Here is a 71,754-nt window from a genome sequence, read left to right as displayed (position 1 = left end):
ATGTTGCAGCGTGCTGTGAAGTAAACCTGCATTTTAAATAACTCTTTAATTTTATTTACTTATGAAAGGAGTTCTATCCCAACTTTCCATTTGAAAATCCACAAGGCAGATTTGTACAGAATCTATAAACATGAGAGGATTTATGTTTATACACTATATATATATATCACATCTATTACTACTTTTTTAGCACACTTAAGAAAAATATTAAAAACAGTGGATATTTAAACATACTTGTAGCAGCTGTTCAATATCTTGTTTCTCCAGGTAAGACCGAGTAACAACCCTTCCATCAAAGTCAACTTCTGCTTTGAATCTCACTTTACTCATTCCCATATCTGTGGCTTTAACATCATGAATTGCTCTAAGTATTTTGCAAGGTGTGGTAAACAAAGCAAAAAATAAACCGTTAGGTGTTTTAAACTGCCAAAATCAAGTTGCCACATGACAAAGGTTAGGATTTTTTTTATAGAAAAAAGCCACAACATATGTTAAAATAAGAACTTGCATTCCATCCATACATGTTCTGGCTTTATGGTTCTGCTAGTTAGCAGACTGTGACTTTTGCCATCCAAGAGGTCTTCCATCCAACCCTCTTACCTCACCACAGGATCACTTTCCAGTAACTCGGTAAGTTTCTGTAGCTGGTCAGGTTGGATGGATCTCCCCAGCAATGCTTCAGTGTTGGTATAGATAAGAAATGCTGATACAACTCCCAACAAAGTCCCCACACCGAGGGACCCCAGACTGTCATAGTACGAGTTACCTGAAAGGATACAAATATAAACTGATTTCTCAAGAAGGATTGGTGTTGTATGCATTTTACATTTCTCTTTGAGAAAATGGTCACAATATACCACACCTAGTTTTTGTTTTTTTGCTAAGTAACCATATAACAGATGGGGCCAAGAGCACCAACGTAAGTTACCAGAAGCACTATGTAACCAAAAGTGAGGAATGAGTGAAGGAAATTAGGCACAGAAATGGCACAGAAAGGTATTCATTTAATTAAAGCATTTTTAACCTATTCCTTCAGCCAAAAAGGCTCCAGGAATGGCTTGATCATAATCAATAATCACATTCATAAAAAATACAGGGATAAGAAGGGAAGAGAAAAAGTAGCAGCTTGTTAAAAAAAATTGCAGATCAAGGTCAAGGGGGTTCTAATCCAGCCTTGTCCCCAACATGCTATTTTTCTACGTGAAAGGATTTCTCCCTCCTTATAGAGGCAAGATTCAAACGAGCCAATTGTACCCTTCTGTAGGAGTACAGTCCAGGGAAAATTTTGTCTGCATATCCTTTGTATAGTGCCTTGTTTGTTTTAGGCACTCAACCATTATTGGGTCTACTGATTAACTTTCCCTGGCTTGCACCCTGCTTGCAAATTATAAGGAAGTTCTGTCAGGCCCAACCATATCCACATTCACTTAACCTAACTGCTTACCTGTTATGGAAGTAAGACCCATACAAGTAGCAGCTAACGTCACCCCCAAAACTGCCGCAGTATCTTCTAACAACACAACATTTGTACTGGGATCACAGGCCTGCATGACTGAATATCAAATAAAGCAATTTACATGGATGCAACATCAATGCATTGACATAGCCGCACAAGAGCTAATATATTTACACAAAAGCAAACTTGACAAAGCTTTTTTACAAAGTGCTTGCTGTATAGTAGGGTTAAATGTAGTTAATTTTAAAAATGTGTCCCTAGGGACACCACAGAGTTCATGGGCCATTAGTGCTGGGGTGTAATTAATTCAATAGTTATCATTCCTTGGTAGCAATGAATTTCAGGAAGCATCAATGAACCAAAACACGTTTCTTTCGATTAATGAAGGATATGGGAGAACGTAAGTTGTATAAATTCAGAACAAGTCAAAGCAAAACCAGACACATGTAGTTTACATACCCACCATGTTTTATAAAGTGAGTAAATTCATCTCATATTACATACCATATTGATAGAATGATACACCTTTGGCCCGGGCACTCCTTCGGATTTCATTTATAGCTACAAGAAGAGTAGCTGAAATAAAAGTGATGATAGAGTAATTTCAGTAAGAGGGAAAAAACAGAATGGAAACATTTCAACACCATAAAAAAAAGGTCCTGGGGAAGACAACAAATACATTTTGGAATTCTTACTAACCATAAAGTTGATTGTGGACACAAAGGGATAAAGAAGAGCTCTGAAAAGGTGGTATGTTTTTAGGTAAAGATCCAGACCTCAATCCATTACCTACTTAATTCTAGAATGCTTCGTTGGAGTTTTACAGGAATACTCTAGACCAGATCTAATGGGTTGACTGATTCTCAGCTCCAGTTCAAATAGGTGTAACTGCCTACAACTAAGGTCCTACATCCAAAGAGGTACCCAGTGGAATTATTGGCTAGGACTTGAAGAGCTGCTTGAGGTGAGCCCAAGAGTTTGGGGAACTCTCCTTTATTACTCTGAACTGTAGACTTGCACTTGCAAGTGCATTTGGAGGAAGCGGATTATCTGGAACCATTTCAATCAGGCTTCAGGCCTGGACATGGGACTGAAACGGCCTTGGTCGCCTTGGTGGATGATACGAGGAGGGCGTTGGATAGGGGCGAATGCACCTTCCTTGTCCTCCTGGATCTCTCAGCGGCTTTTGATACCATTGACCACGTTATCCTTCTGGACCGCCTGAAGAGGTTAGGCATAGGGGGCACTCTGGTAGGTACCAGAGAGTGGCATTGGGGGATGAGGTTTCGGATCCTTGGCCTCTCACTTGTGGGGTGCCATGGGGCTCCATCCTCTCCCCGATGCTGTTCAACATCTATATAAAGCCGCTGGGGGCTATCATCAGAAGATTTGGGCTGCAGTGTCACCAGTATGCTGATGACACACAGCTCTATCTCTCATTCAAATCTTCACCGAGGTTGGCTGTAGAAACCCTATCCAAGTGCCTGGAGTCGGTGAGTGGCTGGATGGGAAGGAATAAGCTGAAGCTGAACCCTGACAAAACCAAGGTACTGTTTGTGGGAGACAAGGGAAGATTGGGGGATGTTGACCTGGTGCTCAATGGGGTACAATTGTCCCTGAAAGGCCAGGTCTGCAGCCTGGGGGTCATTCTTGACTCCCAGCTGTCCATGGAGGCTCAGGTCTCAGCTGTGAGCCGGGCAGCACTGTATCAACTCCATCTGATACGGAAGCTGCTCCCCTACCTTCCCAACCATCTGCTCCCATCTGTGGTACATGCCCTGGTCTCCTCTCGCCTAGACTACTGTAATGCTCTCTACGTGAGGTTACCCTTGAAAACGGTCCAGAAGCTGCAACTGGTACAGAATGTGGCGGCTCACCTGATTAAAGGCAGCTGCCGGCGAGATCACATCACTCCAGTGCTGAAGGAGTTGCACTGGTTACTGATTGTTTTCCGGGCCCAATTCAAGGTGTTGGTTCTGACCTTTAAAACCCTATACGGTTTCGGCCCAGTCTATCTGAAGGAGCGCCTCCAGCATAATCTGGGATGCCGCTCAAAAAGATCAGCCTCAGAAGGCCTTCTCTCTATCCCACCAGTTAAAACAGCTAGACTGGTGAGAACTAGGGAGAGAGCTTTTTCAATTGTGGCCCCCACTTTGTGGAATTCCCTCCCAAATGATCTCCGCCATGCCCCCTCTATGATGAGCTTCCACCGGGCCTTAAAGACCTGGCTCTTCAGGCAGGCTTTTGGGGTGGGTTAGGTTTTATTATTGTTGTTGAGATTTTTAATGTTTTAATGTATTTGTATGTTTTTATTTTGTACGTCGCCCAGAGTGGCTGGACAGCCAGCCAGATGGGCGACTAATACATTTAATAAATAAATAAATATCACAGACTGCCTTTTAAAATTTACCTCTTTCAAAAGATGTTTGCTGTGCAATCTGAGAAGCCCATGTACAAAAATTCCTGCTCATTAAAACCAGTTGTGTGTTTCTTTGCATCCAGGTCTTCAACTTATTTGTTTGATCAACACCCCCAGATGCCAATATACAAGCTGTTTTAAAGCTGCCCTCTGCTTCAAAAGCTGTTTGCCATGCAACATAGGGCAGCTAGAGAAACACAAGTCTGAAGCCCATCTTGAAATTAATTGGATTGGATTCCAGCCAACATCTTTTTCTTTTTTGATGTCTCCAGTCTATCAGGGTTCAACTACACAAACCTGTACTTATATTCCATCTGACAAAATAAACCTTTAGAACGAACAGTTCACTGACAGGCTTTTTGCCATAATCATTGTATGTGATCTACTCATGAGATCGTCACTATACATCAGTGACTACTTGTTTCACATAAAAAGACTAAATAGAATATCCGACATGTATTCAGTGTTATCATTGAGATTACTGTAGTGATATAATACAGCCTACAGAACAATCAGAGAGTGCCCAATGTTGAAGCTAAGCAGGTGTGGCCCCAATCAATAGTCGGATGGAGACCATGGAAATCCCATGTAAAACTCCGATGAACTTTCCAGATCAAAGAGCAGGACAGAATTTATTACAAACATTATATGTACACACACCCCACTTTAGATGTGCATGCAGTAAGTTAAACCACAGTATCTTGAAATGTTATACACTTAATGTTATATGCTCACATACTTAGAAGCAAGCAAGTTCAAACTTTAAGCGTCTATTAATGAATCTGCAAAATAATGACAAAATAAGTATTTTGATATTAGGTAACATACCTCCTTCAGATACCAATGATCCTGCTAAAATACAATAAGCCTAAAAGGAAGGGGGGGGGGAGATTTAGTTCCATATATAATAGAGTGCCTTGAAAATCATACCGATTTTTTAAATTAAAAAACCCTATCTTGAGATAGGATTGACTATTAAAATAGTGGTAATGATTTGCCTTCTGGATAACCAGATGATGTAATCTCAAGAACTCTTAACTAGTAGCCCAGGAGCCAGAACTGTATTTTCCCAACCTGGTCAGATTCCATTACAAAGGTGATAGCCTGTAGGAGTGATGGCTACCTAGTTCTGAAGCACACATGCTCAGGCATACTGTTACATACAAAAGTAAGGACATCCTGCATCCAAAATACCTGACTTATTTCTTATGGCTTGAAACTGTTAGGGATAAACTGAAACCCCAGTGCCAGTAAAACTATAATTCACTTGTCCTATCTTAACCAGCTTGGGCTAAATGGGAAATAGAACCAAAGTGGCCTTTATTTGACTTTTGATATAAAATGTCGGTTTATTTCCTGGTGATCTGACCCTTACCTACATTCCAGTGGCTCGCATAATAAAAGCCGGTTTAAGCTGGAAACTTCCCTACTATGCATTCCTGTATCACATTTATGCTTATGGCCTTGCTTATTGTTACTAATGTGCCTTGCATAGAAATGTCAAACGCTATTCCAATGCCCCTCATATCCTTGACTTGTACCACTCCTTTTGATATGTAAGCAGAATAATGCCATGTCTGTGTCTGGTTTAGGGGGGCGCCCGGTTGCAGCTGGGCCTCCCCTCAATAGTTCCCTTTGTCTGCTCCTGCATAGTGCTTATCTCAAGGACATGCGAAATATGCAGACATGGAGTCTAAGAGATAGTCTTGATGTTTCTACTTTGTCCTTCCCCCTGTACCCCTTTACCTCCTTACATATGCCCCAAAGCTATGACAGTTAGCAATTGCTTCTTTTGTATTTTATGACGTGAACCCGATATTGTAAACTTCGGGGTAAGCCTATATAAACCCTTGAACACCAATAAACGAGGTTCCCATGCTGACCTGCTTCGGCTTGTAAGTATTGGGTCCCCTTTGCAAAGGTTTTTGTCTCGTGTTACTTGATCTCTGATAGTGGGTTCATTTGCACTCAGCTCCGCACTCTTCCCGGGTGTAATAAGCGAGTTGGGGTAGACAGGGCGGCTTGCGTGTTGGGTTTGGACCTAACAAAACCATTTTCCTTCTTCTTACTACAGAAACTGCAAGACCAAGCTAGATAACCTCTTCTGCAGGGTTGGACTTGGCCCAAAGGCTGCCAGTTGCCCATACCTTCCTTCTTTCCCAAAGTTTTTTTAAAAACAAGGCAGGGAAGAAGAAGCTGGTGCCTTGAACTCCACCAAAAATTATCCACTATCTGGGCTGTATACCACACTGCTGTTCCACTAGCACAGCAGACTTCCATTTTCCCCTCCTCCCCTGCAGCCCCCCTGTGCACCCTCAAAATCTGCTCCAGAGACTACACAGGTAAGGGAGAAGAAGGGGAAGTCCTGTTAAGTGACTGAAACCTTGCAGGTGCAGTGTTGGACATAACCCTCTGGGCGTGCACAAGCTTATATTGAAAAAGGGACACAGGAAGCTCACTGAACTCCACACCAATAATATACTCCAAACCACCCAGTGTTGTGGTGTACTAGCAAAATGTCCATCATGATAGATGGATGGAAGCCATAGAGCGGTTCTTGAGTACAGAGCATTTTTATGCTGCTTGCATTGTGCACGCCCGATGTGCCAATATTAAGAGTCCTGGAATTGTGAAAAACTTCTGTAGGCAACCTGTCTTGCTCGATCAGGACAAGTTCCTAGTGCATTGTGCCATTGTTCAGCACCAAAAGCACAATTGGTTCCTGCAGTGTGAACATCCCAATATGTGATGAACACAAGCGAAGTCCAGGGAAAGTGGTTAGCAAACAACTGAAAAGACTCTCTAGCAGTTGCTGAGCTTTCAACTGGAAAGGCCTACAAGAACTACAGACATGAAACTTTGCAGACAAGCCCATCTCAGCCGGCTTTTTCTTCTTCTTCATTTGACATCTGAATTCTTTTTAATCCAACAAATGCAGCTTTATAACCAAATACTTCACTTCTAATGTCATTCCTGTTCATTCTCTCTCCACCCACCCCTAGCTTCCCTTCTCCTATTTCCTCTGCAATTACTGCTCCCTCCTCCCTCAGGTCCCCGGACTTTATTGTAACCAAGTCAAAATGGTACGTTAATTAAAACAATCATATTTGCTTCCCCTGCTTCCATTTCCTTACCAGTTCTCTTTATTTCCTTCTACTTTAGATTTGAAGCCCCTTGGGGTAGGGGACCTCTCACACCTGTGCTTTGTAGAGCGCCACGTACATGGGTCAGTAACATCAATATTCTTAACAACAACAACCACCTCACTAAAGCATTATGATTTTAAATGACAGCTTACCCAAAGAAGAGATTCTATGGGCTGAGGATTAATCAAACCTATGATACCGTGATACCATGAAAGCCCAGCACCCATCATGAAAATGCCAACACCACTAATCAGAGATGCAATGTAGCGCATGTTTGTGAAGCCATACCTGGGTAGAGAGGGGAGAAAATGTTACTTATGCCAAATCAGACCATTTGTCCCTCTAACTCAGGATCGTCTACGCTTACTGGCAGGCAGCTCTGCAGGGTTTCAGGCGGGAGTCACCCCAGTCTTAGCTGAAGATGCCATGGATTGAACCTGGAATCTTCTGAATGCAAAGCATGTTCTCTGTCACTGAACTATAGCCCATCCCTTCCATTTACAACTCACGTGGGCAATCTGCAGGCCACATGAAGCCCCTGGCTGCTCCCTTAGTGCAGGGAGCCCCACCCACTGTCTGCTGCTGTGCAGTTGAACAGCCATCAGCTGAGTTGCACGGAAAAGATTGCTGTCCCCACACTGCTAAGCAATTTTGCTTACACTAGGATTCTTGACTGGGGGAGTGGGTTAAAGACTCCTGATATATAGAAGATCACTGTTACTAAGCTTGTTATTAGCAGCACAGGGATAATGATTTTGACTGCATCAGGAGTGCTGCGGAGTGGAGGCTTTAACTCTACCACCACCCATCACCCCCCCAAAGCAAATCCAATGCCCCCCAAATCACTGTCCCCACGAAACTATTATCAGCAACCTTGGCTACATTGGAATTGCTGGGATAGGGGAGATGAAAGTGTGTGTGTGTGTAAGAAACAGTGGGGGAGGAGGACTTTGTGTGTACATCTGTGGGTGAGGAGGGTGTGTGCCTATATGTATATTTTTGGGTGAGAATGAACATGTGCAAGTCTGAGAGGGATGCCAGTTGTGAACCTGTCCGCTGCTGGGTCTGACCCTGCTCAGCCGCATGTGGCCCTTGACAACGTGCTGCCATATGTGGGCCTCGGAGGGAAAAAGGCTGTCTGCCCAACCTTACAAGATTCACTGAAATAGGAAAAGGGGAAACCTGATGCCTGTCTGTGCTTTAGAGACAGCTGGGTAGCAACTACAGTGGCCAAAATTGTGTATTTTGAGGATTTTTTAAAATCCTTGCCTCCTATATTTAATGAGCAAAATACTAATGCCAACTCAACCCAAATGGAAAGTTTCAGAAAATGCATTTCATTCTTGAAACACAATGCTTTAGAACTTGCCGTTTGCCCCAAATCACCTTCAGGTATTGGCAGGTGCCAAAGAGGGGCACATGTGCAAAATGCACTGTTTTGTGTGAAAAGTCCAAACTACCAGATATTTCAATCAGACCTTGAACCTGAACCTGACATATGTTGTGACATAAGTTAGAAAGGTAAATATAAGTGTCAAATTTGAGTTTTGAAAGTAATTGTTTTAAAAAAGAAAGAAAACAGATGACTTACGGATGACTTGGGTCTGGTGTTCTCACTGACTGGCTGATTCCCAAAGCTAGTAAAGCCTATATATATGAAAAGAAAATGGTATTGGACTTTTCAAAATTATTACATGCTTTTGAAAGAGTCAACAGTGCCACTTTGGCCATTCAGATTTGCAGCAGACAAAAAGAATGCCAATTGCAATGTTTTGGGGGGAAATTTAGAAAATTTAGTTGAAACAGATTAATAACACATCAAATGATTTAGCTAAAATCCAGCAGGAAAATCCTCAGAAGTATTTTGTAAAACATATCTTTACGGTCAACTATCTTTGTATAAGTTTAGAGACATCAAAAACATTGGTGGCATTGTATTTTGTAACCACGTAAGAAATATTTCTTCCAGAAGGCAGCTGTCTCGTTCAGAAAAGATTGCACACAGATGGCCTGCACAACATGCACACCAGAGACCACACACAGCTCACCAGATGCTTGGGAAACCTCATTTCTCCAGTTTACCTGGGCTCAATATAGCCCATTTCAGAAAGCAACAAAAACCCCAGCATGAACATGCATTAGTACAAAAATGTCCCACTGCCATACATGCACCCAAAACGACAACACACAATTGGGATGTGACTGGGCTCTGCGCAAGCATATTTTGCTCCTGGAGTTTAGCAGTTAGTGCCAGTGCCACTAACTGTTTTAAAGTCAGCCAGAATAGGTCTGCTGATGTCAAGTGAACCTAATTTATAATTATATAGCCTAAAGAGGCTTTTTCCCCCAAGTGCAACACTCTAAACAAAAATGTCAGGTGGTCCTGATAGATGCCTGAATGGTTCAGTTCCAATAGACAGCACATGAGCTGCAAAAGAACATGTGCTTGAAATCCTGAAGTTAACTGCGTCTACCACTAAAGACTTCCACATTGGGTCAGACGGCTGCCAACACAAAAATATCCCACAACTTCTGGGTCCAAACATAGAGAATTAAACCAAAACATTGTGAGAATAAACTCAACTCAAATCCTGACCTTTCTTGTCACACAAAACAGTTATTAAAAGCGAAGGCCCCATTCTGCACACTTACGCCCTATAATCATCATTATAATATTACCCGCTCTTCACCACAAGGTCCCAGGGTGGGTCACAACAATGTAAAATACAAAATTAAAAAGAGTTTAAAACAAATTACAATCATAAGTAGTGTGGGTCCTAAATTTATACATCTCAAGTGTCAGAAGCAAGGGTAAAGAGGTGCATCTTTAGCATACAATGAAAGCAGTACAGTGCAGATGCCACACGCACCTCTGTGGGGAGGCAATTCCACAACTTTGGGCCACCACAGAGAATGCCCTCTCCCAGGACACTGCCCTTTGAGCTTCTGAGGGCAGTGTAACTACCAACAAACACATGGGGCTATTTACTCATCTGCTAAGGAACCAGTCAGGTGTGCTACGGGTTCAGCTTCTCAGTCCCTTGAAAAAGGGCCTCCCGGGGCATTAATCTGTATTGCTTTTAAAGGCTTTTCATGTTGCTATACACTGCCCTGATGTTTTGCAATAGGGATGTATATAAAATACTTTAATATAAATAAATAAATGTGGATTTAAATATGATGGCTGGCACCACAGATGAGCACTGCTCAATTTTATACAACCCCCTCAAATTTGCCCCTATCCCCCCCAAAGAATTGCACAGACACTCCACAATATTTGAGCCATAGTTCAGCCTAGCTATGCCTAGAATGCATCTAACACTTTCCTGAAACCATGATGGCAGGGAGAACCGGGAAAAAAAGGTGCACAAGCGATCGTTTTGGAAAGCCTGTCATCCATTACAGCTTCTTACTCCTCGGAGCTTAGCCTGCCCTGCAGGCCCCGCGACCTGGGCGACGGCAGCTCCAGCACTGGCAGCGTCAGCAGCCTGGACCAGCTCCACCCCGACTGCACTCCCGATGACTAAATCCGTGGGGAGGATGCCTCGCTTCCTTTGCCCCCACGTGGAAAGATGGGCGCGCCCTGCCCTGGCCTGCAGACTCTCCGTCCTTTGCTCCATGCTCCTGGCGTCAAATAACCTGGACGGGGCACTATGCCTGTTTGCCTCTGTTCCTATTTCTCCCGCCCAGCTGAAGATGTCATGCCCGGGGAAACCGGTACCCATCTCAGTCCCAAAGCAGGGCAGTGGTGGATGTAATTTATTCTGAGTTTCTTTCCTGGACATTTTTTTTCTTAATAATGTTATTTGTTATTTAGTTTAATTTTAGTAAATTGTACTGCTTTCATGGATGTATTTTTAGAGTTGTGTTTATTTTTCTGTGTAAGCTGCCTTGAGGGCCTTTGGCCGAAAGGCGGGATATAAATAAATTTATTATAATAATAATAATGAAAAACCCAAAGAACCCCAGGGATGCCCAATATACAGTGAGACAACTACTGGGGTAGGTTACAGTAAAAAAATACTGTTACTGGATCGACCTGGCACTTTTGCAGAAACAGCATGCTAAACAATTGAGGCAAAATGAGTAATAAATCCACTGTGAATTACCATTTTGTAGCTACCAATACGGATGAAGCATGTTGCAGGAGTTGCTACTCTAAGAAGTAACATTTTATTTTGAGTTCTTAACACTGCTACAGCAGCTAACCAGTTTGAAATTATTCTGAAAAATGTTGCTTCAAAACCATTTTGTGATATTTTGTAATTTCTAAAACCAGCCTCAGAAATTAAACACGCCTTTGCTTTCCCAATATAGAGGCTGGGCACAATGGCTAGCAGTTAGCTCCTTTCACTGTTCTTTCTGTTCCACCAGCACACACCAACTGGCCTACCAAAGAAGCTAACTGGCAAATCAAAGTCCAGGCAGTGTAGCGTGAAGCTGATTTAGATCCATTCCAATCCGGTTTCTGGCCCGGTTGTGGGACAGAAACAGCCTGGTGGATGACTTATCCTGGGGAACGGGCAGGGGTCCCACTCTTCTACTTCTCCTGGACTTCTGGGCAGCCTGCAGTACCATCGGTCATGGAATTCTTCTGGGTCATCTTGACGGGGTGGCCTTAGGAGGCACAGTGTTATACCAGCTGCAGTCCTTTCTGGTGGAAAGTACCCAGTCAGTAGCACTGGGAGACCTTTGCTCCACCTCATGCCACTGGCTTGTGGGTGCTAAAAGTGCTATTCTGCCCTCCATGCTTTTCAAGATCTACATCAGGGGCACAGAAACTTTTTTCAATCTAAGGGAATACATTCCTTTCTGGGAAATCATCCGGGTTGGGGTGGGGGGAAGGCACATGCTAGAGATGGGACCAGAAGCAAAAGTGGACTGAGCAACTAATGCAGACTCACACCGCTCTATCTTCCATCCAGGCAAGCAAGTGGCACTATCAGAGTTCAAAGACACATTCTGGCCTGGTTGAAAAAAAACTCAAGTGGGATGTGAAATACGGCAGGTGAAGCATGTGGCTTAGAGGGGGGGGCAGAGGGGGGGCAGAGTCCCAACAGCCAGAGAGGGGAGAGGGGGTGCATAGGGCGGGAAGAGGATGGGGAAGTTCCATTGTGCATAATGGAAATACTTGCGCTAACAGAACTACGTTGTTGGATACCAGCCACAATAAGTAAAAAATAAAACACAGTTTCAAAATCTGCTTTATCAAGAAGTGTATTCCACATAGCAGATGGCACCACATTAACAACTGCTGAGGCTTGGGCTAAAGAATCACTGGTATGCTAATACCTCTCATTTGTACCTGCTAATCCCAGGGAGATTTCTGCAGGTAGTTATGGTATGGATGAGGATGAATAAAACTAAACTTAATCCAGACCAAATTACTGTGGAAGAGGAAGCCAACTGTTATAGATGGCGGTGTTCAACCAGTTCTGGAAGGGGTTGCACACCCTCTGAAAGACTAAGTTCATAGCTTGGGAGCTCTCCTAGAAACTCAGAAGGTGGAAGTGATCAGCAGTACTTTTTATCCACTTGGGCTGATATGCCAGCTGCAGCCTTACCTGAAAATGGCAGATCCTGGCTCAGTTGTTCATGCTCTGGTTACACCCAGATTGAAATGGAAATGGACTGCCTTCAAATCAATCCCGATTTAGGGCTACCCTATGAATAGGGTTTTCATGGTAAGCGGTATTCAGAGGGGGTTTACCATTGCCTCCCTCTGAGGCTAGTCCTCCCCAGCTGGCTAGGGCCTGCTCAGCTTGCCACAGCTGTACAAGCCAGCCCCTTCCTTGTCTGCAACGGCCAGCTGGAGGGCAACTGGGCTCCTTGGGGCTATGCAGCTTGCCCACGGCTGCACAGGTGGCAGGGCACGTAACCCCTGAGCCACTCATTGTGGGGGTGATCTTTAGCTGGCCCTTGACACCCAGGAGACATGAGCGGGGATTTGAACTCACAGACTCTGGCCTCCCAGCCAGGCTCTCCTTCCCACTGTGCTATACCAGCTGTACACCCAGATTAGACTACTGTAAAGTGTTTGTCACGATGTTGCCTTTGAAGTTATCTGGAAGCTTCAGCTACTACAGAATGTAGTGGCCCAGATGACGATGGGAGCAAAGCGTATTACACCAACTTTGCATCAACTGCACTGGCTGTCTTTTAACTTCCAATCTCAGGTCAAAATGCTAGTACTGACCTAAACAGTTTGAGACTAAGTTCGTGTAATTAAGATCAGCTACAGAGCCTTGCTTATATGCCTGCTAGTAGGGGCAGTTAGGATGGCCTTGCTTATATGCCTGCTAGTAGGGGCAGTTAGGATGGCGGGAAAAAGAGACAGGACCTTTTCAGTAGTGGCCCCTTATCTATGGAACATCCTCCCCCAAAAGATAGGATTTATTCCTTCCTCCTTGCCTTGTAGACAGACCCAGAAAACACTTTTATTTCAATTTGCTTTTAATTAGGTCTTGTTTTGTTGCTGTATGGTGTTTTAACTGGCTGTGAGTTAGGGTTTTAAATTTTTAGATGAGATTGCTAGCTTAGACTGTAATAGTTATAGCGCCCTGTTTTATTATTTTTAATTGTATATTGATGTTTTGTTTTAACACACTTTTATATTATGTAACACACCATGGAAAAATATTTATATTTTGAAAGGTGGCCTAGAAATCTATTAAACAAAATTATAATACTTTACAAAGTAAGCATATTTGCTGCATATATTACCATTTATAGCAGGAAATACAATATACTGTGAAACAGAAACACATATAAGCATACAGGCAATGAATATACTGCAATGAGCCATAGCCTGTTTGAAGTCCCTGGCAAGTGTCCCGGCCACCGTATAAATACCTATTTCCACTTCACCCTTCACTGTGTTTATCATAGCAAGTGCAGTTCAACATACATGCCCGGAAGCACATTGTCCAACCCAGAGATGCACAACTAAAGAGATTACTCACTTGATTGCAAGTATCTGCTAAAGAATGTATGGCTTCAGAGAACATGCTTGCCGAACCTGTGTAAACCCAAGCAAGAAGCTTGAAAAAAAAGTTCAGTCCATTTCTGGGGATAGATAGAAAAAAATCATATATAACATGTCTACTGTTTTCTAAGCACCATACAAAGATTAAAACAATACAATCCCTGTCTTTAGCTTACAAAAGGATAAAGGGATTGAATGGACATTCCAAATTACCAAGATAACCAAGCATGGCGGCGGGGGGGAGATGATACTGGGAACATTACATCAGCACTGGTTTCATTTCCAAATCAAGCTAAGGAGAATGGGGCTATGCTACATCACCTTTCTCCAGATGGTTCCCCCTTATTAAACCTAACCACGCATGGCCTTCCTATCTGGATATGCTGTAGGCTTCCTCTCTCCTCCCCCATGTAAATACCTCTCTCCCCTACATGGTTTACTTTAACCATGATGTACCATTACATCTGCATCTACCATGGTGGGTATTAATGAGATTTCCTCATCATTAAGATGCTTCAAATGCTGGTTAAGGGGGGGAAATCTGGTTAGCACTGATGCAGACTATAATGCTGCACCATGGAGAGGAAGGGCCTATTTGTGTAGGCAAAAGAAGGAGCTGCACTTCGGATCTCTGATAGAAATGTTACATCTGGAATGGACCACTGTCTTAATTTTGTAATCATGAGGTAGACTGAGTGGAGACTATAGATAAAATCTTTACATCTAAGCTGGGTAGACAACTGCCAAATATACCAACTTTCTTTGCAAGAGTGAAATTCTATTTTCCAGAATATGACTGCACAACCCATCACTGCAAACTCAAAATACCATAACCCTTAATCTATATGTATAAACCTAGACACTGAAAAGTTTAAACATGTACACCTTTTTAAAAAACAACAACACTTACATGCAAATAGCAACCATCACCACTTTTCCGGGTCCACTCAGAAACATAGCTGACGTGCTGGAACGTGGCTAAATTCAAACAGAAGTACACCGTTTAAAAGAGACTGATACACTTCTGCATATATGGTTTTCTATTGTGTAATGTTATACCATTATAACTACAAGTACTATAAACAACTGATTAAGGCAATTTTAGGGAAGTATACGTATGAGCTGTAATTGATTACAACTAATCAATTAAACCCGCATACATCTCCATTTGAATTTATTTATTTTATATCCCACCTTTCAAGACAAGATGTCCTTACAGGCAGCATACAATACCAGAAAGCATACACTTTATTTTTAGATGACAAAGGGATGCAGCAGCCAACATTTTAAAAGCAGCATTTCTTCCTGTAAAAGAAAGAAAGGAGGAATGCTTCTACTAAGAAGGAGCCTGATGCCTCAATTTTTCTAAGTAGATGTATTAAAAAAAAATCTGGTGCCTAATTAATTGAGGGCACCCTTTGATAAAAAGCATTTTCATAAATTAATAGACAGATGAACTGAACATTGCAGGCCTACTAAAAACAAAACAGCCACCTATTAACAGGCTGGTCTCAGCAACCAACATGGAGAAAGTGTAAGTTCATGGCTTGTCCTTTCCCTGTTGACAGTGACTATTCTGCAGCTCACCAGTTGCATGAGCCCATGCAGAAAAGAGGCAGAGCAAGTCTAAAAGCTACTGCTGTGGTTAAATACTAACAAAAGGAGAGCAGAGGAACTCTGGGTCAATGAAACAAAAATCAGAACCAGGAAATGCAAACGCAGCTAGAGAAAGAAAATGCACAAGTTCATTTAGACTACAGACTTATACACATTTACCTGGAAGTCCCATTAAACTTAAATTAGGTTTAATTCTCAGTAAACATGTAAAAGTTTACTGTTAATGATTTAAAACACCTTGATTGAAGATCAGTCCATCCTGCCCCTAGCTAGAGATGTAAACTTGCCAAAACATTTGAAACCATGGGGGCTTGTTAAATGAAAAGTGAGAAAAAATATACACATTATTTATTGATATGTCTAAACTATTGCTTCTATTTTAAGAATATAGAGCCGAAAGTGGCAATCAATCTTTCTCTTCCTATCCTCCCCTTTGCAGCTTCCTGTATTGCCCCTCAAAAAAACTCCAGGGGGCTGGAGGGACCATCTAAAAAGGCAGAGCTGTCAGGCAGGGCTGCAGTGGAGGAGACATCAACTGACATCGGGCACAGGGGACTTGCCCTGCTTGACTAACAGACCACGGTTAATATTAACTATAGTTAGTTTTAAACTAGCCAGCTTCAAACTGATTTCTGAAGCCAGCTTGTTTTAAACTAGGAGTGGGGAACCTTTTCCAGCTTGAGTGCTGCATCTCCTCATAGGCAACCTACTGTGGGCCTCAAGCCGGGGTGGGGGACAGGTATGTGGCCAGTGGAAAAAGTGGGCAAATAACTGGGTGTAACTCTTACCTTGGTTCAATAGGCTACATTCCAGTGACAGAGGTTTCTACTACACATACACCCCTCTACCCAAGTAATCAAGAGGCATTGCCACAGGTCAAGGGCTCATTCTAGCCAGACTAAAGCATCTGTGAAGGGCACTGAGCAGGGCTGGTGAGGGGTGTGGCCTGGGGAGAGTCTGGAGGGCAACGTTCAGCCGCTGGGCCTGTGATGCCCCACTCCTGTTTTTAACCAACTTATTCCTGCTTCTGCATACCAAGCTACTACTGTGCGGTTGTCTGTATTCCTGCAGACTCACATGATGCTACACAGTGCAACTTCTGCCTAGAGCGTACCATAAGAAAAAAAATATCTCAAAGCCAAGGTCTAAAAATATCACCCACTCACCTTAGTTTCTCCTAAGAAATCTCTGTACTCCTTCAACAACCTTTGGTTTCTAAACAAATCTGTAAAGATACATTAGCAAGATCAGTTATAAGTGGGGGAGAGAGAGGAAGCAGAAGTCAGCCGCTTTTTTCCTGGCACAACACACAAAACTATGCTGCATACCAACATAAATCAGGGAAAGCCAAGGAATCTTTAGAATGGCTGTAGAGCACTAACGTGCAAAAGCAGGAAGCTGCTGCAACTGCAAGCCACATTTCCACCACTCCCTTCTTTCTTCTCATCCCACGTGACTAGGAGAATTTCTACAGAGTTTAGGTTCACTTTCTAGAAAAACTGGCTTGTTATATACAAAACAGGGATTGTGTTTTAAAACAAACCCTGGTAAGTTTCAAACCAGGTCAGCTTCAAACTATGGGTTATGAAGGTGGCTTGTTAAACCAACCACAGTTTGTTGTTGGCATGTGTGGAGGAATTCACTCGGAGGCAATCAGAATCCTCTACATCCTGGTTATTTTAATTCCATACATGGCATGGCAAGCCAATGCTCTCTGAATCTGAAACTAATCTCTGACCAAGAGGCTCGTGCCAGTTCCTTCCTGAGCATTCTCAGTGTTAAAACAGGAGTGGCTAACATTTTCTAGCCCAACGGCTACATTCACCCTTAGCCAACCTTCCAAGGAAGGGGCTGCATACCAGTAGGTGGGGCCATCCTACACACACACAAGGCGCACCAACCTTTCTTCAGCCAATCTGTGTAGATTGGCTAAGGAGGGAAGGTTATTGCTCCACCCCACTCAAAGGAGCAAACTGATGGTGAGCAAACTAATGGTCAGGCCCATCAGGGTGTGCTGAGCTGAGCAGAGAAGTTGCAATCTCTCTATCCATCTCAGCACTAGATCTACATCACCACTGCCTCTTTTAAGGCGTGCCTATAAAGCATTTGAATGTTCATGTGTTATGTTTTTACATGTACAACTTAGTAAGGAGTGGGGATTGGCTGTTGGTCTCTATCAAAGGTACACTTTGACAAATACACATGGTCCTCTGCTGGTTCATGCATGAAGAGGCTCTTGGCACAAGCAAATGGCAAATAATTTACAGGCAAACTGAAACATGAGCTGAAAATACAAACATTTTAAGTCTTCCCTTAAGCCCATGTCCTTCACGACAGCAACATACAACTAACTTCAATCACAGAGGAAATATCACTGAACATGTATGGATTAAATATATTGTGTTTCTTTCTGGGGCAATCATAAGATGTTAAGCATTTCACACTTACTTTCTCTGTATTCTATTTCTGCTTCTTTACGCCTTTTCCTCTCACGTGCAAGAGCCTCCGGACTTCCCCAGACTTCTAAAGACCTGTATTGAGCAGGGGAGGGCGTGAGAGTTCAAATAACGAAAAGGCTTCCTTTAACTCACACAATAGATGCTTTATGAAATACACTTTGTTTTCTAATACTTTTGATCTGGTGGCATCCAGATGTTTGGGACTAAATCTGCCATCAGCCCCAGCCCTTATGGCCAATGATCAGGAAGGATGGGTTGTAGTCCAAAACATATGGAGGGCACCAGGTTGGGGGAGTCTGTTTTTGATTATAAAACAGGGAAGAACAGCAACGCATTGACATTTCCTGCCTCTAGAAATTTTAAATACAAACAGCTGTATAAGTATGACACTACTCAAAGCTGATGAACAGAAGAGAGGGCTTCCACAAATTTTGAAAGTACATGAAACTTTCTTAAATAAAGATCATTTTCTTACAGTAATTTGATATGAAGTCATCATGACCCCGGTACAACAACACAGTGAACGGTAAAGACACTACCACCAGCTATAATAGACAGACCACCTCTATATGGGAAAGCATTAGAGGTTACAGCTGTATTTTGGATAACCAAAGCTAAGTAATGTTTTCAGAGATGCTCTTACTTTGCCTCCACGTCTGTTCTCAAAAACACAGTGAAAGCCTCTGTGTCATCATGAGGGCTTCGCCGTTTGATTTTCCTGAGCTGATCTAAGTCACTATTGGGAAAACAGGAATAATTTGTTGAAAGGAAGAGCATATTATACAAGATATGAAGGTACTTACTGAAAAGTGAAGATAATCACAGTATATCAGATGGGCCCTCACCTTTCTGGCTGGCTAACAGCCATCTCCAAACGGTGACAGTTCCGCAGACTGTTACTAAAAGGATTTACAGACTCCTCTTCTGCTCTACCCACACACAAATCTAAGCAAAATACTTACTGGCTAGAGAACTTAATATTTCAACATCATAAAGAATATTAAAACTGATTTTTTTCCTTTTTAAAGAGAGACCCTAGAGTCTGTTTGCACTTGACAATGCTAAGCATCCCCAAACCAGAAGTGTCTATTCACACAAACAGAGCCTCCGAGTGCAGGCCAAGTTGCAAAACTAATAGCTAAGCTGCAAAACTAATAGCCCTGTTAGCCAGAGGTGCTAACCAGTGTAAGTGGAAAGAAATGTAGACATAGAGCTCTAAACCATAATTTGCCTGCTGTCTATCTGGAAGCTCAAACCATGATGGATTCCTAACTATAGTTAGCACAAACCATGGTTTGGCATAAGTTCAGAACTAACTCTCTCTTCTGGATAATCTACATAATATACTATGTGCTATGCCTGAGCACATAGTTTCTGTTAACTGGGAAGACCCTATTGCTAGACAGTGCCATTTTTTTGTGTGGAGCTGAGCACTCCCAACACTTGGAGAAAAGTTCTGATGAAGAGAAAATGGAATGGCCTTGAAATCACCAAAAGTCAGCCATCTCTAGCCTATAGCATCATGATCCTCTTCATATCCTGCTGGTTAGCTTTAAAACATTTCAGCAAATCACAGAGAATTTCATTCTAGTTTTTCAACACAAAAATGATCATACCTGGACTTAAGACAGAACTCATTGATTGCTCTGACACCAGTGATGAAGTTATTCTTCATGTATTTTGGTCCATAGTCTCTTTTTTTAAGTACAGCTTTCACTTTAGAGAAAAAAGTATTAAGTCTTAGTTTCAAGAGCCACCAAAGAATCACTCTACAATGGAGGCTCCAATATACACAAAAATGTGGAGGCATTCACATATTTATCTCAACTCAGATGAAAATTGGTGAAGTACACTAAACATGACAAAACAATTGCAGAAATACAGCAAATAGTACACTTAAGAAATTAATGGTAAATAAAATATATACACAGTTACTGGAGAGGTGAGAATTACAGATAATCATCTATTAAAGCAGCTACTTATAGACTAAATATTAAATCATTTTCAACAGACTTATTTAAGATGTTGCACTCTACTGAAAGCTTCTCAAAAATTATCACAATTTTATGATATAGTCTTTAAACACATACGCTTGCATTCGACAGTGTTGCTGAGTCGATGGTAAGGCTTCAATCAGCAAAACAGGGAAAGAAGCCATTTTCAGCTCTTCCCCCAACCCCTCAGTCCCTCAGACCCCTGAAGCAGATGGGGGAGGGGATCACCAAAAGTTGCTTCCCTCCCCATTTTGCTAATAGTTGTGTTTTTTTTAAGAAATTAAGAAGAACTGTTCTGGAGATGGGATTTGTTTGAAAGCATGTTTCATGTTGATTGGATGTTAAATGCTCTTCAGCATATTTATCAAATTTCACGTGGGCTTCTGTATATACCAGCACTTTACAGCCTTCTTTCCCCATCCTTGTGTCTCCTGAAAATCTGTGTGTTTCCCTACGCATAAGAGTCAGCCAATGAAGTAGCTCCCATGGTTATCTCTGGACCAGCCTTCCCCAAGCTGATGCTCTCCAGATGTTTTGGACTACATCATCCCGAACTATCCCATGCTGGCTGGGGCTGGTGGCAGTTGTAGTCTAAAACACGGACTCTAGATGCTGTCATGAGAGGGTATGATCAAAACAAGAGTATTCTGTTCTCAGGAGCTGCTCCATGTTTTCCACAGCGTCCAGTGCAACTTCATGCCAAACACTGAAAGAGAATTTGCAAACATCATCCGTCTCTCTCTCTGTCACACACACACTCACCAATGCTAATTATTAATTACCTTTTACTTGAATCGGTTTTTGCGACAAAAGTGATGTTTGATTGCTAGCATCCCGGGCTGGAAAAACAACAACATATTATTAGTCAGAACTAATTTTGCTTGCTGCTTTCCAAGACAAAAACAGAAAGCCACTTGGCCAAAAGGTACATATTTGAAATTGCAATCATTGCTCAATTTCAGCAATAATGCATGTGTTAGTCCACTGCTTAATTCTGGCATTTGGTACGTTTGAAATGGCATGGGTCATTATTTCAAATCACTACAGGCACATAACTACTGGTTTTCAAAATATTTTATGAATCAACACATATTTAAGCAAAAGATTAATAATTTTATTTATTTCATCCTGCCTTCCCCTCCAAGGAACTCACAGCATTGTACATGGTCCCCACAAACACACTCTTTTATCCTCACAACAACCCTGTGAGGTGTATTTGGCTGAGAAACACTGGCTGGTCTTCCCCATTGGGGAAGGGCTATGACTTAAGTGAGAGAGCATCAATTTTGCATGCAGAAGGTCCCAGGTTAAATCCGCAGCATCTCCAGGTAGGGTTGAGAGAGACCTTTCCTGTCAAGAAAAAGTTTTCTTCGGTTCAGTAAAATAGTTTCTTTGCTCAGATTACTGGGTAGAGAGTTGGTCTATGTGAAAAAGTTTCTTTCCCACTAATTAAATATACACTCATTCTTGCACCTGTGTTATCTGGTACCAGTTATATGTCAAGGCCACTATGGCAGCCCTGCTAATTGGAACAGAGGTCTCTTCAATAAGATATCACACGTATGCCCCATTTCTGGAAAGTTACAGGCAGTCAGCCCTCAGATTGGTTAAAAGGATTGGTTCGCTGTTACTAGGCCTTTTCCTATAAAAGTAATTTTGCCCCTTCAGCTGATTCCTTACACCCTGGTTCCTGACACATCTCTGTGCTACTTGCTGGCTTCCTGTGGGGTCAACTGCTCTACCAGTTTGTATAAGAGTCACTGGTATACAGGTTCTTCTTTTTAAAAAATTATTAATAAATCTACTTCTATTTTGATGTGGTTTCTTGGAACTGAGCTTTAGTATTAAAACCAATTTTTGCCCTCTTGGTCAAACTGCTACTGAGTAACTTTTGGGGACTTAGGACTCTAGAGACAGAAAGCCTGACTTTTAGCTCTTGTCATTGAATTTCAAGTGATCTCCCGAGTATAGCTTGGGAATGTCCTGGACCAGAGTGGTAGGACTTATGGAGTAAGGGCAGTTGCTACTTCGCAGGGTTGGTTTTTACCCTGGTCCTTTGCCACCTACTGCACCAACAACAAACTGGTCCCTGGATTTTGGGCTCCAGTGTTCTCGACACCTCAGACCTAAAGCCATGGAGAGGTGCTGCAGGTCAGTGTAAACAACTCCAGGCAAGATGGACCAATAATCTGACCCAATATGAACAGCCTCCTATGCCACCCTGTCAGCTTAAAGGCTGAGTGGAGGTTTGAAACCTGATCTCTCAGTTCCTTGTCTGGTATTCTAGAAACCCTACATGCAGGATGGGAAACATGTTTGACCCAGTGGGCCAGATCATTATCTGTTCCCACCCCTGTGGACCGACTCTGACAGGCAAGCGGGCCAACCCACTTGTCAATCACCATATGTCATGGTGGCAAAGCAACTTTCTGTAGGGATCGGCTGTGCAATTGAGTTCCCCATGGAGAATTCAGTCAGGCTGCCAATCAAGTCTCAAGTCTACTTGCCCCACAACCGACATCACATATGATGTTTGAGGAAAACAGCTTTGTGGGCCAGACTGGGACCTGGGCCAGGCAACAATTGCCCTACAGGATGAAGTTCTTCACCCCTGCATTACACCACTAACTTAAGTGAAATGTATGGTCTGTCATGGCCCCACCCTAATGTACAAGTAGAAAACTGCGCACCTTTTGTGTACCGTACTGAATCCTGTCCATATTCTAGCCAGGCAAAAGCACTCAAGGAAGACATGGAGCAAGGCTGATAAGGGGGCATGGCTGAGCTGGACAGAGAGGCGCAGAGAGTTGCATTTGGTCCCTGGGCCTGAGGTTTGTATAACTTCATGATTTATACAAATATTCCATAGAAATGCTAATAAGCAATTTGTTGTTCACTAAGCAAAATTAGTGAAGTCATCCCTGTTCCAAAGACACACACTAGAAGAATATTTTTAATGGAAATGGAATTTTCTTGGTGAAATGCATGAATCTACTATTTACAGGCAAAAACCCAATACAGAGAAGACTTGTAACAAATGTTAGTTTTTGAATATCCTTATTTTTAAAAAATGCAGGTATTTCCTGCCTCCAGTTTCTATTCCAACTGAAGTGCTTCTGTTTAAAACTCAGAAAAAATATTCACAGCAATGCAACAGTCACCCAAAAATGTTTTAAAGAAAGACAGTGATGTTTTCCCAATAAAAATAGTAAAAAGAATGAAATCTTCCAGAACAGAAAGGTTCTAGACCGTTCATCACTTAAAAATGGAATGCTATCATCTGCAAATCTGAAATATTCTCCCCTGAAACACTCTTGTTACAAGCTAGGCCATGATCCATTCCAAGCTAAGCACTTTTAAGCTACGCTGGTTTCACAGGGAGAGATTCAACACAAATGCATGCAATCCCTTGCATATCTCTATCTTAATTAACTGTATCGACAGAATTAAGTTCTTATGACTTCAATAACAAGAGCTAATATACTGTTGCTTTATTCTTTAGAATTTGGATGTTTGCCAGACATCTGTGCTCCCAGTGAAATTGAAACTAATTTTACTGAAACTGAAGACATTAGGATTAGCTCTCTGAATTCAACAACATTACAATGGAGGTTGTGTTCTTTTATTAATAAGAAGCTTGATATGTGGCACGAATTATTCAAAAGTTAAGTATTATTAAAATATTCTTAGTCTATACAACTTCTTTTTTAAGAATCTTGCAATTAGTTCCTGCCTTAATTTGCAGAAAATGGGTAGGCACAGAGTAAATTATTTCCTTAAGAGAAGAAAACTCAGGAAAATGGTTTTCCATTTTATAATGAATACGGAGAAGGCCTAATGAATATGGAAGTTTTTATTCATCCCCAAAACACAGCAGCAACTTTTTGACACACTTAAAAACAGTGTGCTCTTCATCAAGAGCAGCAATATCAAAAGCTAGTTAAAGGTATGCCAGTCTGTTCCTTCCTCCTTATCTTTAGAGCACTAAACTGACAGGTTTTATACTGACAGTCCACTGATAAATGCTGAGGTCTTAGTTTCTCCTAGGCTTGTCAGAAGTAGCTGACTGTTGAGATGATTTCCCCGCCCCCTCCCTTGTAAAATGGACACTCAGTGACATTATTTAAGAAAAGGTTAAGCCATAAACTTAGATCAGGAAAAATAATCACCCACCAAATGTCAAGATTTACTACTGAAAATTCAAGCAACATTACGTGCCCTTTTAAAAATATATATACAATAGTAGCCTAAAGGCTTGACAAAAACGCGTTAATTAAGGAAAATCTGACCTATTCACTGAGCTATGAGTCAAGATAATAATGTTTAAAGCCTTATCCAAATTACTCTCCAGAATACTGATATTGCATACTGGGGGGGGGGGAAGGCCCAGAGAATCTTATGGGACAGGCCATAGTTCAGTAGTGGTGGTGGTATTAATTTCACTTATGAATTGCTCCCTATGAATCATCTCAAAGCAATTTCACAATACTATAAAAATATATAAAACAACTCCATAGATAAAAACAATTTCAAATCCAATACAGATTCCGAATGGGATAGAAGTAGAGCGTATGCTTTGCACATAGAAGGTCCAAGGTTCAAACTATGACAGCTTCAGGTTGGGCTGTGAAAGACTCATGCCTGAAACCCCAGACAGGCATGACCAGTCAGTGTAGACTAGAGATGTGAAAGCCCAGGGGGGGAATGGAAAAATGTGGGGAGAAAACTCCCCCCCCAATTCTTGGGGGGGGGGAACAAAACAGAAAAATTGGGGGAAATTCCAGATTTTTTCCAAGTCTTCACATTTCTAGGGATCAATGGCTTGACTCAGCATAAAGCAAGTTTTTATTTCCAAAGGGATAGCCATGTTAGTCTCTTGCAGAAAAAACAATATTGTAGTAACTTAAAGACTACCAAACGTATTATGGCATAAGCTTTCATGAATCACAGTCCACTTCATCAGATGCACACTGGAGGTGTGGCTTGGCTTGGCCCTACCCCAGTCTGTCACTTTAGGATTGCCCAGTATCTCTAGTCCTCCATCATATCCAGGTGGCAAGTCATGTTTCCCCTTCAAGCCTGTCATCTTGCAGAAGTGGGCAAATCCAGCAGTTGTGTACACATTGCAACAGCCCACCTCCCAAGTTTTCCAAAGATGTTAAGCTCCCATCTCTGCAGTACCTGACAGTCCTGCAACTGGCTGGACTTAGTGACCTGTCACTCAAAGCAGCCTCAACACAGAGACCACAAAAATCAATAGGGTCTTTGCATTCGGTCCTCCTTGATCCCCTCACCCTGAAACTGGTGCCAGAAGCTGCCAACGCCAGAGGTGACCATTGAGAGCACATGTTGCTATGTTAGTTTGGCCTAGTGTAGGAAAAACAAGACAAATATTCTGGTGTAGTGTTTGTTTTCATTTTGATTGTGCATATTCACTATTTTATATACCCTTTTGAATAAACCGTTTAATTGGATTTTTGGGCTACACTAGTTTCTGGACCAATTTGGATTGTGCTAGTGGTTATTAAAGTGCCTGGGAAATTGGGGGGGGGAGGCGGCTGAAGCTGTCCAGCAGGAGACTTGGAATTCAGCTGTTTCCCTACTCCTGAGTAGACCAACTCAAGGGCAGTGGGGATCCCACATCCCTTCCCCTAGATGACAGATACGCAGGTAGTGGCAAGCAGACAGAGAGATAGGATGGGCCACCCATTTACCAGGCTACCCTACAGGGTTGGTGCTGGAGTGAGGTTGCACTGTCTGCCACAGGAGGTACATATACAGGACTCCCAGTGTGTTGCAAAGCAGTCAAGAGACAATGGCGGAAAACAGATCGGAAGAGCAACAGCAGTCTCTTTCAACCAAATGTATACTCAGACGAAAGTTCAAATGCAGTCAGTAAGACTTACTCCCAGATAACATGCATAGGATTGCAACCCTAGCGTGCATTCAGTGTACAGGTTGCAAGTTGGTAACTGTGAGTGTACTGTAGAACACATTCACCTCTTCCTTGAAGTTACACATTGGAGGAGAAGATCAGGAGTCATGGGCAAACTCATGTCCATGACTCCCGAACTTCTGTTTTTGAGGAACCTGGTGCCCTCCTGTTGTTGCTGGACTCCGACCCCCATCAGCCCCCATTTAGCATGGCCAATGATCAAAGATGATGGGAGATGGAGTTCAACAACATCTGGAGAGCTATAAGTTGCCCATCCCCGCTTTGGAGGAACTCCAAGTTTCCCTGGAACACAACCTGAAAAACACTTCAGTCATTTTACATTCAGAAGTAGCTGCTGTACAAGAACTAATTTAAACCAGGGCCACAATAACTGAAATCAACAGACCTTAATTCCAAGTAAACACATGTAAAATATGAGCATTAGAATAATTAGGGATTCTGGAATGCACATTTAAAGCAAATATACAACATAACAACACTTAAACAACAGTTTTAGAAGCTTTTCTCGCTTGGCAGTCATCTTCAAATCAAGCTGTGGTTTAACAACAGTTAACTGCCTCATGAAATCATTTGAATTAATAGCAAACAAACAGTAAATGTGCAAGGTTATTACAAACTGTCCCTACAGCCATTAGGTTATTTGTGACTTTTTTTATTTCTTAGAAAATATAGCAAGAAATGCTGTCACTGCATGTGTAAATTAATTTATTTTATTATTATTTAAAATATTTCTATCCCGCCATTCTACCCTAAAATTGGACACTCAGGGCAGCTCACAGTGCAGTCATACACAATAAAAACGCAACAAACATCAAAATAGATAAAAATACAGTTAAGAAATCTAGGGGAATCATATTAAAAGGGGACTAAAGTGATAAACTAAAAACGGGGGTAAATTAAATCAGTTTCAGGCTCAGCCTTCAGTTCCTCCCAAAGACTCTTCAGAACAGGATGGTTTTCAAAAGTCTCCAGAGCGCTGTCAGGGAGGGAGCAGAGTGGGTTTTTTGGGGTAGGGTATTCCAGAGCTTGGGGGCCACGGCTGAAAAGGCTCACTTCTGCATGCATGCCTGCCACTGTGACATCTTTCATTCCAGGCACGCAGAGGAGACCAGAGGCAGCTGATCTTAAATCACCAACAGGAACATATGGGCATAAGCGGCCCCTCGGGTCCATTGGTCCCACGCTGTTTAGGACTTTAAAGGTCAATACCAGCACTTTGATTGGGCCCGGAAACAAACTGGGAGCCAGTGGAGTCGATAAAGCAGAGGAATGGTATGTTCCCCACGTCACAGTCCAGTTAACATTCTAACTGCTGCATTTTGAACCAACTGCAATTTCCAAACGATTTTCAAAGGCAGCCATACGTAGAGTGTATTACAGTAATCAAGCCTCGATGTCACCAAAGTATGCTATGGACAAGTTAACCACTTCCAGGTGCAGCTGATAGACCAGTCTGAGTTGGCTGAAAGCACTCCTGGCTACCACAGCCACCTGATATTCAAGCAGGACTATTAGGAGTACACACAGAGAAAAAAACTGCTTTGGATCCCTTCAACACTTCAAAAGGATGTCAGTTCACCTCAGATTGCTTTGCACAGTATCTACTCTTCAAAGCAGGTCTGAAACTTTGGGAGCAGCTCGATTTGCTTTGGATAAGGTCTGGATTTTTCCAAAGCAGGTTGCTTTGGTTTAGGATTTATGCCAAGCACAACCCTAAAATTAAACTCTACAAAACATGAAAACAGACCTAGTGCAAATGTAGGCACAAGGCACTGTAGCAGGAGAATTAAAGTTTGCAACTAAAGACAGCTCAGGGCTGAATTTCTGCCAAGTTCTGCAATACAGCTTCACTAAGGCTGGAAAGAAAGGTTAAGAAAAGTTAATCCAAGGTGTGCGTACCTGTTGCTGCTTTCTGCGTACGCCCTTCAGAGGCTGAGGAACTTGCATCTTGTGCACCGGTGCTGTTTTTCTGACCATCAGAGGTATAAACTCTTACTTGACTTGAATGAACAGGCAGGCGGCTGCCCGGCCACACAGGCAACAGACTGCCTAATTTAAGGGGCACTTGCCATCCTGAAGGAAACAAGAAAACAAAACATTTTGGTACTTTGAGAGGGCCACAAAAAAAGAAAAGTACAAAGAAAAAGGCACAGAGAACTGCTAGATAATTGTTTGCAAACTGTTAGCGATATCCCACACATAAATGAAATATTCCGGAGAAAAAACTAAAATATTTTTCTAGCAGAATCCTTAGGCAGTTCTTATTTCTTTCAGCCATTTGTATTTTATGCAGATAGAGATCCCAAAATTCCACACACCATAAACCCAGATTACTTTATCATGCTCACTAAGAGGCTACTTTAAAATTAGCTATTGCAACAATAAGCCATGCTGGCAGGTATAGAAGACATTATAGGTTTGTAAACAGCCACCCACCAGTCACATTTGACAAGCAAGGTTTGCCCAGATGAAATGTTTTTAATTAGCTCAAAGACGATTGATCTTTTTCTCTCAAGCCATTGATATTCTCCAAATGACTAGCACTGGGATGAGCTGTACAAGCAGGCTAGTACAAATTTGAGGGTGCTAATAACTTTTGGGGGCTTCCTTGCAAGGCTGGTGGGGTAGTGTCATGAACCTAAGGGGAATAAAGCAATAAGAGGTTAATGGGAATACTGAACTTGATTGAAACCAATGAAACTGCCAACACATTCTTTCCAGGCTTCTTGGCACAAAGGAGCTGTCAAATAACCCTTCTGTACATCTTTCCTGGCAGAAAATTACAATGTGAAATAAGGACACCATCAATAGCCTAGCACAGGACTACTAAAAACAGTGAAAACAAGGAAACTCAAAAGGAGCCAAGGATTAATTATATCTATGGCACAATTCAAACTATAAGAATGTGGCCTGAAAACAGTGAAGAATGTGGGGTAGAGGCAGGGCCGTATTAAGCTGAGGGCCCTTAGGCTGATTGGTGTTTGGGGGGCCCTATCCCCACGCCTCACCTACCTTTCCGTTGTTTTTTGCGGCGCACGTAGGTTTGCCATCAATCAAGATGGCGGCAGAGGTTTCCCTAAGGAGCTGAAGCCTCTGCCGCCATCTTCGTTGATGGCAGCAACGCGCACGTGTAGCACGCATGTGTGCCATCAGCCAAGATGGCGGCAGAGGCTTCAGCCCCTTAAGGAAACCTTGGCCGCCATCTTGATTGATGGCAAATCTGCGCACCGCAAAAAACAATGGAAAGGTAGGTAAAGCAGGGGGATAATAAGGGGATGGCGGTCCGCGGATGCTTCCGCGGATCGTAGAAGGAGAGCGGAGGGCCCCCTGTAGCTCCAGGGGCCCTCGGGCCAGTGCCCCACAAGCCCCCAAGAACTCCAGGCCCCTAGGCTTCAGCTTACTAAGCGTAATGGCTGGGTAAAAATACAATCAAGTCATCAATGAACATATGCAGAGTTTGAAAGGATATGATGAGATATATGAAGGCCATCCAGTACAGGAACCTACATGGGGAATCTACAGCCTATGGCAGGTGTGGGGAACCTTTGCCCTTCCAGATGCTGCTGAACTACAATGCCCTTCATCCCTAGTCATTGCCATGCTTGCTGGGGCTGATGGGAGTTGTAGTTCAGCAACATCTGGAGGACCAAAGGTTGCCCACACTTGTCCAATGGGCTACATCCAGGCCATTGCTTAATTCTATGCAGCCCACAGATGCTTCTGAAGCACAGTTTGTGTTCCATGACCTGATCTGCATCTTCAAAACTTCTTAGGCAGGACGCTGTCCAGAGGCAGGCAGCCTCCTGAAGGTATTAAGAAATGTGGAGTAGCAAAGCTTAGTGCTAAAATGGCAAAGCAGGAAGAAGGAAAATAGTTCAGTGACAGAACATATGTCAGATGTACAAAAGGTCCCAGATTCAATCTCCAGCATCTGTAGTTAAAAGGACTGCAGATAGCGGGGCTGGGGAAAGATCTCTGCTGGAGAATTGCTGCCAACTAGATCAGACAGTAGCAGGCTACATGGTCTGGTGATATAAAATAGCTTCATATGCAAGCCTCTCTTGAGAATACTGTACAAACCTGGGAGTCAGCAATGTGAAGTGCACATCAGGTTTGGGTGACACATAAGGGTGAACTTCAAAGAATATGCTTGCATATTCTGCTGAACTCCTAGTTCTAAATTTCAGTTGCAAGAAGCAACAGCACATTTACTAAAAGCACACGTTTGTCATTGCACTGCTGAAACCAAGTCAGTCTGGCCCTATAGGCAGCTTGAATGGGAGACCACTTGGATGCCAAATGTAAGCCACTCATGATGGCCTTTGGAAGAGTGGGCTATAAATGTGTTAATAAGTAAGAGGGGAGGGTAACTGGTAGGCTTTGGTACACCAACACTAGTCTCCAAATACTAGGGTTACTGAATGATAGCACTTGAGTACTTGGTTTCTAAAAAGAAAGATACAAAGAATGATCGCTGTCAGCTTTCACTTTTCGGCGGGGGCCTGGAACGTAACCTGCTGTATAAGTGGGGCCCTACTGTATTAGGGTTCTACCTTGCCAACAAGTCACACCTACTGCCTACTAAACATTAACTCTCAATGCTACCTGTGTAGCTACAGTTACTCAATGGAGTTAAACAGGCCTATTCTGAGAGGCACTTCCATATTATTCAAATGTTGCGCTACTGAAGCTTGGGCCTTAAGACAGAGGTTTGTAGAACTTAAAACTCAAATTAAGCCCTGCCCCCACCAGAAAAATGCAAAATGACATGCCATTTTGGATGCAGAACAATCCCAAGAGGTTGAGGAAAAGTAACGATGGATCAGACTAGAAAGACTGATGTAGCTAACTTCTTGCACAGATCTCAAAGAATATAAATCTCACACAAAAGTCAGTTCTCCACATTCCATCGCACTCTGGCATATTAAAGAAACAGGATCCAGCTCTGCAGGTGAAGAGGCAGGACTATGCAAACAGGTACAAGCTGAATCCACAATGGCTGGAGTGACCAGGCAGAGGGAGCAGGTTTAGTCCCACAATTGTGTTCTAGAGCTCACCACTTTACTTTTCTCACAGAAGTGAAAGGCTGCCGTCAGCATCGGGGGTGGGGGAGCACTGCACTTGGGGAGAAGCACTGTTGCAGCTCTCTCTGCCTCCACCCCAAACACCAGATGTCCTGGCCCTTGCTGACAGAGCCCTCCTTCTACACACAGCACACTCCTCCTATCATAATAATGCACACCTTGCTAGTAAATGATAACAATTATACATTTTCCCAACAAGCATTCAAAGTATGTCATACACTGTGTTCACACCATACATTTAAAGCACATTTTCCTCCCAAAGCATCCTAGAAACTGTAGCTTACCATTCACAAAACTACAATTCCCAGCATCCTTAGCAAACTGCAGTTCCCAGGATTCTTTGGGGGATGGGCTTTAAATGCATAGTGTACACACAGTAGATCACAAATCTCTAAGATAGGGCAGTATCTTAGGATCTTCCCTTAGTATTAATATTGAAAGTGACTTGCTTAAGGCCGGTCAACCCCAGGACTGATGCGGTTGACGTAGGTTCTCTCCCTAACGTTCGATGGAAGAACAGTACATTTCACCCAGTTAAGAAGTGAAAGTTTCTAGTCCTCACGACTACAAGAACATAAGGGGACAGAGTCTGCCAGTCTTACGAGAGCGGAGCAGGTGTGATCCGGGAGCACCCCACGACCGCGTATTCCTCTTGCCCCACTCACCGTGGCAACCTGCCCGGATGAGCGATACCCCCGCCTGGCCTCGACCCCTCCGCCGCAGCAAATGGAGCTGACAGACGCAGCCCCATCCTCTTCGCTGGGCGGCCAGAGCCAGCAGCATCCTCCTGCTCACGGACTATTAGCGCCGCTTCCTCTGCCAGCTACAGCGAGGGTGCGAGGCGAAAGGAAAAGAGGGGTAAGCAGGACTGACTCCTCATTGATACGCCTGGCCCCGGCCGGCACACGGCTCCAGAGTTGACCCCATCGGCCGAAGGCAGAGCCGCAGAATCCGGATGTGCAACAGAACCCTGGCCGCTCTGTCCTCGCCGCGTCTATGATCCATCCTCTCTCGGGCCACCTGCAAGCACCAAAAAGCATGCGCTATTGGTGGGGTGGAGTTAAAAGTTCCCTTCACCCATCTTTCCCCGCCACCACCCCCACCACCCCGAAAAAGGGAATGTGACGTACAGTACCTCCCGTCTCGTGCTGCGGGAGTTTTTAACGTAGGGGCGTGTTCAAAACTGTATGACCCCCTCTACAGTCTGAAATGGTACGACCCATTATACCTCCTCAAGCGCTAGACGTAGACCGTGCCTCTGTTACAGCCAATTGGATGTCCTCTCCGTGTGAGGACTTGTAAACCTGTGAAAGTCTTATTTGCTTTCAGAACTCATTGGGCTGCAACTCTTAGGCTTGTGAGCGTGCTTGGGAGGCAGATGTGTACGTCCAAGTAAATGCATGCATAGGACTGGGCTGTTAGTCCGTAGTCCTGTGCACGCTTAAGACCGGAGTAAGGTCTCTTGAGCTCAGTGGGACTACCGACTAAACATGCTTCGGATAGTCACCGTGTTCTTTTTTGGAATAAATTCTACTGGGACCTTCTTCAGAGAAAACGGGCATAGGGAACGACTGCCCATTGCAAGAAAATAGTATGCCCAAGTTCCCGTCTGCCCATTGAACCACGGGTATTTTACACCAGGCATTTCATGGTAAACAAGCAGCAACCTTATGAGCATTGTTAGATGTGGCGTTCATTGCTTGCTGTAGTTAGCCACTCACGACACTGTACACTCTATAAGAGATTTAAGTGTAACCCTAGTAAATTAGTATTAGTCAGGCATATGCAGAGCTCCCGCTGTCACTTCTGGTAGGATAACCTCCTGGGTGGAGGGCTGAGCCTGTGATGTAATGGATTTAATACCTCAGATATTCCAGTTAGTATGTAAATTATGCATTGTTTAAAATGGATGAGCCCTTGATAAAGTAAACCTACTCCGTCATTTACTACGCATGTGGGTAATATTCTTAGCGCCACCCCTTTGGATTGGTAAACCATAGACTATGACGTACAATTCCTGGAGATTCCACTGAGTTCGTGGGGATTCCATAATAATATTGGGACATTCCAATTAAGGCTCTACGCATGGCAAAAAAGTTGGCTTAGAACCCTCCCTTCTGACATGCCAAACCCTTCCAATATGCTAATTCTGTATGAATAGAAAAATGTTTTTAATATGGGACCATTCAAACAGGTCATTCCCCTGCCTAGTCTGAAGTGGTATAGCCCTGTAACAGATACTTCATGTGAATCTGTTGATCATGCAGCTTGGCTACAAGACTTCCTGGGACAATATATAAGTACTGCCTTACTTTGCTACCTGTTGTTGTCTTTGCCATCCAAGTTGCTGACCTTCGAGGGCCCAGATTGATAATTGTGACCTCTGATTGACCTGGCCAGAAATTGACAGCAGGGAAAAATTGCTTCTCTTCTCCCTAGCTTGTGGTATCATCGTATATGTTAATAGCAAATTTAGGCTGTAAACCCAACCCTACCTACCTGGGAGTAAGACCCATTGAGTTCAACAGGTCTTAATTTTAAGTAAAAATGGTTAGGATTGTGCTGTTATTCTCCGAATCCCAGTCCTTATGAACCATCTAGTTCCATGTTTCCAAGGTGGATTCTGCATGTTTCCTGAATAACAGCCTACTGTGTCATATAACAAACTTTTCTTGAAACTTGAGATGCCTTTCAGAAGCATTTTGTCATATGGCATGTGGAGAGCCTGATGTTCAAACAAAAGCTCATTGGGTCTGCCCTCCTAGTTCTTTACAGCCCAACCAATGGTTCTGATCCGGGGATAGTTCATAACAGCTGTAGTCCTTTGGACACTTGTCTAAGAATAAGCCTCATTAGGCATGTTAGAATTTATTTCTGAGGTATGGGATTGGACTATGAAATTGCAATTCTATTCATGCTTACCTGGAAGTCTCATCAAACTCAGCAGAATTTACCTCCAAGTAAACATGCATAGGATTTGTGTGAACTGGTTAGTCAAAAGTAGCTTTACCTTGCAATCTTGTACATACCTTAAAAGTTTGCCCCATTATGTTCAATGAAACTTAATACTACAGTAATGTATATAGGATTGTAGTTTAATTTCATTGGGATTTAGGATTGGGACCAATTGTTTAAGGAACAAGTTGTTATTCATAACCTAGGAATTTATTTATTAGATTTATATCCTACCCTTCCTCTCAGTAGGAGCCCAGGGCGGCTCCATCAAAGCCAACAGGGATAAATCTGCATAAATCCAAGTATTTCAGCATAACTGAGTTGCTGATTGGGCTGTTAGTGTTAATGATATCTTTCAGCATGTATCTTTCAAAGAGTCCAATCACTGTGTGCTGGGTGTATCATTAATGCAGCAACAGCTGCTGCTACTGCTGCATTAAGTGCCAGATGAACTTCCATGAAGCACTAAATTAGCAATGGGTAAACTGTAACGCAACTACCATAGAGTGGTTATTTCCCCATTGACATTATGTATTATTAGAGCATATAATACTGACTTCACGCTAGGGTTGTAAGGGGTATTTCAAGAGGAGGAATGCAAGGCTGGCAAGAAAAAAATGCTTTCACATGTGTAAATATTTCCTTTATTTCTGATGTCCAGGCTACAAGTGTTGCTGTGTGAGTAGCCAAACTGGCACCTGCTATGCAGGAGGAGGTATCAGCAGGATTGGGGGAACCTCAAGGTTGGCAGAAGGACAGAAAATATCTGAACGGGGAAAATCCATGAAGGAGGGTGCTGCAAAACAGCCCAGTGAGTCTGAACACGCTCAGTAGCAATGGAATACTTACTGACTGTTGAGGGAGGGAATGGAATGGAGTAGGTGGAATCCTGTGCAGCCACACTCCACACTGGTCCCACTTGTATGAAATATGAATACCTGCAACATTCTAAACCAACCATTGCAATTCTGTTTGAGAATTTCTTACTAGCCCACTCAAAACACAATAGCGCAGCGTTATGGCATTTTGTGAAACAGCTACTCCATCATTAGGAATTCAGAACCTGTGCATCTTTGAATCATTCCGAAGTTGTATTACCTGTTCCCCTCCAGCTGAAACAAACTAGATGTGACGGCAACATGATCTACATTGGGTCATACCAAAGGAGCAGGTGGGAGAAAAGTGCTGAGCCCCTTTCCTCCAACCGTAAAAGTGCTTCTCCTCTGCTGTTTTTCTCTTGCCTATGGGATATAAAAGCCCCAGTGGAAGGAGATGAGGAGACATAAAATGAAAGGTTAAGCACCTCTGTCCTACCCGCTCCTTATGTGTTTTAAATCTACCACTCACTGGACAGGTATTCTCTGACAACCCAGTTCTGACACAGGGATCTGCCACTACACATTCTTCAGGGCTATTCTAAAGTTTTGTAATTTAATTCCTTCACATGCTTTCAAAAGACGGGAATCATGGTATTTCTCAATAATGTTACCGATTCAAAACTCAAAGGAGAAAAATTGCCCTTTGCAAACAGGGGAAATAGATCCATGTGATAACATACCACCAGAGGGCAGTGTTTAGAAAAGGGAAGAAAAGATGGTTAAAATGTGATGTTTCCTCAAGGCATCCCTTGCTCTGAATTGTGTTGATTTGAATTGCAGGTAGGGTGGCCACTCATGCGTCGCCAAAAAAGGGGGGAAGAGGAGACAGATGGGGGGATGCATATGCTAATTTTTAGGTACAGATGAAAATGTAGAAATAATTATAAGGTAAATAGAATTACATTCCAGCATAGCAAAGAATATTGTGACCAGGTGACCTGTGTGCCTGGTCAGTCTGCTGTCCAGGTGCTAACTGTTGATGGGCAACTTCAAGACACACACCCTCCCATTCTCTCCCCTTGTAGTCCTTTTTTATCTTTAAACTAGACAATCCTCTGACAGCCCTTCAAATAGAGGACTGTCCTCTGTGAAGACACACAGTCCGCCAAATTGCAGGTTTCTGAGAATGGATTACCCACGACAACAAAAACTTAGTTCCATTTTTTAAGTTTATTTGTTTTGGTTTTTTTAAAAAAAATAAGTAAAACCCTACTGAATAGGTTTAGAACTCCTCTCATGCTGCAGTTGCTGAAGATAAGCTTGGGATGACTGTGGACAGTTCCTTGGATGGAAGACCACTAAGTGGTCCGTGTAAGAGCAGCATATAAGCATCCATAAGTCTCAAGAGGCACTACATACTAGAAATACAGTGCAATCCTATACATGTCTGCTCACAAGCAAGTTCCACTGAGTTCAATGGAGTTTACTCCCAAGTAAGTGGGTATATGATTGCAAACACAGCCAAAATAAGAGGATGCAAGTGGGCATGCTTAATAACTATGCACTGAGCCAGAGCACAACACTGTAGCAAACAAATGGTATCCATTGCTTTCAACTACTCAAGATCCAGCTTTAACCTGACCCAACATGAGATCCACCATTTTACAAAAATCGTACTTTTTTTTACCTTCAATCCCAGATCCACCCTGTTCTTTCTTTCACTCTCCCGCCCTCACCTCTTTCTTCCGTTTTCCTCTCTTCCAAATGGTTGTGGTGTAGTCCCATGCCAGCATTAAACCTTGTGCCAGTACTTCATACTTGACCACATCCCCTCATTTTTATATCTTCTGTAAAGATAATGGGAAACACAGCAAAAGAAACTTGTCTTAGGGAGAATGGCCCCCAGCTCACTGAATGGTGTCCAGAATGCTATTGAAAACTAGTGCAGAATCAGGATACATGTATCAATGTACACTTATATCAGTTGATAATCTAGTCCTACACTCTCATTTATGTTCACTCTTATTTTACTTCCCATCACTTCCAAACCATTCCAAAAAATAATCACAACGATTCCAGTGTCTTGCACCATCCAAGCAGGAATGGAACAGCAAAAGAAACAAAAGCACTAATAGCAGATGCTCCTTTGCAATCTAAACTGGTGTGACAATGACTGCTTATAATCAGGGAGAGCAGAGGGGGCCTGCAATTTGATTCTGACAACATCAATAAACTCAGAGATGTGACAATATAGGAGGGAGCAATTTAATTTGCGTTGAAATAAATATTAGACATACAAAGTGTCTCGAATGAAAGAGGGTCACAATAAATTACGAGGGGAGATGTTTTGCACAATCATTGCAGAAAGCCCTCGGTATTTCCAATTTCAGGCCGTCGAATTTATCATTTTTGCTGATTTAAGCAGAATTCCAAACAAATATGGATCTCGGCGCTTACTTTCACAGGTAGTAGCATGGATAATTTATGATTGTGATCCAATTTGTAAATCAGCAGGGGACACTAAATTGCAGCATAAAAAAGAAAGAGCGAATGAGGTCCTTTTTCCTTCGTGTCAGCAGGCTGCGATGATTATGTTTATTAGATTACCTTGAAAGGGTTTCACATTTTCTCAAATATGCAGGAGAACTATTTCCCCTCTGAGGCCGACATTAGCATTTTGTGCCTCGGTCGTCGAAGACAGGGAAAGTGATGAATTTTTCAATTATATTTTAAAAATATATGCTAAGCCAATGCCATCCAGGGTGCAGTGACAATCTGCTACCTAACAATGGTGCCCTTACTAAGAAAGGACCAGGTCTTCTGCGCAGAAATATTTTGAATACATATTTGAACAGACTGGTGCAACCCGATTCAGCTAATGGCAATATATTATGCAGAGCCGGGCTTGCTTGCATGCAACCATAGGTGGATAGAGTCCAATGGAACTAGCACTAGATGCCTTCTATTTAGGTGTGCATATTATACAGATGTAAATCTGAATGCCAACAGCCCCCTCTCTAGCAGCACAGTTCCATATCCAGCAAGGAATTTTCTCCCCCAAACAAATGTCTCTGTAATTTTCTCTCAATAGCTGCCCACCTGGCAAACACTCCATCTGATTTTTAAATTCCTGAATTGGAAACCCCCAGGCAGTTTTTAATGTCAGGAGAGCCAAAGCACCACTTGCGAGGGTTTCGAGCAGAGCAGGTGTGGAAAGAAAATCTTCCAGAAAAATGCAAGCACAAGAACAGCAAGTGCATGCACATCCCTGTAGAACATGAGCACAGAGGGTTGAATATTCCAGTTATCAGAGGATGGGATTTCTTTTCTCAGCAAAGCAATCAGCCACTTTGTGTCATCCATAGATTAAGCCTCTTTGCTCTTTCAGGTCCATTCCTCCAGCTCCACACACATACATTAGCACAAGGATGGGGATCCTGCAGGCCTCCAGATGTTGTTTAACTAGAGGGTCCCTATCCTTGCTTTTACAACAGAGACTGATGGAAGCAAGTAGCATGAGGCTAGAGGACTCTCAGATTCCATTCCTCACATGGGACACCAGCATAATGTCACCAAATAAGCTCTGTGAGGGCCCCAATCCATGAGAGGCATAACTTATCCAAGAAAGGGGGAAAGCACACAGTTTTGTGTATAGGCATGGCTGTGACTGTACTGCTATTGCTTGGGAATACAGAATGGGGAAGAGAATATAGAAATCAGCTTCCTGAAAATCTCATGTTTGTTTTCAAGCAAGTTTCTAGTCCTTATGGCTATGAAGATAGGCTGAAAATGCAGACACCACAGGACTAATGACCAAGGAAAATTTTTAATGGCCGAGAGCAGGGTTTTGGTGACCTTGCCCCTCACTTGAGCAGCAATACTAGAATTATGAAAAACAGCTAGCATTTTAGAATTATACAACAAAACAGGCAAATATGTTCAATTTGCATGAGTTCTAGAGGACCTAGCATTCCTCTTTTTTGATGCAAAAATTTACTTTTATCATGTAGTATACCCAGCTATGGGCCTAAACTAAGAAGAAAAAATTTCATTCTCCAGTCCAAAAGCATTCGGTTACGATTCAAATAACTGCAAAACTACTTCTGGGAGTCCAGGGGAGGGGGTTTTGACTCCCAACTGCTACCCAGCAAACTGGAGGGGCGTTTCAGAAGCAGTTTGTAGTATAAAATGGGGGGGGAGCTATCCAAAGGGAATAAGATTTAGACCCTTGCTGGAACCTAAACAGAACTTTGCATACCAACTTTATAAAGGAATTTAGTTAGCTGTAAATCCCAAAATTTAAAACCACATTCAAGAACCAGTTGTTCTTGAATAGCCAATGTTCAAGCGGAGGGGGCGGGAATCCGGAGATCTCTCAAAGGCAATCCTCCAAGAAATACAGGCACTTACTCTAACTTTGCAAGAGCAATCTGTGTGCATTGTGGGTAAGGACTGGGCGCAAGTGCCCATTTGCATTGCAATGTTTATCCATACAAACTGAACTAAGTTTCATAAGAATGCAGATGCACATTCTGGGGATGACAAGTTGTTATGCATGTCTAGTTGCCAGTAGTTACAGCTGTATTTTGGGGGGGGGGAGTATGTTCCTTTTCTTTTCCTCTAACAAAATTATACTCCTAGCCTCAGGATTCAGCTTACAGCTACAAATAAGGTTAAAACAGGTTCAGACATTTCATTCCAGACTATCACTACAACAGTCACTTTATTGCTTTAGAAATTTTTATAAAATCCTCAAAAGAGAGCCTCAATGAAACTTCATTACGAGTTCCCGGACACTAGTACGTACCTTCTCTACAAATAGATGTCTACGAGCAAAACGCTAAAAAGAGTGCAATCAAGCAGTATTTTCAGCCCACTTTTAAAACTGCATTTGTCCATAACTGGAGGTTTAAGCAAGCAATGTACTGGGTGGGCTATTGAAAAGCTAATAAATGAGTTTAATCTAAATAACATTCACATTTACTCCCCCCCCCAAAAAAGCAGGTAGTTACAAAGAAACACTTTTAAAACAGTGGCACTATTCCAAACTACTTATATCAGTTGAAACAGTTCATGGAGAGTTATAAGACAATCAATTATGAAGTGGCTTAGAAGAATCAATGAGTCAGCATAATGCTTAGCCAAATACCTGTCCTAAAATGCAGACCCTTGAAAGGAAAAAGGGATTTGTTCTTCATAAGCAGCAGCAAGGAGACAGCCTTGTGCCTTCCACTCGAGGAGAAGATGAACACACAGAAGTTTACATACCTCCACAGCACAAGTTGCTTATCAGAACCTCACTGTTACACAGGGGTCAGGGGACAAAGAATGCACCCATGTTATAGGGTTCCGTGTTATAATGAAAACCACTATACTGTATACAGTATTGTACTTGGGGATATTTCCATAGTATATCCAAATCTGCGGTACAATGAACTGTATTATAGTGAGGTTCCACTGTAACATATATGCTTGCTGGCCCTTAGGATTCCTAGATTTTGCTGTCTCTAGTTTCAATGGAAATTAAGTAGGCCTCAACACATCCACTTGAGAATAAGCCACAAACACTCAGTGGGACTTACCTCAAGAAAATATGCACAGGGTAGACTGGGTTGCACATGTGATTAGGTTCTGTATTGAGCTAAACCATCAGGTATTTATTATGCAAGCCCTCTCCAAATATTTCACAGGAACAAGGTTGTATTCTGAGGGGTTCAATTAATTTTATGCGATTCATACCAAGCATACACAAACAGCTCAGCCGGAGACAAAGCTGTTCTAAGACCTTCCTATTTCAGACTACAGCTGGAGGGTATCACATAGCTGAATTATCCTACATATTTAGGGATTGGGGGGGGGAGAGAATAACTGGAAAACTGCAACCTGCCTGCAGCCGAAACTCCAGGAACAGTTTTAGTAAGCGATGAGCTATTTGGCATGACTGGAACTTAGTTTAAGTTGGGTGGCTAGACCAAAGCCAGGAGCCTAACCTGATTCCCCCCAACCAAATTTTTCTGCCACCCCAAGACATAAAAAGAAAAAAATGAAATAGGCATAGCATTCAAGTTAGTGGAGAGGTTTAAACCTCTCTGCCCAGCATAGCACCCCTCCCCAGTTATCCAGTTAATCATTTCATGAGTAGAGAGGATGCAATAACCACCACCTCTCAGCTGATCTGCAAGGATCAACTGAAAAAGGAAAGGATGTGTGCCTGCAAGAGTGCAGAGTGGCCTCACCTACCATTGGTATGCAGCCCCAGGGGGGGTTGACTACAAGAAGGTGGCCCTCAGGCCAAAAAAAGGTTAGCCTCCTCTGATTTAAGAGAAAGAAGTTAGGCATGCATGCAGCAACTCCGTTTAAAATGCTCTTCAGGATTCAAGACATTCAGAATTCAGTTTAGCAAGGGAAATCAAATTAGGTAGTTCACAATGTGTTATGTGAAACAAATTGTGCAGTTTTTCTGTCTTGGTATGCTGAAATAAGCCACCAAACTTTGAATTACCTCTGATTCACAAGACAACAGCCACATTTCTACTGAAATAAGGAAGAGCACTTCTACTCTAGCAACTTGCAAGGAGCAGCACTTCTACTCTAGCAGGCGATCCTTACTGCAATATTAGTTTAATCCAGGGGTGGGAAACCTGTGACCTTCTAGGTGTTGGACTATAGCTCCCATTGTCCCTGGCTATTGGCCATGCTGGCTGGGGCTGATAGGAGCTGGAGTCCACCAACACAGGTTCCCTGCCCATGCTTTACAAAATAGCCCCTCTATTCTGAACACAGTGGGCAGAATATTTTCCTGTGTGGGCACAGCACCCACATGCAGAGAAATCCTACCGGTCTCAGCAGAACTGTGTTCTCCCAATCACATCCACTCAGTTCTCTGACCAAGTGTGGAGGGGAGAGGGCTGGGACAGGAGATACACACCCATTCCACATTATGAAGTATGTCAGATGTGCCCATGCACACATACTGAAGGTGGGAGAAGAGGCAAGACTCATGCCCATAACTTGGAAGTAAGTCCCATTAATTTCACAGTGTAATTTACAGCTGCAGAAAGTTTTAGTGCTGTGGCATGAGTCACTGTAGCTGGTGTCAAGAGTAAAACTGAACTAGCTTAATGGTATGAAGTTTAAAAATTACCTCATCAGGGTAACATTTCAGTTTGTCTTGGAAATGAATGTAACATCCATCTTTATTATTTGGATTTTTCAAAGATTGGCAATTTAAGAAGCCTGCTTTCGGAAAACAGAAAAAATAGGGCAGATGACCTAGAGAAATAAAGAAATAAAATGTTTGGGGAAGGGTAGAAAGCTTTGATTTCAAAAGCATTAAACGAGTAGAACAATTAGATGCTTAATCCTATTGTTCACATTTAGAGCAGATGCCAATTGATTTGTATTGACCACAATGATTTACTCAATGGACTGAACTTCTTTCATTTACTGAATGGAAGGAATACTGACTCAAGTGTACCGTAGTTAGATATTTGAATGGGCATCCCTAAGAAGCTAATAGACATCATATAGCTTGTTACACACAATCCAGCTAGCATTGCCTGGACATTGTTTTTTTCTGAATAAGTATTTTCATTCAGTATCAAAGAGAACATACATGACAGCACAAAAGCCATATTGTACAATGCAGGGATTTTTGTTTTGCATTGGAAAGTATATTGTCTAAGATGGCAGGCATTCATCTTCCACAAAGCACAGAAACATCTTGAAAAACAAGACTTCTTTTAACATATAGGATACAATTCACAGGCTCTTGGAAGGAAACATGTTTTCATACACCCCTGACTGAGATCCAGAATTTATAAATCACCAGCAGAAATACCAGCTGCTTAGAAAGTTCATTAGACAAACATACGCATGTTTCCAGTGTTGGCTATGCAACAGTTGGTGCCAGTCTGCTTATAAATGAAATGCTGCTGACACAAAGTCTTCGAACAAATGCCGGGCACGAAGGTTTCATTATGACATGTTCAACAACAATCCGTAGTTCTGTGAAGAGAGTCCTGAAAATAACAGATCTTTTTTCAGGAATGTGTTTACTTTGTAACCGTAACTACTACATCTCACTCAAAACTAAAACCTGATTAAAATGCCTCTAAATATATAAGAATGAATCTAGCACTGGACATCTTTGTCTGTGGCAGCAATTCATCAGTCCCTAGTCTAAGGGAACTCAGATAGTGAGTAAGGACAGAATGGGACCAAAGCAGCACCATGGAGAAAAAAAGAGGGTGGTATCCCCATAGCTGGGGGAATCCTGAGGTTTGCAGAAGTACAAAAATATTTAAACACACAACCTAAAAGAACAAAACATTTTTTAAAATCCCAATAAGGACTGAGCATGCTCAATGGCATAGGATGTTGTGTCAATTGGAAACAAATGTGGAGCTGGGAAGATTGAATGGAGTATCCTGGCATAGCTGATTGGCAGCCATCCAAATCAAGGGTATTCTTGCCAGAGGAGATTAGGGCACATGGTAAAATTATGCTGCAAGTTCCACTTGCCCTCACTAACAACTTGAGGAATTTATAGATCCATTAGGGATGTCCTTTCTCCAGATGTTGAGGCGTTAGCTCCACATTAGGTACCCAGTAGCAGACTATGCTGGCAGCCCAATGGCCCATGTAATCCTGGAAATGCCAGGGATTAAATATTCGGCCTTTACTGAACAAAGCATATGCTCTGACACAAAGCTATGGCCCTCCTTCCCGTATGCGTGTGGTCTTCTTAACTCACCCTTCTGATGCATAGTCAGAAAAGTGAAAGCAGTCTGAAGAATTGTTTCATACAATTGCCATGGTATCATTCTTTTGGGGCCATGATACAGCAACACCTAGGAGCCAGCTGCCTTAACACAGTATTTCTAGAGGACAACAATGGTATAATGCAAGTAAATCTTAATGGGTTTCTTACCGGCAATAAGGATTTCTGCGGGAGGAATAACGGAGCGTAAGAAACCTGTAGTAAATGAAAGGCTGCAGCAAGCTCCCTTGCCCACTGAAAAAAACAGAAGAAATAAGATGATGGGTGGAGGGACAGATTACTTCTTTAAAAAGCCAATGTTGTCTCATTGTAAATCTTGTGCTTTTCATTACACAAAACAACTAAATGAACATTTTGACATTGTATTAGACATGCACACCCTGTGAGGAATAGACAGTTGTACACAATCAACTACCAAGATGGCTGAAATATTAAAATCTCAGCAAGGAAGCAAAGCATTAGCAGTTCCACCTAAGTGAAATGACATACATTTTAGTGTATGTTTACTCAGAAGCAAGTCCACTGTGTTCAATGGAACTTCCTCCCAAGCAAGCATGCAAAGAACTGCCTTGTGGTGCAATCCTATGCATATTTACTTAGAAATAAATCCCACTGAAATCAGCAGAACTTGGAAGTTTGCATAGGGATTGCAACTTCAGTTTCAGAACTGAAATACTGAAAGAGGCATTGGGCCCTTGCTTAGATCTCATGGAAGCTTATTATTCATTTGTTGCATTTCTGTACCACCTCTCTGCCAAGGTACCCAAGGTGGTCTACAATTTTAAAACACTCAAACAAACAAATGCTACAAAATGAAGAACAGTTCTGGTAAGCTAGTGGCATCCTCAGGAGCACATGGCAAGTTCTACTCAGGTGCAAGAAAAATACTGAATTTGAATCACCTCACTTGGTACCAAAATGAATAAAGCAGCCACTCTCAACCCCTCAGGCCTCCCCCAGGACCACCCAGAAGACCAGTGATTTTTCTAGGTCTAAAGAAGTTTTTAAAACATTTATTTTGAGGGAAGAACTGCAAAAGCCTCACGGCATTCATTCAAAAGAAACCATGATAATTACTAACACAATACTAGAAGCATAAGCAAGCAACCTTTTATAAAATGCATTTGGCAAACCCTCTATTTGCAAACAAAAATGACCCCATGGGTTGCTGCATCAGTTTAGTAGCTCAGAGAAAAAAGGCTAGTGGTTTCCTTCACTAAAATCAAGCACATTTAAGTCTAAACTGAGTATGCTGAGATGTCTTTCTGCACACAGGGCTATCTCCACAATAAACTGCAAAACTGTTATTAATAAAGAACAGCTTACATTTATTTAAACTGTTTATACCCTGCTTTTCCACCAGCTGTCTCAAAGGTGGCTTAGATACAAAATTAAAACAAAAACAAATGGGCACTTAAAATTCAACTTTGTCTTTTTGACAACTGAATCAGAGTTTATTTTAAGAACAAAGAAGCCATCCTTACCTAGTTACACAGCAAACTCAGTGCAACTTGAACCTAGGACTCTTGGGTTCTTAGTGCGACTCACCCAGTCAGGTGCTAGTGAGTAAATCACAACCCTGACCCTTAGTTTTCAGACTGCAAAGAGGGTCCCTCATAGGGACATTGCAATGATAAACAAGAAATATTCTAATTCTTTATTCCCATGCTGTTATAGAACATCACCAGAATAAAAATAAAGGTTAAAGTACTTTATCTCATACCTGAAAAGCATAAACATAGTAGCTGGCATCAAGAAGATTTCATTGCAAGCTATAAATTTTAGGATGTTTTGCTGATTAGCATTTAACTTGTCCAAGAGATTTCTTAGAAAAAGAAGACTATCTGACCCTCGCGCCTTTAAAGAAGGGGAGAGAAAAGCAATGTCAGGAACAAACAGCAGCTTCTGGTTTTGTACTATGTAAACAAAGTCAAACTTTGAAGAGACCTTCAGCTATACTATAATTATTTTATAAACGTTGAAAGGCACCGACCCAAAGTCTAAAGAATATATTGGAAATCTGCTAAAGAATTTTCCACATGTCAACATATTTATATCCCGCTGAAAGAACAACAGCAGTTAACTTGTCCGTTGCGAGGTACAACAATGCTAAGTGTGTCAAGGCTGCTTTGTGCATTACATTTTTGCATGTACACACAACATAGTTTGCGTGTTGTATGCACACAAATGCCTGTTTACAAATACATGTACAGGCGCCTGCATAGTTAACATTCAATTGCCACAACATAACATGTAAAAGGAGCTCTCTGGTGTACAAAGATAATTCCATTTTATCATACGACAGCCTTATATTGAAAACAATTCACCCTGTAGCCAAAGGCAACAAAGATTTTTAGACAGGCAAGTAAGTGGGCTGGTAGACAAGAGTTTCTCTGCTGGCTGCAGAGGAAGGGGCTTCCAGTCCTTTAGACTAGTGGGCTAGGAGAAGAGAGATGGAGTGATCTGCTCTTCCTCCACTAGACACAGAGCAAAGACAACCCCTTCCTATGTAACGACCACATACATCACTGCATCCCACCTTATCCTGTCTATTTGGTAGAAGGATGGTGGCTTTTTTAAAAAATAGCCTGCCAAAAGGCTTGGTAGCCTGCATTCCCATGCTGGTTGTTGATGAGTGGCTTCTCTCCTGAGTGGCTAGCACTGAAAGTGTCTACAAACCTCTTGGTAGGCTAGTAAAAAAAATTGTCAGTTGCTTTGGTGGGCTAATATACAAGGCTGGCTTAATCTTATTCCATTAATTCCAGCAACTGTTTGGATGCCCAATGGAACATGTAGCAAGGACTTTAAGATCCAAGTCATCAAATAAAACAGGGGACAGAAGAGTATTTTAAGGAAAACGTAGAAGTTTGCTTCATGTTCCACACAGAGTCACAATCCACTAGCATTTTTTTTTTTTTTTTAGCACGGGCCCCACTGAAACGAAAGAACTACAAAAGCACAAGTGCAGGAAATATTCAACCTAACATTCAGTTTCAATTTCCCCCACCATTTAACCCAATCCTGTGAGGTAGATTAGAGTGATGGTGACTGGGCCACGGTCACCCAGTAAGTTTCATAGCTGAGTGAGGACATGAACCCAGGTCTCACAAATCCTCATCAAACATTCTAACCGTCACCCTATACTGGCTCTCTATGCCGATCCTTTTCTTCCCTCCTTATCAACCCCATGATGGAAGCAGAATTTGATGATCCATAGCTCTCCCTTTGAACTATGATAGAAAATAGCCAGAATCCCTATTTTCAGTCTGCCCCTTCAAAACTCTTTCAGCATGTGTCCTATCTGTATCCTGTCATCCTTAAAAAGAGCAAGGTAGCATATGTGCAGAACAAGATCACACACACCACTTACTTACATCAAGAACCTTCTTTGTGTAGGTGGCAGCATGAAGCAAAGAAAACAACAGAACTGGGAAAATACTCACTGAAGTGAAAGTTAAGGAAAATTGTCACTTCACACACATTATTTCACCCTTACTCTACAAGCTGAATATTCAAACACATTCTCCATTTATGTCAGCAAGCAAGCCTGTGGTCTCTTTTTTGTTAAAATAGTTCAGATTTTCATATGAGAAAATGTTTGCACCTTAAGATTCAGAAATGTAAAGTTAGGCTGCTTTTACTAACAACTTTGTTAACAGTACAAATCATAGAATCATAGAGCTGGAAGGGGCCTACAAGGCCATCAAGTCCAACCCCCTGCTCAATGCATGAATCCAACTTAAAACATACCCAACAGGTGGCTGTCCAGCTGCCTCTGGAACGCCTCCAGTGTCAGACAGCCAACCACCTCCCTAGGTAATTGTTTCCACTGTCATACCACTTTAACAGTTAGGAGGTTTTTCCTGACATTCAGTTGAAATCTGGCTTCCTGTAACTTGAGCCCACTATTCTGTGTCCTGTACTTTGTTAATAGCAATCAAGCAACTTTGTTAACAGCTCTAATAGTAGAAAGACATTTTTAAATGAGGATTTAAAAATGTTGCATGCAGCTGTAAAAGTATAGACATCTAGCAGTTTTTGTGTATTTAAGTTTATTAGGACTGCAGTTTAAATCAGTAGGTCAAAGTTTGAGAGTGAAATCCTACACAGGTCTATTCAAGAGTGAGTACAGGATTGCAAGCTTAGATGATTAATTGGTGAGGCTGCAAAATATGAACTCACTTCTTTATTTTGATTCAGATATATTACATCAACAAATAATGAATGATATAAAGGAGATGCCTCCACCTAGGGCCAGATTAGACGTGACAAGGCCTTAATTCATGTGTTTGCCCCATACACATACAAAGGAGGCATGGGGTGGGAATGTCACTCTTAATAGCAAAAGGAGCACATGTGGGGCAGGGGTGGAGAAGAGCTCAGCAACCCTCTCCCCTGCACTTTGCCTCCTTGCAGTTGATTATTCCTATCAGTTCCTTCCTCCATAGCTTCAATGCCAGCAGCAAGATGGAAACAGAGTAAGAACCCTCCCCATATGAAAGGGGCAGACATGTGAAAGAAACGCATCACAGTATATCTGGCCCTTAATTTAGCATGCATGGTTAAGAATGTGATGTATACCTTGAATTGCTTGAGTGATTTTGTTGTGCAGTTCTCAAAAGGCCACCAAAGGGTGGAGGACAGCACACAGGGTCCTTTACCCCTTTTATCCTTACCACAATTCTACAAGGTAGATTAGGGCAAGTGATAGTGCCTGGCCCATCATCACCCAGGAGGCTTTGTGGCTGAATAGAGATATGAACTGAAGTCTTCCCTGATTTACATCTAGGACTCTAGCTATTACAGCAAAAACGCAATCAAACTATTATGGAACTAAAGTATTACAATTATGCAGAAAAGACTTATATGATAAAGGATACTTGTAACAGGGTAGGAATTAACAAAGATGAGAGAATACAAAAGGTAGTGGCAGCTGTCCTCCAACAAGGCCTGAGCTAGGAACGCCCTGCTTAACTGAAAATGTGGTAACCGTTGGTGAAGTCGAAGGGCACTGGTAAGAGCATTTGCAAGCAAGGCACGTTGATAAAAGCTATTTGCTTCTTGAAACCTGAGAATTATCAAAGGAGAGGTTACCATACAAACCAAGTCATGGCTTCAAGTCTTCCTCCCAAGAGAATTGCATCATAATTTCAGTCTCTGAAGCCCGCCCTGCTAACTTAAGCTAAGACATAGCTGCTATTCAGTTAGAGAAGCATTCCTGGTAATTGGCATTAAACTTTACAGATGTATCAAGTTGGGGGAAGGCGGGGGAGAATGACTTTTGAAACTATTTTTAATGTACATTAATCTAGTTGTTTCTTTGGAGAGAAATAAGGTAGATACAGTATAATCACTGAAATCTAATCTTTCAAATAATTTTAAACAATGAATGTCAAAACTTGAATAATCTACACTCACTTGAGCCAGATTACTGAACAGGTGTATTAAATAGAACAAAATATTAATCACTACTATTTATAGAATACTGGTCAAGTTCCAACCAAAATAACTCATGTAGGTGTCCTGGACATTTTTCCTATGCAAATTTAGGCCTATTTGTATTGGGAAAATTTCAGTTTGCATCCAAACATTTTCTGATGCCCTAGAGAGTGATCCATTTTAGCATGTTTATTTTACTTGTATTTAGTAAAGAAATCCAAAAACACTGAAAGTTGTACGCTTTCCTAATATTGTGTTTGCAATTGGCATCTATTTGTTGTTATTAATGAACTTATGAAATGAACAAAAGAAAGCACTGGGAAAAAATTCACCCCACTTCACTCACCAACATTAAGCATTTGTGCATTCCTCTGATTTCAATGGAGAGTTAAGCACATACTTTGATCTTTTCCATTGAAATCAATGGGATATAACAAGAGTTTAATTTTAGCTGAGTTATGCCAAATGTATGTATGTACACAATACAATAGAACATATATGCTTTCTATTTCATTCTGTTCCTAAGAAACACAGTATGCTTTCTAAGGACCCATGTATTAGGGGAGCTATTATACATACCCTAGAAGAGGCAGGACAAATAAAGCCGAACAGTAAACTGTGAATATACGGGAAAGCCACATTGCTGTATCCAACTTATTAGTAATCAGAAATTGCTATAATGAAAAGAAAAAGTAGTTAGTATAGAAAACATTCATTATATTTCTATCCCTCCCTTCCAAAGCAGCCCACTGTTATATGTACTGTTAAAGAACAAACACCAACCACACCCAGAGTAACATAGATAAAAGAAAATATGAATCATAGAAATGCCTGCAAAAATCTGGTCATAGTTGCTCTTAAATTTGTAACAATTATGAGACTTCTAAAGGAGGGTTTACTGTGGATATCCGCTCTTTGAGAAGCACAGGGGTATCTAGGCTGCCCGTTACTAGCACCCAAGACAGAGTGACTAGGAAGCAGTTCTGGTGAATTCCACCACCGGCTGGAATGGAGCTGGATGTCCTCACACTAATCTCTCTTGCTGTCTAGGCCACACGGAAGCCCAACATAACCCTCTGCTGTTCGCAGCATGAGGATATCTACTTTGTCTCATACTTAGGACAGGTGGCAACCATTGGACCTAGCAATTCACTTCTTTTTCTCAGCAGCCAACAGCAATGACTACATTCACCTATGCCCCATAAAAAAACTCTCAGGACATTTTTTAGTACAGCAGTCACAAAATGCACTGAGAGTAGCTTCCTGTAGGAAACAATTAAGTACTAAACTGTGGAACATGCTTTTTTCTTTAAAAAAAGCAAACGCTATTTCTTCTGCTAGTTATAAACTTATAGGTTGTGTCTATATGGCTAACAAAGATAAGGAAGTTTTTAGAACTCAATGTCTTATGTTTCCCCCAGAAGTCCATCCATCATTAAGTAGGATTCAAATCTAAAGGCCCAATTCAAAAACTTCCTGCGCCTTAGAAAAATCCATGACACAGCAACCAATTGTTTCACCAATGCACCATTGCAAACCATGAAATTAATTGGTATTGGCAAAATACTACAACTATGTTTTAGGGAAAACACCTGTTGAAGAGTCACATGTTGTGCCAACCTATCAAGCCAAATGCAGCCCCATCAGCCAGGTATGGCAGTTCACCAAAAGCTTCTGTTGTTGCTGCCTTCCTGAGACTGCAAAAACAAGGAAGTTGTCAAGTATCTTGCTGGTCCAAATATACAGCAGATAATCTGCATGAGGCTTAGATCACAAGTTGTGCAGGCCCAGCATGAACAATCACACATACCATGAAATCACTTATTTTACCTATGAGTAATATGACATTACAAATTGTTATATCCAAGTGGAAACCACCTACCCTGTAAGTTTTGCCAAAAGCCCTGCCTGCCTCTAAGCTAAATGGAGCAGGATAAATCTGGATTTTAGGGAAGCAGAGTCACACCCATTCTACATAGACATATAATGAATCAAATTGCGAAAAAGTTGACTGTTGCTAATTCCCTGCCCTTGTCCAAAATATGCTTGTGGTTAATCTGTTTGCAAATTTTCAAATGGATTCACATCCAGCCAACACTACGTGGTAAAGGAACTATCTACATTATCAATGCCACATACAATTGTTAGTAGATTGATCCCAGTAGAAATAAGGCTGCATCCGACATAAACTTACATGCAAGAATGTTCCACTGTCTGAAATCAATGGAACTTACATAGTTTTGAGTAAATTCGGATAGCGTTATGCTGCAAGGACATCTCCAAATCCTAATTCCAATTCCGAGTAGAAACCCAGACACGGTAGTGCTGCTTTAAACACATGCCAAACACCAACTCTGTTAGATCATATCACTGCTGTTTGCATGAGCAGGGTGATGCTTGTGAAGACATTAGCTTACCACAACTTGAGACCAAGCACTTTCTATCTCTTCTTCTGCTTGCCAGGAAGTGCAGAAACATCCATAGATGTCTTGCTTTGACTGGGACCAACAACTCTGAGGAACAGGCATAGCTCAGTAGTAAAGCATATGCTTTGCACGCAAAATGTCCCAGACTGGAAAAGACTCCCTGAAAGGCACCACTATCTATTTATTTGTGGCTAATAGAAACAATGGTTTCCTATCTCACTACAGGTGTTGATTTACTCAGCAATGAAGGTGACTCTGTTATGGTCTATCACTGCTGCTGTGAAGGGTTATTACTGAAGCCTGTGCTTTTGCATTCCACTGCCACTTAACTCCAACCTCTACATTTTTTCCCTTACACATCCATTGTGTATATATACCTGACAACTGAGGAACATTAATCTGATGTAGAGGGATCTAGTCCACGAAAACTTCTGCTATAGTAAAATTTTCTAGTCTTTAAGGTGTCATAAAGCTCTTTGTTGTCTTTATCTGTCAGTGTAAACAGGGTGGGGAACCTTTTTGGCCCAGCAGGCCAGATCTTTCTCTCTCCCCACCCCACTGGCCAATTTTGACAGCCAGGCAAAGCCACTCACCTATCAAAGTTGGCCCACAGGGGTGGGATGAAGCAGGACTGAATTCCCCACCAATCAGCTGATGCAGAGTTGAATCCTGCTTTCCAGTCATGCCTCTACCTGCTCCATACCTAGGATCCCACATGATGTTAGGCATGAGGAAGGTAGTGAGGTTTGGAGAAAACAGGCTGGTGGGCCAAATTTGGTTTGCAGGCTGGAGGTTCCCCCCCCCAGTGTAGACAATACAGAGCAAGAAAGACCAATGCTCTGACTTGATAAAAAGCAGCTTCCTACATATACATCTACTCGGGCAGTCATACGAACATCTATTGGGCAGCCCCCATTTCAGAAAATATAACAGCCAAGTCAACTTGAACTCTGACACCATGTTGGGTCCTTCATCCTGTCCCATAAACGTCTGCCAATGGCAGCATCAGAAAGAACATGAAAAGTATATTCCAGAAAGAAAGACATAAATCACATGCAGTAATGAAGGGCCATTAGATAAAATTTTAGAAGAGGTGCTGAAACTTTCCAAGAGTAATCAGATGCAAGGAAGGGCAACTTTCTGTATGTAAAACAGGGAATGTTGTAATCGTGATTCAGGTATGAAAACATAGTTATTATACCCTTCATAATGCCCTGTTCTACACAACTATTAGAAGATTCAGAGGCCATGACCCTTAAGCGGGGATAGGGGAGTCCGAAGTTGCATTAAGCCACTCTACACGTGCTCACAGGTACCCTCTTGCAGCTTTGAAAATGCTTTTCTACTATCAACCTCCATGCTGAAGTGCAAGGCGGAATACTACAATCCACGCTACGTATTTAAAATCGTGTGACAACTGATTACTTATCCTGGGCTTCCCCACAAAGAGTCCTAAGAGGTTTACAGTTTTTACGAGAGCGCAGACGCCGCATTTCCCAGGGACCTGTTGTGGTAAGAAGCCATCAGAGCTGAAGAGGTCTGAAACTTGGTTTGAAGGATGTTGCGTAAATAGACCCCCAAGCGGAGTGTCGAAACATCCCCACCGGCCAAAGCACGGAGGCGGGAAGCCCCCCCCTTTACATCCCCAGGCGTTCGATGGCTGGCTTCCCCCCACAAGTCACTCACCACGGCTCCGCCGCCCGCGCCTCCCTGCATAGGTCCGTTCTGCGCCGTGTCCGCCATAGCTGCGCCGCCCACCGGCTCCGCTCGAGAAGAGGAGGCTCGGCAACGAAAGGGTTAATCAGCTGGGCCAGGAAAGAGGGAAAAGCGGAGAACGAAGCTGCTCCTGCCGCGTGCGAGCCGTATCTGGCGAACGGAAGGAAAAGGCCTCGGCGGCGGTGGCGGCAGCAACAAGCGTACAGCAGGCAAGAGAGCCTTTAGGCAGGAGGCGTCAAAGACAGACCTCACGGAAGCCCAGCCACTAAGCGATTCCCGGTGCGCGTGCGCAGGATATTATCTTCCGGGTCACACGGCTCCAGGGAGCATGCTGGATAATGTAGTCTTCGAGCCTCAGCTGCCTGGATTCGGCACACAGTCGCTGGCTGTAAAGCCATCTTTGCGTCTTTTCCCTAATCCTGTCAGCTCCGCCTCTCATTTCTGCTTGAGGGCAATGAGAGAGCACTCTTAAAACCGGCTTTTCTAGCTGTTAGTCTTTTTTTTCCTCAGGAACTCACTGAATTTATAGTCTGGTGGTGGCGCCTTAAAGAGCACTGAGGTCAAAGGGCAACTAAATGCAAAGAGGACAATGATAGTTGCGGTAGGAGAACATTTCACCATACTGAGCCACTATAATGACAGCTAAGAGTGACTCCAGTGTGGAAAAAAAACTGAATTACAATTCGTCAGGAAATTCAATTTATTAACGGTGGCTTTTATGCAGATTACAAATTTTGATGACAGACAATACACCTGTTAATTTGTATTATCACCAACAGTGCCTTGTCAACTGACTGCATGAGCACCACACATTTAAAGCACTTGACTTCCCCAAAGAATCTTGGGAACTGTAGTTTGTTGAGGATGCTGGGAAATGTAGCTCTGTGAGAGGTAAACTGCAGTTTCCAAGATTCTTGGGGGGATATTATGTGTTTTAAATGTATGGTGTGTATGCAGCCATCATCTGTTCTTTTTGGATTGTTTCCCTCTGACATCACTCCTTTCTATTCCCATCCCCAGCCATGTGTGCATATATGCCTGCCCATTGCAAGGTCTGAGCAAGTGATGTCAATGAAATTAAATGGGAAACCTATTAACATAACCATCATCCAAGTCTACGCTCCAATGGCAAATGCAGAAGAAGAAGAATTGGAGAGATTTTATGCAGAAGTACAGGAGGAGGTTGATCACACACCAAAACAAGATGTGCTGGTAATCATGGGGCACTGGAGTGCAAAAGCAGGGAACAGAGAAGAACTAGCAATTGTGGGGAAATGGGGTTGAGGAGACAGAAATGAAGCAGGAGAAAGACTTATTGAATTCTGTGAAGCCAATAATTTGTTTCTTGCAAACACAATTTTTGAGCAACCGAAAAGACAACTGTACACGTGGACATTACCAGATGGTCAATATAGGAATCAAATTGATTACATAATTGGTAACAGAAGATAGAGAAGTTCCATACTTTTTGCAGCCCCCACTCTCTGGAATTCCCTCCCGTTCGATCTTCGGCATGCCCCTTCCCTGGATACCTTCCGCCGAGCCTTAAAAACGTGGCTGTTTGGACAGGCCTTTGGGACCGCCGGGATGGGCTAATTACATACTGAATGCCCGTTGTTGTGTACTGCATATGTTGTTATTTTTGTTACTGCTGATTATATTGTATTTTATTGTAATTATTGTATTTTATTGTATTTTATTGAAATTTAATATGTACGTCGCCTAGAGTGGCTTCGGCCAGATAGGCGACCTAAAAATTAAATTTACATTACATTTACAGGATGACAGATTCATTCACGGAGGAACCATATGATGAAGAACCAGAATTTTTAGAATGCGAGGTAAAAGCTGCTCTTAAGATACTTGGAAGAAACAAATCACCAGGAACAGATGGCATACCAATAGAGTTGCTACAAGCTACTGAAACTGAATCAGTCCAAATTTTGACTAAAATCTGTCAAGAAATATGGAAAACTAAACAATGGCCCACAGACTGGAAGTGTTCCATATACATCCCAATTCCAAAGAAAGGGGATCCCAGGGAATGCAGTAATTATCAAACTATTGCCTTAATATCCCGTGCAAGTAAAGTAATGCTCAAGATTCTACAGCAAAGGGTCTTACCATATATGGAGTGAGAAATGCCAGACGTCCAAGCTGGATTTAGAAAGGGAAGAGGCACCAGTGATCATATCGCAAACATACGCTGGATAATGGAACGGATCAAGGAATTTCAGAAGAAAATCACCCTGTGCTTTATAGATTGCAGCAAAGCCTTTGACTGTGTAGATCATGAAAAACTATGGAATGCTTTAAAAAAAAAATGGGGGTGCCACAGCATCTGATTGTCCTGATGTCCTGTCCTATACTCTGGACAAGAAGCTACTGTAAAGACAGAATATGGAGAAACTGATTGGTTCCCCATCGGAAAGGGTGTGAGAAGGGTGTATTTTATCACCCTATTTGTTTAATCTGTATGCAGAACATATACAGAAAGCGGGATTGGACCAAGATGAAGGAGGTGTGAAAATTGGAGGGAGAAATATCAATAATTTAAGATATGCAGACAATACCATACTACTAGCAGAAACCAGTAATGATTTGAAATGAATGCTAATGAAAGTTCAAGAGGAAAGCACAAAAGCAGGACTACAGTTGAACGTCAAAAAAACTAAAGTAATGACAACAGAAGATTTATGTAACGTTAAAGTTGACAATGAGGACATTGAACTTGTCAAGGATTATCAATACCTCGGCACGGTCATTAACCAAAATGGAGACAATAGTCAAGAAATCAGAAGGCGGCTAGGTCTGGGGAGGGCAGCTATGAGAGAACTAGAAAAGGTCCTCAAATGCAAAGATGTATCACTGAACACCAAAGTCAGGATCATTCAGACCATGGTATTCCTGATCTCTATGTATGGATGTGAAAGTTGGACAATGAAAAAAGCGGATAAGAGAAAAATCAACTTATTTGAAATGTGGTGTTGGCGGAGAGCTTTGTGCATACCATGGACTGTGAAAAAGACAAATAATTGGGTGTTAGAACAAATTAAACCAGAACTGTCACTAGAAGCTAAAATGATGAAACTGAGGTTATCATACTTTGGACACATAATGAGAAGGCATGATTCTCTAGAAAAGACAATAATGCCGGGAAAAACAGAAGGGAGTAGAAAAAGAGGAAGGCCAATCAAGAGATGGATTGATTCCATAAAGGAAGCCACAGACCTGAACTTACAAGATCTGAACAGGGCGGTTCACGACAGATGCACTTGGAGGTCACTGATTCTTAGGATCGCCATAAGTCATAATCGACTTGAAGGCACATAACAACAACAAATTTAGGATTACACTTCTTGGATCTGATTAAATGGACACTGGTCCACAAAAGTTTATGCCATAATAAATTTGTTAAGGTGCCCCAATGCTTTGTTTGTGTTGCACAGATTAACTTCTTAGAAGTTTGGGGGTGGCAGCCCCCAAATTGTGGAATTCCTTCCACATAGAAGTGTGTCTATCCTCATTGTACAGTTTTTGTTGTATGTTGAAGAGGAGCCTCTTCACCCTGGCCTTTGACAGCTGTGATATACTGGATTGGTCCAAATATAAGCCACCCCTGAATATAGCCTGCACCCCTAAAATGAGCTCTTTTAAATCATGGCTTCTCTATAAGAGTGCAATTATAGGCCACATTCAGGTTTTATACAAGCCATATTTGAGGGGAAAGTACTGCTTATATAGACCAATATAGTATATTTAGGAACTACCTCAGTTCTCTGTTTTAAATTGTATTTTCGTGTTCTAAAGTATTGGTTTTATCTTTAAAATGTATCATTGTCTTGTTGTAACCCATCCTGAGACCTTACGGTGAAAGGTGAGTAAGAAATCCTATAAACAAACAAACATGGCTATCCCTCTAAACTTCTAGCAATTATCAGCCAACAGTCCTATACACTACATATTACCTCTGTATTATTATATTTTTTAAAAAATAGCTATTTTCTCACTATGTATACAGCAGGGGTGGTGCACTCCTGGCCCCCAGGCCAAGTATACCCCCCAAAAAAAACATTTTTGTTTGGCTCCAGAGATCAACTACTGGACTTGCCTGCAACAGCAGCCAAAAAACCAAAGTACTGCAGGGAATGGCCCCAGTATTGAGGTTGGTGGGGGTAGCAACGTTGGATATGGGGCAGAAATGTTGGGGGAAGCTACTTCCACCTCCCAATCTCATCAGTGCTCCCAGAGCGTTGTCACTAAAAGTATATTCAAAACAAAAGAATACACAAAATGCAGTTTACTAGGGGGCGGTGTACCAGTGGTGACAGTATTGGCCCAATGCCATAGAGGCAAAGATCAGGGATGGGCATGCATGAACAAACCCTGGCAGCTGTGGAGAAACTGATGCTGAGGATCAGGGGTGGGAGGAAGAAAAGGGATGCAACAGCGCCAAGTGCAGCCAAGAAAACAGGCACGTGGGCACAGTGTCCCTGAGAGACCCCTGCAGGCATCCGTTTTGGCGTGGGGAAGGAACGTGGAATATCTGCCCCCTTTAGAGACAGAGGAAGCCAGCAGCGCTCCCACTCTAACAGCCAGGCAATTGTGTGCCTGTGTGTGTATGTGGCAAGTGCATGCATGTGGGTGACCACACTCATTTTTTGGCCACATCCATCACTGGCATGCAGCCTCCAGAGAAGTTGTGATGGGGCAATATGGCCTCAGGCCAAAAAATATCCACGCCTGCTGTAGAGCTTGTGTGACACCTGTTTAATTCCCCCTTCTCCCAATTGCCAAAGGAGATATTTTCTCAATATCTTTAGAGTAGGGTTGCCAGGTTCATGGCCTGAGACTGATCCTGTATCTTTAGGAGAAGAGAAAGTCAGCCAAGTGCAGGTGTTCTTGCAACTCTGTAATGGGAAAAACCACAAGGTGGAATTCTCCCTTCCCCCTACACAATTTTTAAAGATACAGAGGTTGCCAGCATGTATCAGAGCTGAATGTGGCTAAAGTTTTCCTATCAATGGAAGTGAGTGGATTTTTAAAGCAGAGGTCTTCTGAACTGAATGAAGAGGGAGAGGAAGCCAGGCAGGGAAGCTCACTCAGTAAGGATAAATGGACAACATATTCCTGGTGATGGTGGGGTAAATCCATTAAAGTGATGGAATTCCTATTGAAAATTCACAAAGTCTTGACCCTTTTTATCTAAGACTACAATCTTAAACATGCTTACCTGGAAGTAAGCCCCACAGAACTCAAAAGGCATACCTTGGAGCAGACAGGCATAGGATTACACCATAAGATGTTAAAAGAGAAGGATCTAGTTCACCTTTTCCCAACCTACCTGTGACCTCCAGATACTGTTGGACGTCAGCTCCCATTGTCTCTGACCATTGACCATGCTGGCTGGGGCTAATGGGAGTTCATTTGTTTGTTTATTATTTGATTTATATCCCGCCCTTCCTCCCAGCAGGAGCCCAGAAACTGGAGGACTACCAGGTTGGGGAATGCTGGTCTAGTTTAAGAAACCCCAACAATGACCACTGTAAGAGCACTAAGTTATCCCTTCAAGCTTATAATGTTGGTATACAGTCACCATGGGCTGTATTAAAAGTATCAGCATAAGAAATTTGCTTAAATATCCCAAGTAGTTGGTAAAGAGAATAAAGGCAAGAGCAGTCACTGCCACAGAGAGAACAAAAAGGTGCTGTGATTCTTTGTTCCTTAAGGCACAAAGTGCTGCTATCAAGGGAGTGGAGAGTCACAGCAACTCTTTCTCCTTTCCAATAATGCAGGATAAGGAGTGCCTGAGGACTCCAATGCAGCTCCTCAGCTATGATCACTTGTACTAGCTATTAGAATCACAAACCAATACCAGCGCAGGGGGCTTCACTACAAGTAATCATGCATTAAGAGGAGAATATATGAATCAGCCCTTAACTTTGAGATTTAGTTGTACAGTTAAGACTCAAACTGCATGTTACTGAACTGTCTCGCACAGAAACATTGGCTGCCACTTGTCCCTCTGTGGGGCAATCTGGAGTGGAGAAGTGGTGGATGGAAGCATGCTTTACCCTGCCTTTCCCTGCTTTCCACTCCCCCCCCCCGCTACCCTCCCCAGTAATTTTCCTTCTAGCCTCAACTTCAGGCCCGTATTTTCTTCACAAGGGGTAATTGCAACAGGAAAGGTGGCAGGTGGAGGCAGGGTTAATCACCTTCCTCCCATTTACAGCAGATCAGGCCTCCTGTGGTTGTTTTACACAGTAGAAGTGATGGCCAGGTTATGGGAAGTCAGCAGAGTTACACAGCAGTTGCAACAAATCTGTTAAGACAACTGGTAAAGGTGACAGACAAGTTAAAGGTTTATTTCCTTCTTGCATACATAGCCCTGTCTCTGAGTGAGAGCTCAGGATGGCACATCCTCACAGCATGGAGAGAGAACAAAGGGAAAAAGCATGTAGCCTGAGGAGGAGGAAAAGAGGCTCAAAACCAAACAAGCAAATAAGTTGCAACAGAGTCAGTAAGAGCAACACAAACATCACTCTTGATGTGAGTGATATGAATTCCCAGCATAAATTCCACTGATTGCAACTGAACATTTTCACGCTTAACTTTCATTGGACCACAGCAATTATCTTCAGTAGGGTCAATGTTGCTTGTTTCAAAGTGTATTGGCTTGACTGGATAGTTAGATGGGCTTAATATTTTCTTAAATCCATGTTTCAGTGAGTTGTGGATCAAGTTGCTTGTCTTAAAAAGCAAAACTATTAATCACAAGCACTGGCATATACAGCAGGAGATGAACCTGACATTTTAAAATAGATCCTTGTTAAAATCCCAGAATCCATGGAACGATTCATCACAGTCAACCAGCATTGCTCTTGTGCACACACACACACATACACATACACACAAGGTGAGAAGGAAAGAGAGAAGGAAATTCAATTCAGTTTATTCATAGGACACAGTTGTGTAGTTAGTTAATTTTTGAAACTGGACTTAATGGTCTTACACAACCACGCACACACTATACCATACACTGTGTTGATGTGTGTTATTTCATTTCTTTGAAAATGTAGTGAGGCAGTCTTGCTGTGTTTGGGGGCTCTGCTGCTTATTCTGCTGCATTGGGACCTGGAGATCTGTCCAAAAGTCCTGTCCTGATGGGATATCCACATGCAACAGATAAAGGGGCTCCTGAATTTTTTCATTACAATCACACAGAAGAAAGAATTTGGGCTGGTGCAATTTGTTATGCAGGGGTAAGAAAAACGGCACCTGGTGACATTTGCATCTGCACTGCCACTAAAGTTCACTGATCACTATTCTCCATAGCATCTGGTCACCATATTTATTCCCCTTATTTCGCTATGCCGGGTCAAAAATTTAACGTTTAACATTTCTGAGTTGCCTGCCTTGTCTGCAAATATTCTGATGTGACTATTTGAGGTTGTGGGAAGACAAAAGGGATGGGGGGAAAAACCTGAAGGAAATGTTTAGATGTTACTGCCAAACTGACAGACAGGCCAAAAAGACAAGGGAGGAAAGTTTTGAAGAAAAGAACAAAGCTGCCTGTCAATTAGACTAGGTGAAGCTGAAGTGAATGGATCCTCTGCCAGAAGAGATGAAACGTAGAAAGAAAAGAGCCAGGAACAGCAAACACAAAGGGGATGGACATTAATTGTGCAGCTACAGCTGTGCCCCTCCCTCGAATGCAAACAGAGACCATACAAAAGACGACCATCGCTATCCACTCTTGGTAGAGGGCAATAGCCTGGAGTTTCAGGGATTGTATAGACTCATCCTATATCCAATACCCATAGATGTCATGTACTAGGGGCTTGTCAATCCTTGCAGGTGTTGGTGTTGCAAAATGCCTGTTAAGGCTATGCGTGTGCCAGTGTGACACAGTATAAATCCAGGACGATTTAAATAGAGACAACACACTTGGAGTCTTGTAAGATGAATCCTTTTACTGATTCAATAAACCAAAAGCAGTTACACAAGTTACTTTCTCTCTTTACGCCTTCACTTTCGAAAATGCACCCCCCACACTCCAGAGACGGTTCCCAAGGACTTTATAGCTTTGGCAGCAGTCCTGCCAGCTGCAGCCTTCGGCTTCTCCATGGCCTTGGGCTCTAAAGTGTGATTTAACCCTGTCCATGTCTTTTTGGAACAGTTACATTTCACAGCTACCAACAGCAGGTCCCTTACCCATCTACATGTTGATGGAAAGGAGCACCAGACCTTTGCCGCTCTGGATGGAGAGCTCTGCATAGGTACACTGGACAACCTGATCAGCAGATTTATAAGAAGTCACTGTTACAAACTTCAGGTAGAGGATTGTGTTATTTAGTACTTCCCTACATAACTCTCTCTCTCTCTCTCTCTCTCTGTGTGTGTGTGTGTGTGTGTGTGATTGTGTGTGTATATATATATCCCTGCAAATTCAAAACTAGAATGTTAGAAGAGATTCTAGTCTCACCTTCTTGCTGATATGCTCACTTTGCAAATTATTTTTGACATGAGCAGGCATTCAAATATTCAGCCTCCAACGTACAGTCTGGAGTGGTACAGTCCAATAGCAGCTACACTCTGTGAGCCTGCTGACCATATAGCTCAGCTCTTACAGCCCAGTGTGATGTATGTATACTTCAAAGTATGTCTTTCTGTGGTCAATAGGCCTTGATCCTAGGTAAGTGTTATGGACTTTGCAGCCTCTGTGAGGGGGCATCCTTGGTTAAACAGAGACTTTCTCTTTCCAGTTAAGCTTCCCACACTTAGGGCTGTGTGCAAAAGAGCCACACTAAGATTGTGGGAAGCAGCAGTACACATTTATTTATTTATTAAATTTATATCCTGCCCTTCCTCCATCTGAGTCTTCTGAGTCACAATGGTCACAAATGACATTTAAATTACTTTATCACCTCCATCACTCCAACGGACCTTTTGTTCACAAGTGCCAGCCTTACCATGAAGCAAATTGGAATAACTCCCAGTGAGAGATTCCTTGGTGTGGAAGGGGAACTTTTTCTGTCTTATGTGACATTTGAAAACTGGTGTGGATGGTAGCCCACCAGGGCTTTTCGTAGTCTCCTGCTGTTTTAGTTGCCTGCTTGGGAAGCACTTGGTACCCAGTATATAGTTGGATGGGCTGCATTAGGCTTTGTAGGTCACAAATTTTGTAGTTCTACTTTTAAAGACTATGGAATATTGTCATTTTGATTTTTCACTTCAGCTGTGAACAAGAGTTCCCTCCCATTAAGATCCCCTCAAACCACTATAACAACTGGCTCTCATTTGACTACATGGCACTCTGGCAATATTAATAGCAAATAACAACAACCACCACCTCTCTATACATAGTTTGAACAGCTTGTGTGGTTGCATGTCATGTGAGGTCTAAGGTCTAATTTACATGGATCAAAATGTGCACTGACAACAAGAGGTTGAAATGCACTTTGTAATGTAGCCTGCCAAAGGGGTGAGGTGGGGTGAATCATTGATTTAGAACCCAGTTTTTGCACATTCAAAATGTTCTTACAACTATTCACACATGCACACACAAACAGAGCCAGAGAAGTTAAAATAAAGTGATCCATTTGTGAAACCATCCCACCCTGCATCTCTGCAACCTGATCTAATTCAAATTCCAAGAGGAACAACTTCCAGTTCCTGGGCATCTCCCAGGTTGGCATATACTATTTTCCTGGCAGATGTAAATTTGCACACTTTGTGGAAGGAAGGAAGGAAGGAAGGAAGGAAGGAAGGAAGGAAGGAAGGAAGGAAGGAAGGAAGGAAGGAAGGGATTGATTAGAAGAAAAATCTGGGGTGACACTGTGGAGTTATGAATACTATAAGATAATTATAGCCTTGGGGTGATATTATATTGGACACAACTACCAACACACCCTATTCTCTCCCTCACACCCATTTAAAGATATGATTAATTAACAACAGCCCCTTCTGAAAATGGCTCTCAGTTTAGTTTTGTTTTGCAAAATGGTCTCCTCTTCTTAAAAATGCTTAAAAACCACAGCCTAAAAGATAAACCACTGAGGCACACCCTCACCCCCACCCCACTTACACAGATACCTTGGTTTTGACCAGAGCTTGGAAAAGTTACTTTTTTTGAACTACAACTCCCATCAGCCCCAGCCAGCATGGCCACTGGATTGGGCTGATGGGAGCTGTAGTTCAAAAAAGTAACTTTTCCAAGCTCTGGTTTTGACTATTATTTAAGAAGGAAATGGTGAGGCTGCAATCCTATGTACACTTACGTGAAAGTAAGATGAATAAGATTCCCTTTCAAGAAAATGTCATGGAAGAGAATGCAAAAGAAATATGACTGTTGAGGGGACAGGACTCAGGAGAGGATATTCCTAGTAAAAATAACTGTTTTGTGTGCAGCCAAATTAGACATGGTGGAGTGTTGCTCAGACGCAGAGCTTTAAATGCTGGTGCAGTCCCATCTTTAGTCAAAGGGCCAGGTGGCCTGTGCTTTAGACCCCAGAGAGCCACTGCCTGAAAAGACAAGGCAGTTAGGTAATTTTAGGCTCTGGAACAGTGTTATGGGCCCTCCCCCACTTTAGATGGTAATATGTACTACTTCGCTTCCTTTGAAATGTGGTAAGCCGGCCTTGGTGCATTTGGGGGCCCTACTGCTTATTCTGCTGAGTAGTGCCCTAGACCTGTGCCCCAAAGTCCTGCCCTGAGTGCACCACTGTAAACAATACTAAGCATGATGGAGCACTTGACCCACTCTGTATAACAGGGGTAGTGGCCCTCTAGATGTTGTTGTGAGTCCACCTCCCATCATTCCCCTGACCAGTAGCCATGCTGGCTTGTGCCAATGTGAGATGGAGTATAATAGCATCTGGGGCGCTCCCGGCTCCCCAGCCCTGCCCTATGAGGAAGAATTCAGATAAAATCAGCATTAGACAGTGGTTGGTTTCATCTACCTATGCTTTATTATATGCTCTATTTGTGCTTTTATTACAGTTAATTATGTTGCTGTTGTTAGCAGAGTTAAGTTTAGATCACCAGCAGCACAGGCTGTGTGTGTGACTTTACATGTAAAGGAGCAGACTTTTACTCTGCTGCAATCACTGAGGCTTCAGACTTGGTAAAAAAAGAGAAAAGCACACTTTATTGAAGGAAACACAAAGTAGATAGGAAAGGGATTCTAGATGTAACTAACGAACTGATGGAGTTGCAAAGACCAGACGTGGTCTTTGCCCTCCTGCCGCAGGTGAGAGAGACAAAGCAAAGATGTCTCCTCTCTCCAAGATATGGAGAAGCAGGAAGGAGAGTTGGAAGGAGCGGTCAGCAGCCCTAAGAAGTATCAGTTTACAGGAAGGAAGAGAGGCAAGGGACAGGTACAGCCTAGCAACCTGGAGGACGCTTCTCTATCCCTCTTCAGACATGAAAAGCCAACTTGAGGCGCATTTCACATTTCCAACAACTGTCCTGAGCTTTTTGGCGCAGACAATAGAAATCTGGACCTGACTCCGAACGAAAATAGTTGGTTGCCCTCAATTTTTGAAAAGCCGTCTTTCCCAGCTTGGGAAACAAAGAAGTTCCCCCTTCACGCGTTTTCTTGCTACAATCGCCATCGGCAAGCGAACACTCAGAATTAAAAATCGAATTTAAAACTCACCGTTTAAATCGGGAGCGAATCAAGCGCCACCCCCCGCCCCTCGCCGATTAATCGATCAATTCCTTCATCCCACATAACCAGGGAGATGTGTTAGGGGCAGCGACTTCTTAAGGAGACCTGGGTCAGATCTCCAAGGAATAACAAAAGGCCTGCGTATGATCAATGCACTACGGGGACGACTGTCAGTAGGACTTGGTTTATATACTTAAGCAGAAGGCTGCCGGACTTTTATGTTGGGTGTGAGTTATGATGTTGGCCTACTCGCGTGCCAGATTACTAAAGAGAATAATAAAACACTAAATCCTAATTTTCATCTCCTTCCATTATCTCTACAGATCACAGAAAATCCCATCACTTGATGTAACTCTGTGCAAAATAAAAGTTGAACCTTTAAAAGGAAATATGAAACAGCTCTATGCTCTTGAGAGTAAAATCCCTTAGAGTTCGACGGAATTTACTTCTGAGTAAACATGCAGCCTTACAACGCAAGACTATTCAGAAGTAAATCCCAGCGTGTTCAGTGCCGCTCCCTTCCAAGTAAGAGGTCATGGAGTTATACTTTCCAGCATGCATACCTGAATGTAAACTCCATTGATTTCTCTCTGTGTTAACTCTTAGTAAACAGGCTTAAAAGTGGGAGGCATAGAAAATAATCATGTAATTAAGAAATGGCAATGTTAATGGCGGTGGTATCAGATGTTCGACTGGTTTGGTTTTCTCCGATATTTACATGTAGGCTGCAATTCTATACAAAATTACCTGGGAGGAAATCCCATTGAACTCAATGGGACATTTCCGAATAGATATGCAGAGGATCGCCCTCTTAACGTTATTTCGACCAGATGTTTCTGTAATATTTTAAAACTATCTCCCACCCTCCTGTGGGATTTTGTTATTGCGGCTTTTCCTTCGTAAAGATTCTCTCGGCAATAATTGCACGTTTCCTTCGATCTGCGCAGGCCGCCTGCAACAAAGCAAAACGGAAGGGGTATTGATAGGTTCTGATCCTGTATGAACAACAGGCATCAGGGCTTCACACTCTTACTGTATATTTATATCACATCTCTATTTCGAATCGTATTTAAGTCGTCTGAGTTTTCGACTGCTTTCCCGCTCATGTCCGCTAATAATCAAGACCATGTCCATTTTACATGTTGCCTGTTAACATTTACAGAGCCGTTTATGTCTTATTCCAGGATGCTCCATGTTGGTGCATGTCTCCATTCAGCCGCTAGAGGGCACCGCTCTCCTCTCTTCTGGCCGGTGAATTGATCAAGGCAGAAGCCCAAGATAATTAGTTTTATGTATATAATATTCGATCATGGAAATATTCCTTGCCTTATCCTAGGATAGGGAGCCTGTAATATATGTTAAAACGGTTAATTTTTTTATTATCTCTCCGAATTGTTTTACCAGTCCTGGCCCCCCAAATTATTGTAGCATCCACTGAAAATGCAGGCAATGTAAGCAATGTTAAATCTAATTTTTTCCTGTGCAAAACCTAATTAGCCATTAAAAAAAAAGGTTAACGCCAGCGCCTGAGACGGTTTTTGTTTAATAATCCTATTACTGACGGCTCATCATGTATAAAATGGTGCTGTAGGATGCAAAATTTTCCACTTGTTTGTGGGAGAAATGTATAAGCACAGGAGGCAGGGCAGTGCGCGATGGAAGGCACACGCCTCAAATGTAAGTAGTCTCCGTCTCCCTCCCCCACCCCCCGCTGCTACTCTGCTTTTATTGCAGTCAAAAGAGAAATGTTGTCTGCTTCTAGAGAGATGGTCTCCAAATATCCTGCCATGAACCGCGGTTGGATTTTTGTTGTTGTTGTTGCTGCTGCTGTTGTTTCCCCGCAGAACAAAAAGGCGATACCTTGGAGAATAAGGGGTCTCTTAGAGGTTCTAAGCGCTGTGGGGGGTTTTCCCCTAGAAAGAGGACCGAATTATGTATACAGCTCTTCCCGCCCCAACCTACAATTCATCCACCTGTTCTGTCCGGCGCAACAGTCGGGCAAACTCATAGCGACCCACAGTTTAAAGGTTGCAATCCTCTGCATGGTCTCTTAGGAGTAAGTTTCGTAGATAGTAGAACTAGCTACCAAACTACCGACTTTGGGGGTTTAGCTTTCCAGTTGCCACCGATAAGTTATCTGAGGCAGTAAGCTTTTAAAATCTCCACTATCAAGCCACCCAAAATCTATTTAAATCCGATATACACGTTCATTATTGGGGGGGGGGTTGTCTCTCTGTGTGTCTTCTTTTAAGAGTCCAGATATTTCGATCATTTTTCATATTTCATAATCTGTCAGGGTCGCGAGTCCTACATTTAACAACGGAAAAGAGATTTATTCTTCTGAAAAATTCCATAATGGATTGGTAACCCGCTTTATATTTTGTAAAATAATTTTTTTAAAAGGAAAAGAACGAAATAAAAGAAAAGAGGTCCTGGACAGTTTTATTTTATTAAAGAGGAGTGGAAATAATATCTCTCAACAGAATAAACCAGACGTGAGTTACAAAATGAGATTTCTCTTTGCCTTGGAAATTTTACGGAATTCATGCCGCCGCCGCCTGTCACGCAGAATGCAAGGCGGCAAATTATAAACCGGGTTAGGTGCTGCAACACTGGCATCCCCCGCAGACGAAACAAAGGACAAATTCCATCTGATTGTCCAGACTGTTTATGCCCGTAAACAAGCGCGGGGCCTGATCCGTAGGAGCGTGAAGTTTCTTGACCGATGTCCATGTATTTCCCCCCTTCCCTAAAGTTGGCCGGACTCAGACAAAGAGAATGTTTTAACAGTGCGAGTGTCAAACACATACTGGCTGAGGGTTTTTTTTAAGTCTCTTTGCGGTCGGATCCTGAATGTTTGTTTGAAATCCCCATTGAAATCAATTTGGTTGAACCTCGCGCGTTTTAAGAATATGGGTGTTGAATAGATGAGGGTTCAGCGAATAAATCTTTAAAGGAGGTACTTTGTTGTTGGTATAGACTGAGGATGTTGTTTTTTAAAAAAAAAATCATGTGGCGAGAGAAAACTTAACTCTGGAATTCCTTCCAATGCGATCGGTTGTGTTTTCCCATTGGAAAAGAAAGGGGGGGATGTGTCCGGCGGTATGAATAGAACTCTCAGAAAAGAATCCCCTCATCTCACCTCCAACATTTGGAAGAAATGCGGGGGGGGGGGAGCTTTGGTGGTTGTTTTTTCTTCCAGTTTTTTTTTTCATTAGACGAAAGACATCCGCATTTTCACCCAGACTAAGGAAACGGGGCTGCCCTCGGCTCCCGCATGAGCTTTCTCCCTTCTGGTCCATTCTGAAACGGATCCATCCCCCCCCCCCGGACTGCGGGACAGAGACAAAAGGGCCGCCATTCACACGGGAAGTCAAAGGCGCTAAATTGGGGAGGGGGGGAGGGACAGAATTCCGGATCTAATCAGGGGAGGGGAGAAATACAGGAAAGAGCTTGATTTATTTTCTTTGTCTTAAAAAAAATCTCCTAAACCAAACAAGCAGAAGAACGAGGTTCTTCTTTGTTGTTGTAAGCGTGTGTGTGTGGGGTTAATATGAAAGGGACGGAAAAGAAAGAAGCAATCTTAGGAATGCATTTCCTTGGGTTCCGAAGGAGATTAATGACAAGACAAGACCATCCGCCGCTTCTCCGCTAGACTCAAGGCAGCCGAGAGGCCTTTTAGCTGCATCTGGTTAAGCCTGAACGTGGCAGAACAGAATTGCTCTCGCTTGTTTTCAGTGGAGGAAAAATCTGTTGACTAACCGGCCTGCATTACAAAGTGGATCGGAGTATAGTTAGATAGGTTCCGTGGAAAAGGAGGGGGAGTCCCTGAGAAGAACTGAGATTCAAGAGAAAAGCTTCGCCTTTTATCCAAAGAATAAATGAAATCAATTTGGGAATTGATCTATTCGTGTTTGTTGTAGTGGTTTTAGATTCGTGAGAAGCTTCGAATGCCCTGTAGAAATGAAGCAAAATTAATCCCCCTTTAAAAAGCGAGGAGGGGGCTTTCACCCTTTAAAAACTATCAAAGTCTCCGAGAGTACTTTAAAGACACGGTGCACAAACTGTCCCACGTGTAAGCACTTTTAAGTGTTGCGACTCTGCCACATTGCGCCCTCACTTAGTAAGGCGCCCTTGATTCGGGGGGAAATTTGCCCCACTAAAACCTCTTCCATTACAACGGTCCTTTAACTCATCTGGATCGTGCAGTAGCAAACGTCTTACTACATCAGGGCCCGCGCCCTTTACCGCAGGCCGGAGATCACTCTTGGAGCTTCTGGCGCGGGAAAGATTGAGGAAGGCAATGCAAGGGCTAACCGCACCATCATCCCCCGGGGACTGCCGCGGTGGGTCTTCCGTGTGCCCCGGCTGCAGACGTAAATTTAAACGTGGGGGGGGACCCCGAACGAAATTTATATCGAAATGTCATATCAGCGGCTCTTAAGAGGCCGGATTTCCACCAGGCGTTGGGAATCTTCATTTTACCAGAAAAGGAGGCTGGTGTGGCAAGGTATAATTTGGCGGCTGGTCGATGGGGACGCTCACGCTGAAATACTTGGACTTAAAGCAACTAGTCCCGATTGAGGTTTAAATCCAAGCTGCTTGACGATCGGACTGTTGATTGTTGACACCGGAAAGCGCTTCGGACCCGCTTCCCCGACAGATGTTTTTGAATTCGGCCTCTAATCCCTATTTATTCCGTTCAAACGGAAAAAAACTTGCCGGTTCACATTCTCTTGCCAATCGCCCCCATCCTAAATAGACGGGTTCTCTTCTGTTTCCTAAATTTATTCCCGAAGATATGGGATTGGGGTGTAAATTACCTCTACCCATTGCCTTCGTTGGTATTTTATTTTTGTAAATACGTTTTATGTTCCTTTTTAATTTCAAAAGACTACTAAGGGCAGCGGTTCTCTCTCTCACACACACACACACACACGCACGCGAAGGAACTCATCCAGCCTCTTCAAACGCCCTTCGCGTCCCTACTCCTTGTTGGCGAGGGAAGGAGGTCCTAATCCAAAATTGTGAGGGACGCCGGTCGAAATTGCTCAGTTCAGGTTGATTCCGTCCATATCAGACAACCGAAGTAGTTGAATTTTAGGCCCCACTGGAGTTAACAGAGCAAAAATGCCCATAAAACCTTTCCATTCGCATAGAAAGTAGGGGTAGCTTTGTTGGCCCCTAAGAAAAAAACAAAATCGACATTAGGTTACTCCTATTAAACCTACCAAAATGTCACAAAAAGTTGGTGGGAGAGTTGAAGCAAATTATTATTATTATTATTACGACGACCATGGAACGGTTGTTTTTTGGAAAGGGGGACGGCTGGATCGACCGGCTGACGGCTAGATTTGAGGTAGCGCCTTCTGCGCTCATCCCATTGGGTGGGGTGGATCGGGTCCCTCCGAGAAGGCCTCTCAGCGCTCTTTGGCGGCCGACTCTAGTTTGTGGGCCTAGCCGCGCGCCTTCTCTCCCTCCCCGCCGTCTTTCCCGCCGCCTCTTACCCAGAGACAGCCCCGTCTTCCTTGACAAGGGAGGGGAAGGGCCAGGTTCCAGGGCAGAGACTCCTCTTTGCTCTCAGTGTGTGTTCTGTAAAGTTGTGACAGATTATTAGCAAAGGAGGGGTTTCACAGTTTGATGAAGCTATAACATACTCTGACCATCCATCCTCCGGCCCCCTTCATTCATCAGGAGCCGGAGAGACAGCAGCCGAAGCCAGCCGCGGGGAAATGGCTCTTCCCCAAAGCGATTAATCACCGCAGGCAGCACGGAGGAAGTTTTTGCGCCTTCAGCCAGATTTCCGAGCCGCCTCTCCGCCTTCCTCGCTCATAAAAGGAGCCCTCTTCACCGGAGGTGTCTGGCCTCATCTCACCGCCCCCCACCGCCCTGTTAATAGGATTCACTCGGTACGGTTCCACACACCCCATCCCTTCCCCCCAAGAGGATTTTTAAAAAGGGAGCCGTGGTCATAAAGCGTGTAATAAAGATCACTTCAGTGTCGCTATGTATATCGCTTCACACCTGACGTTTTTCCGACACACGGGTACACACCATCACTTGTGAAGGGCCTGCTGGTGGCTGCTTGGGCGGCTGAACAGCGGTCGGAAGGCTCCCGGTCTCAGGTTCCCAGCGAATGCATCACCTTTATAAGGATCTGGGTACTCTGACCCGCATTAATATCCCTGATGAGGGAAAGCGTGTAGCCGAAACATGAAACGGGACTTACTCGATGTCATATAAAGCTCGCCACGTAAAAGAGTTGCAGACGGGGAACAGTAGCTGCGTAGGCAAAAGCGACGCAGGAGAGTCTCTGCTCCGAAACGTTCCCATACTGGAAAGAGGTGCAGGCGAAGGGTCAGGAGCATCTCTGAGAGTGTCAAAGAGAGCGGGTAGCGAGCCGGGCCCTTCGAGGGCTTGGCTTGGCCTCAGTGCGGCCTCTTTCTGAAGCTATTCCTTGGTTATTGTGATCCCGGCGTTGGCGTTTCGAAACCCCACTGAAGTCAGCACGGGGTGGGGGTGTGAGAGCTTACTTGGATCAAATAGTAAGAAAGCGTCCATAAGCATGCACCGCAACCGTGTTTATACGAGTCGAATGGGAACTCCGATTGCGTTAGTCAAGGTGATTCAATCCGTATTAAGAACTGTTGAAAACACACCCCTAAAGAGGAGTTTCGTTTTGTGCTTGTGAGGGCAGGGCAAGGGAACGCGTTGATTCTGGGTTGATTAATTTGTTAACAACTAAGGATATGTAGTACATCTGTGGAAAGGTGTGGACTGGTTTATATTCTCACTCTACTGCTTGCCTTTATATCTCTGCTAAAAAATAGG

General features: G+C 42.8%; 2 protein-coding genes and 1 long non-coding RNA gene across 6 annotated transcripts in view; 1 reads left to right on the top strand and 2 right to left on the bottom strand.

Moving 5' to 3' along the window:
* The window catches only part of SLC30A9 (solute carrier family 30 member 9), a 35,570-nt gene extending 3,352 nt beyond the window's left edge, over positions 1 to 32,218 (bottom strand). The window contains exons 1-16 of one of the 2 annotated variants that reach the window (XM_061584308.1): positions 31,719 to 32,218; positions 27,932 to 28,105; positions 20,859 to 20,915; positions 19,699 to 19,798; positions 18,726 to 18,818; positions 18,072 to 18,154; positions 16,790 to 16,848; positions 14,917 to 14,984; positions 13,984 to 14,086; positions 8,613 to 8,668; positions 7,174 to 7,309; positions 4,704 to 4,743; positions 1,961 to 2,032; positions 1,445 to 1,552; positions 601 to 766; positions 235 to 364 (exon numbers count right to left, since the gene is read on the bottom strand). In XM_061584308.1, the coding sequence (XP_061440292.1) occupies positions 235 to 364; positions 601 to 766; positions 1,445 to 1,552; positions 1,961 to 2,032; positions 4,704 to 4,743; positions 7,174 to 7,309; positions 8,613 to 8,668; positions 13,984 to 14,086; positions 14,917 to 14,984; positions 16,790 to 16,848; positions 18,072 to 18,154; positions 18,726 to 18,818; positions 19,699 to 19,798; positions 20,859 to 20,915; positions 27,932 to 28,105; positions 31,719 to 31,899 (1,626 nt within the window). In that variant the 5' untranslated portion in view covers positions 31,900 to 32,218. The remainder of the gene's footprint in view (positions 1 to 234; positions 365 to 600; positions 767 to 1,444; positions 1,553 to 1,960; positions 2,033 to 4,703; positions 4,744 to 7,173; positions 7,310 to 8,612; positions 8,669 to 13,983; positions 14,087 to 14,916; positions 14,985 to 16,789; positions 16,849 to 18,071; positions 18,155 to 18,725; positions 18,819 to 19,698; positions 19,799 to 20,858; positions 20,916 to 27,931; positions 28,106 to 31,718) is intronic. The other variant, XM_061584310.1, reaches the window with a different exon arrangement.
* LOC133364148 (uncharacterized) lies at positions 31,521 to 35,028 on the top strand. The gene is made up of 2 exons (XR_009757847.1): positions 31,521 to 32,767; positions 34,733 to 35,028. It is a non-coding gene; the product is annotated as an uncharacterized LOC133364148 (long non-coding RNA).
* A 4,552-nt stretch (positions 35,029 to 39,580) lies between these two features.
* Positions 39,581 to 65,058, bottom strand: TMEM33 (transmembrane protein 33). 3 transcript variants are annotated; one of them, XM_061584312.1, is made up of 8 exons: positions 53,223 to 53,578; positions 50,703 to 50,807; positions 49,690 to 49,784; positions 48,552 to 48,739; positions 47,046 to 47,113; positions 45,395 to 45,528; positions 43,822 to 43,905; positions 39,581 to 42,910 (listed from the first exon to the last, which is right to left on the bottom strand). In XM_061584312.1, the coding sequence occupies exons 3-8, from the start codon at positions 49,749 to 49,751 to the stop codon at positions 42,781 to 42,783; spliced, it is 666 nt and encodes a 221-aa protein (XP_061440296.1). In that variant the 5' UTR covers positions 49,752 to 49,784; positions 50,703 to 50,807; positions 53,223 to 53,578; the 3' UTR covers positions 39,581 to 42,780. The 3 variants fall into 3 exon arrangements, with proteins under 3 accessions (XP_061440296.1, XP_061440297.1, XP_061440295.1); XM_061584313.1 differs by lacking the exons at positions 50,703 to 50,807; positions 53,223 to 53,578 and adding an exon at positions 64,912 to 65,058; XM_061584311.1 differs by lacking the exon at positions 50,703 to 50,807 and having other exon boundaries at positions 53,223 to 53,577.
* Positions 65,059 to 71,754: the final 6,696 nt, after the last annotated feature.

The sequence above is a fragment of the Rhineura floridana genome, chromosome 9 (assembly GCF_030035675.1).
Source record: "Rhineura floridana isolate rRhiFlo1 chromosome 9, rRhiFlo1.hap2, whole genome shotgun sequence".
In the NCBI taxonomy this organism is placed as follows: Eukaryota; Metazoa; Chordata; class Lepidosauria; order Squamata; family Rhineuridae; genus Rhineura; species Rhineura floridana.
The sequence above is the reverse complement of the archived record's forward strand: the minus strand, read 5'-3'. Positions and strand labels throughout refer to the sequence as shown.

Bases quoted from the DNA above. Each gene is read 5' to 3' on its own strand.
- TMEM33 (XM_061584311.1), bottom strand. From the start codon at position 53,279: ATGGCGGACACGGCGCAGAACGGACCTATGCAGGGAGGCGCGGGCGGC. The intron at 45,529-47,045 runs GTAAGTAAGTGG...CCTTCTTTAAAG, and splicing joins ACACAAAGAAGGTTCTTGAT to GCGCGAGGGTCAGATAGTCT. The intron at 43,906-45,394 runs GTATGAGATAAA...TGTTTTTTTCAG, and splicing joins ACTATGTTTATGCTTTTCAG to TGGGCAAGGGAGCTTGCTGC.